General features: G+C 41.1%; 2 protein-coding genes and 1 pseudogene across 2 annotated transcripts; 2 read left to right on the forward strand and 1 right to left on the reverse strand.

Annotated features, from left to right (window-relative positions):
- The first annotated feature begins 10789 nt into the window (after positions 1-10789).
- Positions 10790-38955, forward strand: LOC117394131 (desmoglein-2.1-like). Its single transcript, XM_055221096.1, has 14 exons — positions 10790-10944; positions 14168-14281; positions 14476-14631; positions 14709-14850; positions 15523-15683; positions 20889-21023; positions 21103-21288; positions 34037-34380; positions 34455-34597; positions 34998-35219; positions 35853-36095; positions 36690-36820; positions 36929-37225; positions 37304-38955. The coding sequence occupies exons 1-14, from the start codon at positions 10897-10899 to the stop codon at positions 38351-38353; spliced, it is 3372 nt and encodes a 1123-aa protein (XP_055077071.1). The 5' UTR covers positions 10790-10896; the 3' UTR covers positions 38354-38955.
- A 4564-nt stretch (positions 38956-43519) lies between these two features.
- On the forward strand, positions 43520-56135 carry LOC117394132 (desmoglein-2.1-like). The gene is made up of 14 exons (XM_033992157.2): positions 43520-43637; positions 45262-45357; positions 46048-46206; positions 47305-47446; positions 48336-48490; positions 48896-49030; positions 49414-49599; positions 50239-50654; positions 50820-50962; positions 51572-51793; positions 52278-52520; positions 52596-52726; positions 52803-53108; positions 54433-56135. Exons 1-14 carry the CDS (start codon positions 43593-43595, stop codon positions 55510-55512), a joined length of 3459 nt encoding a protein of 1152 aa, XP_033848048.2. The 5' UTR covers positions 43520-43592; the 3' UTR covers positions 55513-56135.
- A 6345-nt stretch (positions 56136-62480) lies between these two features.
- LOC117394134 (piggyBac transposable element-derived protein 4-like) lies at positions 62481-64250 on the reverse strand (annotated as a pseudogene).
- Positions 64251-72089: the final 7839 nt, after the last annotated feature.

A 72089-nucleotide genomic window follows, 5' to 3' on the forward strand; every position in this document is an offset into this window, starting at 1 on the left:
CGCTTTAAAATACAGTCCGGTGACACTGGTAACTACTACGGTATTTACCAGTACAAATAGTAGTAAGTACTACAGAAATTACCAGTAATTACTAGTGTAACTACCATAATGTCTCGCTTTAAATTACAGTCCGGTCTCACTGGTAACTACTATGGTATTTACCAGTACAAATAGTAGTACGTTTTATGGAAAGTACCAGTAATTAATAGTGTAACTACCATAATTTCTTGCTTTAAAATACAGTCCGGTGTCACTGGTAACTACTACGGTACGTACCAGTACAAATAGTAGTAAGTACTATGGAAAGTACCAGTAATTAATAGTGTAACTACCATAATGTCTCGCTTTAAAATACAGTCCGGTGTCACTGGTAACTACTACGGTAATTACCAGTACATACAGCAGTAAGTACTACAGAAAATACCAGTAATTGCTAGTGTAACTACCATAATGTCTCACTTTAAAATACAGTCTGGTCTCACTGGTAACTACTACAGTATTTACCAGTACAAATAGTAGTAAGTACTACAGAAAGTACCAGTAATTAATAGTGTAACTACCATAATGTCTCGCTTTAAAATACAGTCCGGTCTCACTTGTAACTACTACGGTAATTACCAGTACATACAGCAGTAAGTACTACGGAAAGTACCAGTAATTAATAGTGTAAGTACCATAATGTCTCGCTTTAAAATACAGTCTGGTGTCACTGGTAACTACTACAGTATGTACCAGTACATACAGCAGTAAGTACTACAGAAAGTACCAGTAATTACTAGTGTAACTACCATAATGTCTCGCTTTAAAATACAGTCCGGTGTCACTGGTAACTACTACGGTACTTACCAGTACATACAGCAGTAAGTACCGCAGAAAGTACCAGTAATTACCAGTATAAACTACAGTAATTACCAGTAATTACTAGTACCAGTACCATAATGTCTCGCTTTAAAATACCAGTTAAAATATTGATAGTTACCAGTATGTATCACTGTCATGTTCATTTAAAATGTATAATTTATTTGTTATTGTCATTATTGGAAATGTCTTTTCAATCTGATTGTTGTATTGATGTGAAATTTGTCATAATAAAGTGTTTGTGTTTTCACAATGTTTTGGCTTGAGTTTTTTCAATGAATTTATAATGGAATCAAAGATCCTTATGCCTAATAACACCATATGCACTAAGTACTGGTACTAGTATCAGTAGTTATTAGTCTAAGTATCACTTCTGGTACCACTATAAGTACCACTGTAAGTACCACAAAGTACCACTATTAGTTATACAGTATGTATCAGTAAGTATTAGTATAAGTACCAGCCAAGGTACCGCTACGTATCAGTATAATTACCAGAAAAATTACCACCAGAAGTACCATAGTAACTACCACAGTAACTACCACTGTAAGTACCACCATAATTACCAGTCAAGTATCTACTAACTACCACCATAAGTACCCTGTAAGTCCCGGACCGTATTTTAAATTGCTACCGTCTAAGGACTACTGAAAGGGCTGTGGTAAGGAGTGTGTAATTCTGTATGAGTAATTATGTCATTTCTTGATTTAAAAAAGAAGATTTAAAAAAAAGTAGATTTTGATTTTAAATTGTAGTTGATTTGAACCTGAAAGGATTCTCTCTAATCTAAATCATCATTAAACTCCAGCACTTGGAGTCAATCATCAATCAGTGTTAGTGCAGCCTCTGCAGCTCAATGGGTGAATTCTGGAGATTTTGAGCTTTTACATGATGCATGGCATGTCCATGTACTGAGAATGAGAAAAACTTCTATGTGTCCTCTATCTGCAGGTTAACGCACTGGCAACCCAGGTTCAGTTGTGATAGTAGAAGTAACCCTGTAACAACCCTGTAACAACGCAGGCTGTATGCAGTTCCTTTAAGCATATCACATATACTCATGGCAATATTACTACTAGTCTTTTTGGTTGAGTTTGCACTTTGTGGGGACATGGCATTCATTTCCCGGAGAATAATAAAATGTAAATATTAACCATATTTACAGTTGAAACCAGAAGATTACATACACTACATGAAAAGACACAAACACTTTTTTTTTTCACTGTCTGACATGAAATCAGACTAAACTTTTACTGTTTTAGGTCAATTCAAATTACCAAAATTATTTCTATTTGCTAAATGCCAGAATAATGAGAGAAGGATTTTTTTTTTTGACAATTTTTCATTGCTTTCTTTAGTCAGAAGTTTACATACATTTCATTAATATTTGTTCCATTGCCTTTAAACAGTATGCCTTGGGTCAAATGTTTTGGATATCCTTCCACAACCCTCTCACAATAGTCGGCAGGAATTTTGACCCATTCCTCCTGACAGAACTAGTGTAACTGGGCCAAGCTTGTAGGCCACCTTGCTCACGCATGCCTTTTTAGGTTTGCCCATACATTTTCAGTAGGGTTAAGGTCAAGGCTTTGTGATGGCTACTCCAAAATGCTGACTTTAACTTCCTGGCTGATGTCTTGTTGCTTCAGTATTTCCACATAATGTTCTTTCCTCATAATACCATCTACAGTAAATTTTGGACTATAAGCCGCAACTTTTTAACCATGCTTTGAACCCTGCGGCTTATACAACAGTGTGGCTAATTTATGGACTTTTACTTGCTAACGGCCATTGGGGGACACTCTATACCAGTAAATGCAAAAGTGAGACAGACGTGGGGGAAGACTATGCGCTGAAAAATACACTAGTTTTGGCTTTAAACTCTCATTTTGCGCATCATGTACACACCCTTATCATAGAAAACACAGAGAAAAGCAAATGATGCAGCTTTTAAGTTAAAGGCAATGGATCTGGCCATAAAAGAAGGAAATAGAGTCACTGCACCTAAGCTTGACCATCAAAGAATAAAATAGAGACATTGCATGTAAGCTTGACCATCAAAGGAGGCAATAGAGTCACTGCACGTAAGCTTGGAATGAATGAATCGATGTTGCGACGTGGAGGCGACAGTGGGAAGAACTTAGCCAATGTAAAAAGACGACAAAAGCTTTCAGACGAAATAAAAGCAGATGACCCGTGTTGGTGCTGTTTTATGTTCTAAACATGCAGGTATGTTCATTCTGTGTTACTGTCTTGTTGGTGCTATGTTGATGGTGTTTTGGTGCTGTTTTATTTTCTAAACATGCAGGCATGTTCATCCCATGTTGATGGCGTGTTGGTGCTGTACTGCTGATTTTCAGGCACAGTTTAAAAACTAAAATAAAACAAAAACAAAACCTTCTGTGTACCATGTAAATATCTGTGTAGATATCCCATGATACTACATGAAAACCATTGATCCAAAATCAATTTTCTTTTTTAGCTGGTGCGGCTTATATTCAGGTGTGCTCTATAGTCCCAAATTTACGGTATTTTGTGAAGTGCGGCTGTCCCTCCTGCAGCAAAACATCCCCAAAACATGATGCTGCCACTCGGGTATTTCACACTTGGGATGGTGTTGTCAGGCTTGCAGGCTTCCCTTTTTGTACTCCAAATGTAACAATGCTCATTATAGTCAAACAGTTCAATTTTAGTTGTGTCTGACCACAGAATATGTCTCCAGAAATTAAGGATTTTGTCTCTGTGTGCATTTGCAAACTGTAATCTGGCTTTTTTAATGTTTATTTTGGACTAATGGCTTCTTCCTGGAGAGTGGTCTTTCAGCCCATGCCAGTACAGTACTCATTTCACTGTGGACAATGACACACTCTTACCAGCTTTCCCATGGGGTTTATACTTGCGTATAATTGTTTGAACATGGCACCTTCTGGAAATTGCACCCAAGGATGAACCAGATTTGTGCAAATCAGCAGTTCTCTTCCTGATGTCTCGACTGATTTCTTTTGACTTTGACATCAATTAACATATTTACAACTTTATGCATTGCCATGTGCGAGTTTCAAGGTGGATGGCGACAGATTGTGACTAGCCCCATGCCAGATGACACGCGCTCTCGTTTTCCATTAAACCGGAAACCGGAAGTGGTGCGGTAAACCGGAAGTGGAAACGTCCCGCAATATATATATATATTTTTTTATTCTGAACTACAGTTAATCATAAAATAATAATGCAAAACATTTATACAGTATTACAGACCCTTATTTTAGCTTCTTAATACATTTTACATTTATACACTTATTTAACTTATTCATTAACCCAAATGCCTAAAAGACAACACACCTATAATGTGGCGAAAGTGGCTCAGTGGTTAGAGTGTTGTTTCCCCAACCCGAAGGTCGAAGGATCGAGTCCTGCTCAGACCAAGTTCTGTCGTTGTGTCCTTAGACAAGACACTTCACCCACATTGCCTAGTATGAAAGTGGTGTGTGTGCGAATGATTTGTAGTGGTCAGAGGGGCCGATGGCACAGATTGGCAGCCTCGCTTCCGTCAGTCTGCCCCAGGGCAGCTGTGGCTACAATATTAGCTTACCAAGTGTGGAAATGAATGAATAAGCAGTACAAGTGTAATCCATATATATAATGTTACACAAAGAAGCAGTGTGTTTCACGTGTGCTTCAAATACATCCATGGGTGTGTCTCTAATTAACTCAAACTCAAACAGAAGCTTCCAAAGAGATGACATCATCATCTGTTTTTGTTTTTCCCAAATTGTTTAAATGCATAGTAATCTTACTGTATATAAACTTCTGACTTTGAAGAACATAATGAAAAATTGTCTAAAAAAATCCTTCTCTCATTAATTTGGCATTTAGCAAATAGACATAATTTTGGTAATCCTAACTGACCTAAAACAGGAAAGGTTTAGTCTGATTTCATGTCAGACAGTGAGGGAAAAAAGTGTATGTGTCTTTTTATGTAATACATGTAAACTTCTGGTTTCAACTGTATTTGCTTAACCTAATTTAACCTTTATTTCATTTGTAAGCCATGCATAGCTGATTACACTGCTGATAAAAAAATAAATAAATAAAAAAAAAAAAAAATTGGTTCTTCTAAAAGATTTACTAATATGAATATTTATCCTTTTAAATCATTGTTCATTTGTTATATGAATAAATGCAAGTGTTTGTCCACTCAGAGCATTTATGTATAAACAGAAAAAAAATGTTTACTGAACTAAGAAAAGGTCATATCAAGTGTCTGATTAAGAATTTTCACTGAGTTTTGTGAGAATTTTTCCTGCATTACCTTATGTTGGTGACATTTTAAACATCTATGCATCTTTATCTGTTCTTTGATTAAACTAGGCCAATCTTGCCCATTTTAAAGGTGCACTATTCTCTGCTGTAGGATCACCCACCTACTTATTTCCATTGCTTTGGCTGGACTGTCCAACAATATGCCAATAATAACCACATTTTCCTTGCATTGATTTAATTGCAAGTGTCATTATTTTAACATTACATGCTCACAGTTCATTTCATCTACTGTACTGAACTGTTTATAGGCACAGTTTAGCAACAACAAGGTTCTCGCACTCCCTTTAATATGGTATTGCTTCATCACTTGGCTCATGTCCTATCTTTTTAATATTGAGAGGAACGTTAAACCACAAACAGGTGAAGGCAGGTTTTATTCCTTCATCTGACAATGACAAACTATAAGATTTATGTTTCTAATTACAACTCATTATCTGAGCTTACGGTAAATGTGTTTTTCTTTTCTTTTTTTTTTTTTTTGCTTCCACATAATCAGTTCCGATAGTGCCCAGGAGAGATTGCTAAATTACTCAAACATGCATGGATGATATATAAAACCACTTCAGGCATGTTTTGAAATGAAAGGACAATTCACATAGTAGGAAGCTCCAAAAAGTGGATACTTTCTCTTTAAAAATCTTCAGACTATAACTGATCATGAACAGGAACATGTTAAGAATACACCAGTGTTGAATAATAGAATGAAAAATTAAACATTTTATTTCCTGGCAATACTTTTTTTGAGACGTAGTGTTCTTTACAAGAAAGAGGCATGACAGTGTTGAAGGTGTGGAGGGTTCAATGGAAATTTGAGTTAAACCTTCAATAAGTGACACAATAATACATTAGGATTTTTTGACCGTAGGCATGTCTGAGTCATTTCAGGTTAAGACTTCTCAGTTCTCTGGTACATGCTCTTTGTTTTGACTGTATTCAAAGCATAGTATTCCAGATGAACCGGTCTGACCAAGGACCTGAAGACGTCACCCCAAAGCTCACAGGAGAACAAAGCCTCCAGTGGGGAAAGGTACAACTGTACAGATAAGATACTTTCAGTTGAGTCATTTGTCTTAGAATCAGTAGTTCCATTATACTTTCTCTCTCTATTTATTATTTATTCATTTTCAAATATTGTGTGAGAGAAAGTGATGACTGTTGTGGAAAATTGACATGGGAAATAAAGTTGTAGATGTAATGCAATACAAAGATTTGGAGATGAATAATAAAAGAATAAAAACTAAAGTATTTCATTTCATAATCGGTGATGGGTGCCAATCTGTGTCATTGACCCCTCCGACCACCACCACCACCACTCATTTACATACAACATTGTAGGCAAGGTGGGTGAGGTGTCTTACATAAGGATCCAACAGCAATATGCATTACAGCCACTACTGTCCCAATGTTGCATCTTACCATGAACAATCCACCTTAGCTTCCAAGATTAGATGAAATGTGATAATGCTTTGCACACTGTACTTGTCGAAGCCTCTCAAAGCACTGGTGGGTACCTTGCCTACGGTGCAGTGAAGTATCTTGCCTAAGGATACAAAGACAGATCTTCAGGAATCAATCTTTTGGGTAAGGGACCACTGCTCCAATCTCTGAGCCACTGTTGGCACTTAGTCTGGCATATTCAAGGTGATATGGTTTGCAGTAACAGAGATAATACTGCTGGTATTAGTAGTAATACTAGAAAGCAAGGCTGCATAGTAAATTGATTTCCTCTTGCATTGTATATACTGTTGTCCTTGGGCAAGACATTATTTAGTGCATAAAAGCTATGTAATTGCAATGCTTTGGTAGTGGCAGAATTTTTGAAAGACGTTGTGCTACAACAAACTCTATGAAATGTGTTTATTTGAGATAAAATAATTGAAATTCAATTACATTGGATTTATTATTATAAAGCCCAAAATCACCAACAGAAAGTTAGTTAGCTATATTATCATTACAAACAGGCTATTTCAGTTTGACCTAGAATATTCTTACCAAAAAATATAGATCTAGAGATAAGTACTTAACAAGAACAATGGCACATGGCACAAATTACTGACACGCCATCTTTCCACACCTCTCTGAGCTTCAGCAGAATTTCAACACATCATTATGGCATGTGTATTTGGTTAATTTGGCATCATTTGAATAGGTTTATCTAAACACAACAGTCACTGAGTTGTTTGTAGTTGTTTGGTAGAACTAACAGCTAATTATATTGATGAGTGTTTGACATTGGATATTATATCTAAACCATAATAGAGGTTTATTCTGAGCTTAAGGGATCACAGTAGTAAAAGTAATTGCTGGGTTTCAGATGACTGTAGTTCAGTATTGTTTAATAGGCTACAAATGGGGGGAAGGTAAAATTAATATTGTTGCCTGGCATTCAGAATACACACTTCAATACTTTACAAAGATGTAAGTCTGGTCACCAGTAAATCTCCCCGTTTTCAAATGGTTGTGAGTGACAGGTGTATTAGCCAATCGGGTTAAAAAAAAAAAAAACCTCTCAAATTTCTGTAAAATCAATGAGCAAAGCGCATAATGAGTGCTTAATAATCTGTGGTGAGATGATTTTGATTTTATTTGTAAATCTTAGGTTACCAATGAGATCCTTATTTTCACATGTCATTGCAAGAAAGAGATCTGATTGCATGATCACGTTTGAGCGGCAACGGAGGGCATGGGCACCAGACTGATATCAATCTGTATAAAAATACACAGTGATCTTTTTGTAACATAGTGAATTCTAGAGTCCAATCACTAATAGTAAAAAAAAAACAAAAACTTAAAACTTAACCCCCCCCCCTGACCAGAACTGAAGAAATGGCTTGGATGATTAGTGAAGCGTCTTCACTCCTATAACTTTTTGTCCCATTGACATATATGAATTTTTCTTTTACTATGTTATAGTCAGTTATAAAGGTGCACTATATACCTTTTCTGGTGGATGGTCCATCACCTGCTTGTCTCTTGAAAATGTTGTTTTATCAGGAATGTTTCACAGTATGGTGAAAACCTTCTTTGTTCTATTCAACTACAGGTGTATTTATTGCATGTATTTATTGTAATACTTGGTTTGGTGAGGGCTCTGCTGGATGAGCAACTGACATCACCTAAACATAAGATTGAGGGTTAAAATTGTATTTTTCAAATTTGATAAGGGCTAAGTTAAACAACCACTTAAAAGTTCACACCTTCTCATTCAATTTATGTTTACTACATTCTACATTTTATATAGATACAGAAGACATGAAATACATGAAGTATGTAGTAAAGAGGAAAAAGTTAAAGTTAAATAACTTAACAACATATTTTTTAATATATATTTTATATTCAAATTCCTCAAAGTAGAGGAAGGAATGCCAAGAGTGCAAAGCAGTAATCAAAGCAAAGGCTGGCTATTGAAGAAAAAAAAAAAAAAAAGTTCATTAATTTTATATATATATATATATATATATATATATATATATATATATATATATATATATATATATATATATATATATATATATATATATATATATATATATATATATATATATATATATTTTTTTTTTTTTTTTTTTTTTTTTTTAACTACATTCCATGCATCCATATTTGTAATTCCTTCATTGAGAATCTACAATGGAAATAATGATAATGGAAATAAAGAGGAAATTAATGAAATGAATGAAAAAGTATGTCCAAGCTTTTGACTGGTAGTGCACCTTATTGTATGCAAGTACATTTATACACATAAATTCTTCTGCAGTATAGTGCACTTATTGCACAGTGGCACTGAATGAAGCTCCCAAATTCTGTGTAAACCCAAATAAGTTAAACTTGAGTTCAAGTTTTGGTTTTGGCTCTGACCTGAACACTCTTTAACCTGGGAGAAGAACACTCATTAAAGGATTACACACCTTTTTAATCCTGCCTTCATTTGTCAAGACTTCTCTGTAATACCACTTCCTTTCTATTCTTTATCCTTTGCTATATCTTGCACCATATATTTGATGTCTTCCATATCACCGAATGAAACTTTTGAATGATAGTGTAACTAAAATAACTTATTTAAACAAAGGCGTGGGACAGGTAAAACTTCATATCATCTGAAGGTGCAGCTTGTCTCCATTACCATGTCAGCATTATTCCACTCTTGTGTGCAGAAGTTCCAGTAACTTTTTTCAGATACTTACAGCACATAGCAATACGTCCAATGGCATTCAATTCAAAGGTCTATGTGGCTTTAAGATTGTGAAAACTACTGAAAATCAGATATTAATCGTTTCTAAAACTAGTATCGAAACACCACACAGACTAGCATATGCCTATGGACTACAGTGGAACCTACCTGGACCACTGGGGGATTCCACAGATATAAGACCTCATGGTAATATAGCATGAAGTACTATGATTTAATGTTTTTAATTATCATTATGGTATTGGAATAGGTATCGATTCTATTCCTTAGTATCAAAATCGAGTTTGATGTTTTAGTATCGTGACCACACTATGCGGCCTACTGTGACCAGCTCTCTCTTATTTAGAGAACTTTTTATTTTATATTTTTATTGATACCACTTGAATTGTGTAAAAAGTTAGACAGCAGCTCACATAAAATTTGGGTTGTACAGCTAACTTTGAGAGTTGTAATGCTGGTACCTTCCTGTGTGTTATTATTGATAAAAATTGAATAGCGTATGTTGCCTGTGCCCAGCAGCTTTAAAATGCTAACCAAATATAAGTCTATTTTTTATGTTAGCAAATCAACACAGAATATAGGCTAATATTTACTTGCATTCTAATCTTCTCATAACGTCCTCTTATTGTTAAAAGCACTATTGTAATCCCTTACTATTGATTTTATTTCAACATATTAGTTATGAATTCAAGTGGATTATACCTTAATACCAAAATTACCACAGGCTTAGCCTACAAAATCGTGTTTTTTGTTTGTTTAGGCTGTGTTAACACTTGTCCAGGCATTATCCCAGTTAAACATTGGTTTTAGTGCTAAAATGTAGAAAAAAAAAAAAAAAAGAAAAAAAAAAAAGAAAAAAACCCATTATATTTTATATTTTTATATTTTGCAGATGTCCTATGTTGGGCTCCATAACAAACCACAAGAAAAAGTTCTTTTATTTCTTTTATTTTTTGTCCAGCGAAAAAATATAGTAAAAAGTACAGATACATGCCCTCAAATCTAGTGAAGAAGTCTAAACTTAAAAAGTATCCACTGTAAAATTTAGTGCAGTAAACAGAACAGTACAGTAAGAACTGGCTACTTTTAAATCAGTACTTTGTCAATTATAAGCAATGTTTGAACCTCTATAGAGTATTGTCACATTTTACCTCATATTGCTATCAAATAATCTTGCAAATCTGGCCAAAATCTATGGATTTGAAGGACATTTTTACAAAAACATGCTTAATACTTTCACAATGACACTGACAAAAAGAGCTGGGTGTAGTTTCTCCTGTCTCGTGTTTTCTGTCAGGGTGCGCTCGTGCCCTCAGGCGCGCGCCCCTCCCCTCCTGCTACGCACATCGCAGGGGCAGGAGGGGAGGGGCGCGAGGTGCAGTGCATGCGAGCCGTACATGAGAGACCGCGCACGAACCCTCCTCCTCCACTTTAAAACGGGGGCTCATTTTAGTCCTGATAGCAGACCTAGCGGACCACAACCAAGACCACAACCAAAGCACAAGTACGGAACAGATTTTTTTCTTCCAACGATGCTTTCCAGTTTTTCACCTGCCTGTGTCGTCCTAGTTTTAACGATCGTAAGTATTATTCTTATTATTAGTTTTTAATCAGCTGCCCACGTATTGCCTATACGTGACATATGCTTTCCATATTGGCTGACTGGCTATTTTTTTCCTCCTATAACCTACAATTATTTACTACTTTTAGGCTATCAGTAAAACTAGGTATTTAAATAAAATTTGTATGTATGCAGGTTTGTAGTATTCTGGAACTAAATACCTAATATTTTTTATTCAATAGCCTGCGTTTGGTCTACATCTACCTACATTTTTAGTATTGTTTTGTGTTCCTAGTTGGGTTAATGGCAGACTAATCGCCTATTGGTATTTATTGATACTGAGTAGGGTACTTCTACTTGTACATAATATTTTTTTTTTATATGTAAAGGCTAAATTACAGCTGGTTAACTGTAGTGGATAAGATGAACCTCTTAGACCCTTTGTAAAAGGACTAGACTACAGTTCCATCTTGTGTTACAAGGAAAAGGAACCCTGACCAGCCAACTGTTCAACCTATGGGACATAAATGTAGGGGATAAAAAAACTTTCCTAACTTTAGTGTTTAAAATTGTTTTATAGTAATAGTCAATTATCAGGCCTTAAAATAAAATTTTAACTATGTTTTAGATTGACTCCCTAAATGAAAAAAAAAAAAATGTGTCGAAGTTGAAGTCCTTTAAAATACATTAACTACACTGTCTGGCCAAAAAAAAAAAGTTGCCACCAAAAAAAAGGTCACACACTCTAATATTTGGTTGGACCACCTTTAGCTTTGATTACGGCACACATTCACTATGGCATTGTTTGGATAAGCTTCTGCAATGTCACAAGATTTATTTTCATCCAGTATTGTATTATTTTTCCACCAAGATCTTGCATTGATGATGGTAGAGTCTGACCGCTGCACAAAGCCTTCTCCAGCACATCCCAAAGATTTTCAATGTGGTTAAGGTCTGTGTGGTGACCAATCCATATGTGAAAATAATGTCTCATGCTTCCTAAACCACTCTTTCACAATTTGAGCCCGATGAATCCTGGCATTGTCATCTTGGAATATGCCCGTGCCATCAGGGAAGAAAAAATCCATTGATGGAATAACCTGGTCATTCAGTATGGTAGTAGGTAGTCAGCTGACCTTATTTTTTGAGCAAATACGGTTGCTGATCCTAGACCTGACTCGTACCTATAAGCTTGTACCTATTTGCTTTGTAAAATCCAGGTGGCAGCATGTTTTTTTTTTTTTTTTTTTGGGGGGGGGGGGGGGGGGGCAGGCAGTGTATGTTGCCCTCTATAGTGAAACAAATGATTTCACAAACAAAATAAAACCAAAAAAAGAACAATATATTTTTTGTTTCATGTAGATTGCCCAGTAATTACAGAGATTAACCATAAACCAGGTCAACCAATCTGCAATCTGAGAGGTAAACAGCAAATTCCACCATAAAATTCCACCATTCTGACCTGTCCTGCTCAGTTTCAGTCTAAAAATAGTTTTGAATACTGTAAAGTCTTGCCTGGGAAACACATATTTAAAGAAAAGTCACAATAAATTCAAACATTTTTATTTGAATATCACATACAACACTAAAATTTTGTCATGAATTCAAGTGGATTATACCTTAACCTTACCTAATACTTCACTAAAATTTCCAATATTGAAAACTAGGCTCCAAATGCAGCACTGAAGAGGCGTCCATCACATATCTTATCCCCTGCCAATTCTCAACAAAATAACACAATTAAACTAAAGTTTGTTCATGTTCGTGTTACCAATCTAATTACAAAATCTAATAATGACAACACAACAGCCAGAATGGAAATACATGAATGCAGTATGTGATATAAAAAATTAGAAGTTAATTAAAAAGATAATTAACAAACAAAACAATGAATTATTAGGATTTGAAAGAGATGAAACTGTACCTGATTGTTACTGTCTTAAAAACAATAAAAACAGAACTAGTTCATTTTAAAGTTTTTTTTTTTGCAGTGGTCCATTTATTTCTGGCTTACCTTATGCATTCTAAGCGTCCTAATGTGATCATCACCGAGATGAGATGAGTCTAATCACTTTTCAGAAGTTTTGGAGACTAAGTCGGAGTTTTGTTGTCACTGTAAACAACTAGCATGCTAACCTTGCACTTACTCATTATCGGACAGTAAAATACTGTATAAGTAGATGCAGACAGTATACAGCAAACTTACTTTGACCTCAACTAGAGCAAGCCAGATTCTCATGAAATCAATAGCCTATATCTTATGCAATTATGAATATATTGTATAGTATCAATTTTTTTGTGTGAACAAATGGTTTGGCCATTAGTTGCAACATCGCTGGAAAGCCTTGTTTTAATATTTATATTTTTTGATAATTATAAAAATAAATAAATAAATAAAAAAACTCACTATTTTGGCCTGTTAAATTGTATGCATAAGATGTCTTTTAATGCTCACCTGAATTATGCTCATGTATTTTGTATGTCATTTGTTATAATTTGAGGGAATAAATTGATAGAAAATAATAATTCAAGATTGACTAAATCTGGTTTCTCAGTTTTGCCATATTTATATTGCCATATTTATGCATACATATGTCTTAATGAATAATCCATAAGATGATCATGGTTATGTTGTCATTTAATTGTAAAATCAGTTAATGTACACACCCTCACTCACCTTTTATCATTTTAATGAAAACATATGACATAAACATTGCACACATACTTTGACGAACACAACTGCAACTTTGTGCAGTAACAGGGTGGTTGCACAAGGACTATCATTACCACGCTTTCTGGGAACAAGTCATGTACAAGATCAGTCAGTTCTTGAGATCGAAAGCAATGCAATGTAACTTTTGTGTCAAAAAACAGACTACAATAAAAGCATATTTTATCAGTTTGGTTTGGATGTTCATTATTACACTGAAAAGCTGTGAGCTGAAACTGTGAGCGGGCTTGCAAGAAAAGATCTAATTTTACCATAGTGCACTGTTTTTGGAAAGTAAAATGGATAAAAAGCAGATTTTATTCAGGATTTTTCTATTTACTTCTACATTAGACTTGCATCTCAATAATATCATTATTGCAATACATAGTTATCCAATATTGCATTGTTTTCTCATATTGTGCAGCCCTGGTCAGAACGATGAAGATTGATTGCAACTACATATTTATCACAATTCAGATCACGTAGCTTGAGTATATTGTCCTGCCCTACTAATTTCTAACTGTGTTCTCAGGTTGTTGCTGTTGCTCATGCTAATTCCCTGGTGAGAAAAAGAAGAGAGTGGATCCTCCCTCCAAAACCTCTAAAAGAAAACCATGACTACACACAAAAAGAGTACATCGCAAAAGTGAGAAGATATTTATTGTGTTGTTGGTTTTTTTTTTAGCTTTCTGGAGGACATTTGCAGAGGGGTTCTTGAGGCCCATAGACTACCATTTTATTTTTCTTAATTTATTTTTAAGTAGTACTACAATTGAAAAAAATAAATACAACATTTTTACTTTTCTTTTTTTACTCCTAACCACCTGCATTTTGTTTCAGATCCGCTCAGATTATGAAGAAAACAACAACATCAACTATGCTCTGGAAGGAATTGGAGTAAACCAGGCACCATTCAATGTGTTTGTGGTGGACTCCAAAACTGGATTTATCCGAGTGACAAAAATCCTGGACAGAGAAGAGATAGACACCTACAATGTAAGAAATATAAACACTGTGTAACTTCTCACTAATGCTTATTTTATCAATTATATCTTTGTGTACTGGTTTTCCAGCTCTCTGGGATTGCTACTTTTATGGATGGGAGTCAAGCAGAGACCAAAATCGACATCCGGATCAAAGTAGTGGACGAGAATGACAATGCTCCGATTTTCAATGTCATTAAACCTGGGGAGGTGTATGAGCACAGTCCAGCTGGTGAGGCTTTCATACTGCTATATGGCATTTTAACACAACTTTTGATACCTCAGTCTTCATTTTTCATGTGTAAATTAAATTTGTATGTAATGTAGGAATGCGTAAAAAAAAAATCAAGATACTAAATGATACAAGTAGTCTATTAAACTAGATAATCATTTGAACTAGGATTGTCAAAAGCATCAAAAATCAGATACTAATCAATACTCAAGCCAGTAATGATACTCATTTGAACAAATGTCAACACTGAAAAAGTCATATCAACTAAGGCAGAAATGAACCTTTTTTAGCTTTAGAATGATCTTGAGCTGTATCAGCTAGCTCAGAGACTAGTATATGGAACCCAAGGGATTTCATCGAAGGCCTGTTTATGTAAGAAAGAAACCTGTAAGAAACCAGCAGATGGCGCAAGAGTGCTTTGCAGAATATTGAAATCAATTGAAGTTGGTTAGCTGTGTAGTTAACAAAAGTGGAGCATCTAAAAGAAAAATTGGTAACAATAACAACATTTAAGAGCATGGAGGCACAATTCTGGATTTGCACTGCATGATATTAAGAACTGAAGTGGCAAGTGAATATGAAGAAAGACATCACATTGACTTGATTTTAAAAAGTAATGCGTGAAAGTTAAATACATGATTATTAAATGTGCTTTTATTGTCTTGTTTGCAGGCACGAAGGTGATGACCGTGACAGCCACAGATCGGGATGAACCAGGAAGCCCAAACTCTCAGATGGTCTACAGCCTCCTGCAGCAGGAGCCATCAGATGATATGTTCTACATGACGCCAAGTGGGACAATCTATGTGAAGAGGGACAGCCTTGACAGAGAGGTAAAATATGGGATGAATTAACTCTTTCTATCTCTATCAGCTCTTTTTCTCTGCATCCTCTGCTCCATCTAAAACGCTCCTCTGCTTCTTCTGCTCTGTCTGACCCTCTCTCCTTCATCCTCTGCTTCATCTCACCCTCTCCTCTGCATTCTGTGCTTCATCTGACCCTCATCTCTGTATCCTGTGCTACATCTGTTCCTCTCCTCTACATCCTGTGCATCATCTGACCCTCATCTCTGTATCCTGTGCTACATCTGTTCCTCTCCTCTGCATCCTGTGCATCATCTGACCCTCTGTTTTATAACATTTAATTCATATATTTATGCAGGATCGTTAGAGGATCGGCGGAGCAACAAAACACAGAAACCACTTAGTGCTAGAATAATGTGTCTTTTATTCCCCACACAAAAGCAGCATACAAAATCACTTCTTCAGACAGCAACTTTAATCAACCAGCGCCTCACCTTGACACAGGACTGGAGAGCCAACAGTCCAGTAGAGCGCTGGGCCGTCCGAAAACAAAGCTGGGCGACCGTACGTATCCCACAGCAGACTCTACCGAACCAGGGGCTACCCCGTCTTTATAACATGAATCAAACAAGGCCTGCGTGGGGAGAGGAGCGGGCCAAGCTCCTCTCCCAGGCATTCCCCGGATAAGATTTTCCCATTTCACTACCAGTTTCATAAACAGATAGTGAAAGGGGCCCTACTGGCGCCCAAAACATTCATAACAATCCCAACACTCTGTTTAAACAGCACAAGGTCAGGGAAGAGGGCAAACGAGGACACACTACACAGGGCTATAACCTGTCACTCCACTCTTGGCCTCGTTAGCCATCTTCACTTCAATTTAATGCATTATAACATTATATGTTTTCTTGTCAATATCTCGCCGTAGTGAGCGAACATACAGACAGGTCAAGACGTTAATAATTGTTACCAATAACACAATAAGACACACAGCTATAAGAGGAGGCATTAATAGGCCTCGAGCAAAGGGAGATACGCCATTAAAGATATCATACCAATGGCTAGCAGATTTTTGTTCCACCAGTTTTGCTACTGCTAATACCTGTTTCTGGGCGATCAGCGTGGACACATGTAGGCGAGTGATGTTATGATTATGATCAGCTATAAGTTTTTGCAAGTCCATGGAGTGGTTCAGTGCGCTTCTGAAATGCTCCAGAGACACGCCCAAATTGGCGTCGTGCAGGACTTCCCACTGGATCCGAGTGTAAGCCTGCTCGTCACTGTAATTGGTCAACCTATATGTTTGGTTATGCCAATGCCACATGTGAACACCTTTCACACACCCAGAAAAAGGGGCGGTTGGGAGCTGCGGATGCTGATCCATGGTGGCTACACACAGAGTGTGGGGCCCCACTTGATACAGCATATCGCGTGGTGGTTCCCAGTCCCAATCACACAAAGCATTTTCCTCTTTCAAGCATGGGTTGGTGTAACCTTGTCTCAAGAAAACACACAGCTCCCTTATCTGTGTGTTCACAGTCCGTCAAGTCAAAGGTCTCATTCGTCGCTGGCGCAAACCAGTCACCTCGTACTCTCAAGATCCAGTATGATTTTGATGCAATCACAGGTAATACATGAAATCGGCACACTGTCAAAGATTTAGTCACGTTATGTTGTATCCAAACACCGGTACATACCGTATTATTACATCTAGTTTTTTCCGGCTTTAAGTGGAGCCAGTACAGAGCCGTCAGGTTCCATATCCGCCTCCACTCTGCATAATTTCCTGTAGTCAATATTCTCTGCATTTTCTCTAGTTGTACCTTGGCATGCACAGTTTGTAATGAGCAAAGAGTCCAATTTGCAAAAGTAGTCAAATTTTCATACAAATCACTGGAAGCATAAAACAAATCAGAACTCCATACAAATCCTTCTTCCCATAATTTAGCATTTTCAATTTGTCCCTTTAAGGCAGTAGGCATCCATGAGGCTACTCGTCCCAAGCCATCATGGGTATACTGACCAGTCCCACTTAATTTACTAGCAGTCAGTTGATTATCCACCATATTGGATGCCCCCAACAAAGTCCCAGATCCCCCAAGGAGAGTGCCCATCCATGAGCGCCTGACTCTCCATTTGCACTCTGGAATAGGGGGAAATTTCACCATCCATCGAACTACAGTTCTGTGTTGGCTCGTAGCCATACGTTGGCAGGTGGGTACAATGGGCACCACATGCGTCGAAGAGTGCTGCGTAGTATTGGGCAAAGTCCAAACTACATAGAGGAAAAATGTCCTATTGGCTATTACCAATCCAGAAGGCATCGGTCACAGTTATGGTCCAGTCTGTGCCATTCGTTCCATCCATGGCACAGTTTCGGGCAGTCAAGTTATACTCACACAAAGGGACGGCAGATGTTACCGTCAAATTACATCCTTTAGCCACCACCGGCACGTTCTTTCCTTTAAAGCAGGTATTGCAGCTATACAACTGGCAGTTGGATGTCAGTTTGACAAATCGGCACTCCTGGTGTGCCACACAGGGGAAGTTATCCTGCTGGCGTCCGGTGGTTGCTTCTTCCATCCCAACGACTGATAGGCGATAGGCTGCAGTGCGTGTCCCAGGGTGTCGCCTGACACGAGGGTTGTGAGGAGGAGGAAGGAGAGGACGGTCTTCACCATCAGGTGAGCAATGCCGACACGGCCGGATATGTCCGAAGAGCCGACAGAGTACCGTCTTTGGCCATTAAACATCCTCACGGTTCATAGCCTGTACACAAGAAGGGGACACTACACACATCATTAGTTTTCCCTTAAATAACATTTCGAGATGGGCACATTCACACATTTTTCTTCTCCTGGGTACATGACAGCCACAGTGCTGTCTTCTCCCTGGGCTATGACCTCTCCTGCTTTTGGAGGTCCATCGGGTTGCTTCACCCATACTTTGGCTCCCGCTTTGTCAATTTTGGGAGTTTCCCCTTCCACCAGTGTGGAGGGCATTTGTACTTCTTGTACAGCACCAGTTACGTAAGGCCTAATCAGCAACTGTGCTATAGCCTGCCCTTGCTTGATAACCAAGGGTTCGTCTGTGTTGTTCTTACAAATAACCACCAGTGTGCCTTTAAAATCTGGATCGAGCACTCCGGCATCTACTGTCATGCCTTTGAGTGCCATCACTCTTCCTTACTGGCCAAATTGGATTGTTCCATTCAGTGGTGCAGGTTTTCAACACTCCTGCTTTCACATAGTCTTTGATAGTGCTTGTGATTTCATCATGACCTCCTGGAATTCTATACTGTTTCATATTTACAACTTTGGAGGCAATAGGAATGGGGAATGGCGTCATTTTCACCTTCCCCACCAAAACAGGTCTAGCTTGAATAGTGGAGGTCGTCCCAAAAACAAATTTACCCTGCTGGAGATGCAGCGTCATCCCAGCGAGTATATCCATTCCAATAATCCACTCCTTCACAGGAGTGACTAATACCGTGTATTCTTTCATGGGCAATGAGCCAATTTTCATAACTACCTGAATTTGTTTGGCTTTGACCAGATTTCCTCCCAAGCCGGTGATAGATATTTCAGGCCCTTTAAACTTGTTTGGGTTGCCATGTATAATAGTGGCCTCCGCCCCAGTATCCACCAGGGCTCTCACATTTTGAACATTTTTAGTTTTCCAATATATTTGCAATGGTACATGCGGGCGGGGGTCCTCTACAGACCGCCCCTGCACCTGGATCTGTGGGGCTTGGCCTTCATCCTATAATGGGGGTAGCATGTCCCAGGGGTAGAGCTCCCAACTTGATTTTCTGTTTTTGCCTTTTTTCCCAACCTTTTTCCTTCATGTTAGCCGGATCAAACTCGGCTCCAGTGGCAGCAGCATTTAACACAAACGCACGCACATGTTTAGCTTTGGGGGTGCGGCGTTTCTTTTGTCTGTTCGCTTTATCTGCATGAAGAACAGAGCGTGTGGCAATGTCTACATACCGCTCCTGCTGCCCCTGCATGATTTGCAGCTGCGCCAGCGCGACTGCCCTGTCTCCATGAACTCTGGCGAGTTCATCAGTTTTTTCCTGCAGCTCTTTCCGCTGTTTTTCAACCAATTCTGTTTGTTTGCGCCACGCGGCAGCTACTAACCACATGCGCCTCTGCAGCCCTTCAACTGGCCGCTTCTCTGTCACCTTGACCCGCCCCAGGGCAAACAAGAGACTTTCTGGGGACCCGTCCGCCAAGACAGTGTCCCACTGTTCTGCACGCCCACCGCCCTGGCGCAACGCGAGCGCCACGGCATGCGTGGGTGCATCACTATCCCACCCAGGCACACACTCGCCTGGTTCCTCCCTAGCGTTTTTTCCCTTACGCTTAAACATCTTTATTTGTTATCCCGTAGTCCTCGATTGATCCTGCCGACAACGCCAAAATGTTTTATAACATTTAATTCATATATTTATGCAGGATCGTTAGAGGATCGGCGGAGCAACAAAACACAGAAACCACTTAGTGCTAGAATAATGTGTCTTTTATTCCCCACACAAAAGCAGCATACAAAATCACTTCTTCAGACAGCAACTTTAATCAACCAGCGCCTCACCTTGACACAGGACTGGAGAGCCAACAGTCCAGTAGAGCGCTGGGCCGTCCGAAAACAAAGCTGGGCGACCGTACGTATCCCACAGCAGACTCTACCGAACCAGGGGCTACCCCGTCTTTATAACATGAATCAAACAAGGCCTGCGTGGGGAGAGGAGCGGGCCAAGCTCCTCTCCCAGGCATTCCCCGGATAAGATTTTCCCATTTCACTACCAGTTTCATAAACAGATAGTGAAAGGGGCCCTACTGGCGCCCAAAACATTCATAACAATCCCAACACTCTGTTTAAACAGCACAAGGTCAGGGAAGAGGGCAAACGAGGACACACTACACAGGGCTATAACCTGTCACCCTCATATCTGTATCCTGTGCTCCATCTGTTCCTCTCCTCTGCATCCTCTACTCCATCTGATCTTCTGCTCTGCTCCATCTGACCCTCTCCTCTGGATATTCTGCTTCTTCTGACTCTCTCCTCTGCATTCTCTGCTTCATCTGACCCTCCTCTCTGTACTCTGTGCTTCATCTGACCCTCTCCTCTGCATCCTGTGCTCCATCTGCCCCTCTCCTCTAGACCAGCTAACCATGCAAATTCTTACTGAAAATCATGTTTATGTAATGCATTAACATTTATGTATTTGTTTAGACCACAGATCTTTATGTCCTGACAGTGAAAGCTACAGATCTAAATGGTGATCCAAGAGGAAATACCGGAACTGGTACAGTTACAATCCATATCAAAGATGTCAACGATAATCTACCCACTCTGTCGCAAGCTAAGGTATATTTCTTTTCTTTTTTTTCAATACGTTTAATATTATTCAGCATATTTTATAGATACATTTATTTTTTCTTGACAGTATGAGTGCAAGGTTCTGGAGAACACATATAGAGTGGAGGTGATGAGATTCAAAGCAGAGGATCTGGACTTGATGAACACTCCGAATTCGCTGGTAGATTATATAATAGCCAAAGGAAACCAGGCGGGGTACTTTAGCATCAAGACTGACCCCAAGACCAACGAAGGAATTCTAATGCTTGACAAGGTATGGCTAAGGCAGCACTCGTATTGGGTCTTATAGATAGTGTTGTGTAGGTGCACTGGTAAGATCATAAACATGACCAAAACATTTTCATCAATTAAATAAACTGTACAGATTACAGGATTGTCAAAAGTATTGAAAATCAGATACTACTCAATACTAAAACTAGTATTGAAACTGGATACTCATTTGAACAAGTGTCAGCACTAAAAAGAAAGTACAAAGACTAGTAGATGCCCATGAACCACTATGAAACCTACCTACTGAATGACTGAGGGATTACACAGATATAAGACCACATGATAATATAAAAGAAAGTACTAGTAGTATGTTGAAAATGTCATTCTATTCAATACAAACAATATAACATATTGTTACATCTTTTCTCTTTTTGGAAAACTTTTCTTCAATTAATATTTTTGTACAGTGCTTTACTGAACATTGCACATATTTCAATGTAAATAAAAATAACCACCACATATAACATTTGAAACAGTTTTACCAGTTTAAAGTGGCATGACCCCCATCCATCCCTCATCCCAGAAACCAGCTCCTCCGGTGGGACCCCAAGGAGTTCCCATAGTCCCTCCAGAATGTCCTGGGTCTTCCCCGGGGCCTCCTCCGGGTGGGACATGGCCGGAACACCTCCCTAAGGAGGCGCCCAGGAGACATCCTGAGCAGATGCCCGAGCCAGCTCAGCTGGCTCCTCTCGACATGCAGGAGCAGCGGCTCTACTCCGAGCTCCTCCCGTGTGACCGAGCTCCTCACCCTATCTCTAAGGGAGCGCCCAGCCACCCTGCGGAGAAAATGCATTTTGAACCCTTGTATCCACGATCTCATGACCATAGGTGAGGGTAGGAACGTAGATTGACCGGTAAATCTAGAGCTTTGCCTTTCGACTCAGCTCCTTCTTTACCACAACGGGCTCATACAGTGACCGCATCACTGCAGATGCTCCACCGATCTGCCTGTCAATCTCACACTCCATCCTTCCCTCATGCTCCATCCTTCCCTCACACTCCATCCTTCCCTCACACAAGACCCTGAGATACTTAAACTCCTTCACTTGAGGCAGAGACCCACTCGGAAAGGGCAAGCCACCTTTTTCTGGTCGAGAACCATGGCCTGGGATTTGGAGGAGCTGATTCTCATCCCAGCTGCTTCACACTCAGCTGCAAACCGCCCCAGTGCCTGCTGCAGGTCCTGGCTCAATGAAGCCATCCAGACAACATCATCTGTGAACAGCAGAGGTGGGATCCTGTGCTCTGTCCTGTCCCATTCTGTGTCTTTGTGTGTCAACTGTCTTAACACTTCACACTGGTCTAAAAGATGTGGGAAAAACTTGGCCAGGTAATTTACCATATTTAACAGCCTCTGTACTGCCTTAACATCTGTGGGCCTCGGCATTTCTTCAATGGCATGGACCTTGTCAGGGTCTACTTTAAGTCCATTTTCCGTGTATGTGCACTCACTTTGTCTCTGTTTGAACTTTTCTGGATTCAGTTTAATGTTCTTTTGTTTGCATCGTTCCAGAAACAGCCTCAACCTTGCATCATGGTCACGAATGGCTGCTTCTTGACTCTCATCTTGACCTCCTTCAGCCTCACTGGCTCTTTTACCAATCACATTGCACATCTCAATCTAACTGGTAGTTTTTGGTTTCTAGGGTTTCTCAGTTTCACTTTACATTTGCCTAGTGACTTTACTTTGCTTCCTTTGTACATCACTAGCACAGAATTAGTCTCACCAAGATTTACATCTGTTTAACAGGTTAACAGGTAACATATTACACGTAGCTCTATAATCAATCTTAAATCTGACAATATCTTTGCCTAAGAGCATACATGTAAACAGTGTCTTTTGTTAGTCTATAGTATTCAAATTTTGCTTTGTACCTCATCTCTAACACACAGAATGTCCTCATACTCGCTTTCAATTCACATTGTGCACTGTCATTTCTTGAAAAATGTTGCCCCTCTGATGGCTGATGGTGGCGAAGCTCTATGTACGACGTTTACTTCCTCCACTGTCGGCCCAGCTATGGCTTTGCAGTTCTCCCGGGACAATACAGCTGCTCTGCAGAGTTGAATACAAGTGTCCAAACTCATGGCTCTCAGAAGCTTTTCCCGCATGCTGGCATTGTTGATAGAACATGCGATTCTGTCTCGAATGAGGAAGTCTCTCAAAGTACCAAAATGGCACTTTTTAGTGAACAGTTCAGTCACAACTATCAACTCGCTGGAGCCTTGATTTCTCGTGAAAAATGTGTACCGCTCTACTTTCTCATTCACTGTGAGACTGCAGTAGTTATCAAACTTTTTGATCATGTCCTTCACTTTCCAGTCAGACTGTGCTGTGTCCATCAGACTGTGCCTTTTACGAGGCCCTAAGCAGAATTTGCTTTGGGGGCCCTCACCACATCAGCAACACAAATCCCACATTGCATCTTGATACTGCACAGATGTCTACAGATTACAGGCTGTATAAATAACACACCATAGACATCTTAAGTCAGACACAGTACCGGTATCAAAATAGGTGGTGCATTATAATGTGGCCCCATTGGCTAAAGTGAGAATATACGTCCAACCATCCATCCATCTTCTTCCGCTTTATCCGGGGCCGGGTCGCGGGGGCAGCAGTCTAAGCAGGGACTCCCAGACTTCCCTCACCCCGGACACGTCCTCCAGCTCCTCTGGTGGGACCCCAAGGCGTTCCCAGGCCAGCCGAGAGACATAGTCCCTCCAGCGTGTCCTGGGTCTTCCCCGGGGCCTCCTCCCGGTGGGACATGCCCAGAACACCTCCCTAGGGAGGCGTCCAGGAGGCATCCTGAGCAGATGCCCGAGCCACCTCAGCTGGTTCCTCTCAACGTGTAGGAGCAGCGGCTCTACTCCGAGCTCCTCCCGTGTGACCGAGCTCCTCACCCTATCCCTAAGGGTGCGCCCGGCCACTCTGCGGAGGAAGCCCATTTCAGCCGCTTGTATCCGCGATCTTGTCCTTTCGGTCATGACCCAGAGCTCATGACCATAGGTGAGGGTATGAACGTAGATTGACCGGTAAATCGAGAGCTTCGCCTTCCGGCTCAGCTCCTTCTTTGCCACAACGGACCGATACAGCGACCGCATCACTGCAGACGCTGCACCGATCCGCCTGTCAATCTCCCGCTCCATCCTTCCCTCACTCGTGAACAAGACCCCGAGATACTTGAACTCCTCCACTTGGGGCAGAGACTCACCACCCACCCGGAGAGAGCAAACCACCTTTTTCCGGTCGAGAACCATGGCCTCGGATTTGGAGGAGCTGATTCTCATCCCAGCCGCTTCACACTCGGCTGCAAACCGCCCCAGTGCCTGCTGCAGGTCCTGGCTCGAAGAAGCCATCAGGACAACATCATCTGCAAACAGCAGAGATGAAATCCTGTGGTTCCCAAACCAGGCCCCCTCCGGCCCCTGGCTGCGCCTAGAAATTCTGTCCATAAATATAATGAACAGAACCGGTGACAAAGGGCAGCCCTGGCGGAGTCCAACATGCACCGGGAACAGGTCTGACTTACTGCCGGCAATGCGAACACAGCTCCTGCTCCGGTCATACAGGGACCGGACAGCCCTTAGCAAAGAGCCCCGGACCCCATACTCCCAGAGCACCCCCCAAAGGACACCACGAGGGACACGGTCGAATGCCTTCTCCAGATCCACAAAACACATGTGGACTGGTTGGGCATACTCCCATGAGCCCTCGAGGACCCGATGGAGAGTATAGAGCTGGTCCAGTGTTCCACGACCAGGACGAAAACCACACTGCTCCTCCTGAATCCGAGGTTCGACTATCGGTCGGATTCTCCTCTCCAGTACCCTGGAATAGACCTTACCGGGAAGGCTGAGGAGTGTGATTCCCCTGTAATTGGAACACACCCTCCTGTCCCCCTTCTTATACAGAGGGACCACCACCCCGGTCTGCCATTCCACAGGTACTGTCCCCGACCGCCATGCGATGTTGCAGAGACGTGTCAGCCAAGACAGCCCCACAACATCCAGAGACATCAGGACGGATCTCGTCCACCCCCGGAGCCTTACCACCGAGGAGCTTGCCAACCACCTCAGTGACTTCAGCCAGGGTGATGGACGAGTCCGCCTCTGGGACCCCAGTTTCTGCTTCCTCCTCGGAAGACGTGACAGTGGGATTGAGGAGATCCTCAAAGTATTCCTTCCACCGCCCGACAACATCCCCAGTCGAAGTCAGCAGCTCTCCACCCGCACTGTAAACAGTGTTGGTGAAGCACTGCTTCCCCCTCCTGAGGCGTCGGACGGTTTGCCAGAATCTCTTTGAGGCCGTCCGATAGTCCTCCTCCATGGCCTCCCCGAACTCCTCCCAACCCCGAGTTTTTGCCTCTGTGACCGCCCGAGCCGCGGCACGCTTGGCCCGCCGGTACTCATCAGCTGCCTCAGGAGTCCCACGAGCCAACAAGGCTCGATAGGACTCCTTCTTCAGCTTGACGGCATCCCTTACTTCCGGTGTCCACCACCGGGTTCGGGGATTGCCGCCGCGACAAGCACCACAGACCTTATGACCACAGCTACGAGCAGCCGCATCGACAATAGAGGTGGAGAACATGGCCCACTCGGAGTCCATGTCTCCAACCTCCCCCGGGATCAGGGAGAAGCTCTCCCGGAGGTGGGAGTTGAAGACCCCCCTGACAGAGGGCTCCGCCAGACGTTCCCAGCAGACCCTCACAATGCGCTTGGGCCTGCCAGGTCTGTCCGGCTTCCTCCTCCGCCAGCGGATCCAACTCACCACCAGGTGGTGATCGGTTGACAGCTCAGCCCCTCTCTTCACCCGAGTGTCCAAGACACGCGGTCGGAGGTCAGATGACACGACAACAAAGTCGATCATCGACCTCCGACCTAGAGTGTCCTGGTGCCACGTGCACCGATGGACACCCTTGTGCTCGAACATGGTGTTTGTTATGGACAAGCTGTGACTAGCACAGAAGTCCAATAACAAAACACCGCTCGGGTTCAGATCGGGGAGGCCGTTCCTCCCAATCACGCCCCTCCAAGTGTCACTGTCGTTACCCACATGGGCGTTGAAGTCCCCCAGGAGAACAACGGAGTCCCCGGTTGGTGCACTGTCTAGTACCCCTCCCAGGGACTCCAAGAAGGCCGGGTACTCTGCACTGCTGTTAGGCCCGTAGGCCGACACAACAGTGAGAGACCTGTCCCCGACCCGAAGGCGCAGGGACGCGACCCTCTCGTTCACCAGAGTGAACCCCAACACGCAGCGGCTGAGTTGTGGGGCAATGAGCAAGCCCACACCAGCTCGCCGCCGCTCCCCGCGGGCAACGCCAGAGAAATGGAGAGTCCAACCCCTCTCAAGAAGTTGGGTTCCAGAGCCCAAGCTGTGCGTGGAGGTGAGGCCGACTATATCTAACCGGTAACGCTCAACCTCCCGCCCAAGCTCAGGCTCCTTCCCCCCCAGCGAGGTGACGTTCCACGTCCCCAGAGCTAGTCTCCATGTCCGGAGATCCGGGCGGCAGTCGAAGGCGGGGACCTCGACGACCGGACCCGCACCCGCCCCTAGAATATACGTGCAGGTTGTAAAAGCTATATGATAGATATTTTTAACAAAAAAACAGCTGTTTAGGCTAAATCAGTTTTAACATAAGACCCACTAAATATACTTTTTTCCTTTATATATTTATGTTTGATATGATAAACACTGCCAAGAGTAAGTGACTGAAGTCAGTCAGTTGTTTATAGATTAGTATAGATAATTTAATACAATATTGGCTATAAGATTGAGTCAAACTGTGTTGATATCACACAAAAAAAAAAAAAACAAACATTAGGCTATGTGTTGAATACCATATTGTATTTATTTATATTACTAATGTGTACACTCTGATAAATTACTTATTACTTAAGTAATTTTCACCAGGCACTACCAGCTTCAGCATCTTCAGCAGCATCTTGAGATGTCACTTCATCTCCAATGGCAAAGAACTTGTCTAAAGAACCTTTGCAGAAAAAAACACATAAAACACAGTCAGACAGACTAAATGTAAATCCAAATTCCTGAATAATGACAATAATGATGAAATGAAATAATTTTAGGCTTTATCACAGGCACTTTGCCATTATTTGTGACTATTACGTTATTTATTTATTTTTTTAAGATAAGATAAGATAAAATATGCTTTTATTAGTCCCACAGTGGGGAAATTCCAGTATTGCAACGCACAGTTAAAGAACAGAAGGACAATGGTACATGCAATAAAACAAGATAATAGATAAATAGTTTAAAATAATTTAGAAAATATACTTAAAAATAAACTAAAAATAGACTCTAATATAACATCTTCGTAAAGTGACTTGAGTATTGCACATAGGTATGGATGAATGACACATGTTCAGTGTTAACAGTGTTCATTGTACAGTCTGACAGCAGCAGGAAGGAAAGACCTGCGGAACGTCTCCTTCACACAGCGCGGGTGAATCAGTCTGTCACTGAAGCTGCTCTCCAGGGCAAACAGAGCGTTCTGCAGGGGGTGAGACTCATGGCCCAGCTTAGAAATGACCTTAGCCAGGACCCTCCTGTCCCTCACCTCCTGCACTGAGTCCAGAGGACAATGTCCCTTTCCTGAATGTTCACTGAGGGGGCAGTAGAGTGGCGTCTGCGGAAGTCCACCACCATCTCCTTGGTCTTCTCTGCATTGATGATGAGGTGGTTCTGCTGACACCAGTCCACAAAGTCCTGCATTATTCCTCTGTACTCCACATCGTCATCATCCTTGATGAGGCCAATGATGGCAGAGTCATCAGAGAACGTCTGCAGGACGCAGCTGTCCCTGTTGTGTCTGAAGTCTGCAGTGTAAAGGGTGAAAAGAAAGGGCTCGAGGACAGTGCCCTGGGGCGCCCCCACACTGCAGATCATGAGATCAGACACGCAGTTCTTAGCTCTCACAAACTGGGGCCGGTTTGTGAGATACTCCAGGATCCAGTCTGCCAGGTCACAGTCCACCCCGGCAGTCTCCAGCTTGTCCCTCAGGAGCAGTGACTGGATGGTGTTGAAAGCACTGGAGAAGTCAAAGAAGAGAATCCTCACAGTGCTGCCGGGGTTCTCCAGGTGAGACAGTGAGCGGTGCAGTAGGTAGATGACTGCGTCCTCCACTCCGATGCCGGGCCGGTACGCAAACTGCAGCGGGTCCATCGCTGAGCTAACGGTGGAGCAGAGGTGGCCAAGGACCAGTCTCTCCAGTGTCTTCATCAGGTGAGATGTTAGAGCCACCGGCCTGAAGCTCCTTGGCCTGTGGCGTCTTGGGCACCGGTACCACGCAGGAGGTCTTCCAGAGTTGTGGTACCACCCTCAGCTTTAGGCTTATGTTGAAGACATGCTCCATAACTCCGCACAGTTCATTTGCACAGGACTGGAGCTGATGCCGTCTGGTCCTGCTGCCTTCTTAGGTCTGATCTTCTTGAGCTCCAGTCTCACCTGGGCTGAAGAAAATGACAGTGGCAGGCTGGGAGGATGGGTGAGTCCATGTGTATTGGTGGGCTGAAGAGCAGAGGCAGAGGTGTGAAGAGGTGCAGGAGTTCCCCATCGTCCAGCCGGGGAGGACATTCACAAACAGAGCCAAACCTCCTCCTTTCCTCTTGCCACTCTCTGCCGTCCTGTCTGCGCGCAGTAGGTGAAAGTTGTCCATAGCAACATCTGAATCCGGAATTTGCGGGGTTAACCAGGACTCCGTGAAAAGCATGATGCTGCTGTCTGTATTCCCGCTGATATCGCGTGAGCGCCGCTAGTTCGTCCGTCTTGTTCGAAATAGACCGCACGTTTCCCGCGATGACAGAGGGGAGCACAGGTCTGAAGCATCTCTTCTTTTCCCGGAGTTTACGTCCCACTCGTCTGCCCCTCCGCGTTCTCCATAGCAGCTCCGCTGGGATGTCATGTCGATCTTGCGGGAGCACGACAGACCCACGTAGTGCCATCAGCTGTTCTCTGAAGTAGCGCCGGTGAAATTTCGCGAAATACAACAGAAAAAAAACTTAAACTTAACAGAAACACTGCATCTCTGAAAAAACACACTATTTACAAGAAGTGCCAAACAAAGAGTGTAAAGAGTAAAAAGAGTAGGAAAAAGTTGGAAAATAGAGGAGCGCGATGCAAACCAGCTGCTACTCTCGCCAGCGCCAGAAGTCCTTTTAGCACTCATATAACATATAACAATAAAAAGGACACAGTTTATAAAAAAAAAAAAAAAAAAAAAACAGGTGCAGGAAGAGGCAAAAAGTCCAAATATTAACCTTATGAATACATAAATTTGAACACTGTGGTGGTGCATTGGATAAAAAATTACATTTATGCAACCTAAAAAGTGAATTCAAACATGGATTAAAATTCAATAAAACATCCAACAATTGTAAGATTATTAAACATTTCCCTGAAATATCAGACATTTCCTTAAACTCTTTTTAAATAAAGTTTCTGCCATCACGAGCCACATGGCTCTACACTTTACAGCCTCTGGATCACAGGCAATGAGTATTGTATCTATGAATCTGCATTAATTTTAAGTAAAATGTGAAATGTTTAGGGATAGGGATTATAATTAGATAATAGTTATATATAAATTATAAATGGCATTGAATAAAATAAGACTGTTACTAACTGTGGCTTTATTATGCTGCTCAGGTCTTGATCTTATTATGCTGCTCAGATCTACAAATGTGAATGACTGGTGTCCCGTTAGCTCCATGCCCAGGCTCTCTTGATAATTTAGCCAAGCAATGTAGCACCAAACACCGCAGCGACAGTGAGACAGCACTGACAGCAACGCCTTAGCCTGGATTTAATGTTAAGAGATGCACAACAGCAGAATTCCCGCTAACTGGCTAACAACAATATACTAAACACACACATAATTTACAGACAGGAAACACGATCATTAAAATGTTATGTTTCATAATGACACATGACTTTCACTACTGGGAAGAAGGCTGCGCGGTCGGTCACAAACATTAACACCACCTTGCGCTGGGCCTGGGCTGCTACTACACCTGCCACTGAGATGCTATGCTAAGTGCTAATAGCATGTTGACATACTCGATGCTATGCTAAGTGCTAATAGCATATTGACATACTCGATGCTATGCTAAGTGCGAATCACATGTTGACATACTCGATGCTATGCTAAGTGCTAATAGCATGTTGACATACTCGATGCTATGCTAAGTGCTAATAGCATGTTGACATACTCGATGCTATGCTAAGTGCTAATAGCATGTTGACATACTCAATTCTATGCTAAGTGCTAATAGCATGTTGACATACTCGATGCTATGCTAAGTGCTAATAGCATGTTGACATACTCGATGCTATGCTAAGTGCGAATCGCATGTTGACATACTCGATGCTATGCTAAGTGCTAATAGCATGTTGACATACTCAATGCTATGCTAAGTGCTAATAGCATGTTGACATACTCAATGCTATGCTAAGTGCTAATAACATGTTGACATACTCGATTCTATGCTAAGTGCTAATAGCATGTTGACACACTTGATGCCATGCTAAGTGCTAATAGCATGTTGACATACTCGAGATAGCGGTGGGTGACGACATTGTGAATTAAAATGATGATAATGTAACTTGTCACATTAACAATTGCATTAACATCTTTGTAAGACTCACTCACCATTACCTCTAGATCAGACATACCCAAAGTCCGGCCCGGGGGCCAATTGCGGCCCCTGTACAAATTTCCACTGGCCCACAGCCTCTGGAATAAAAATAATTATGTGTGGCCCGTCAGCGCTGTTGACCAGTGTAAAAGACACATGTACAAGCAATACTATATTTCACCAGAAAATGGCAGCAGATCTGAGGCCACGCTCTCGCTGAACCTTTGACCTTTCGTGACCTTTTCCCGAACACTTCCAAAATGGACAGTCAAAGGAAAAAAAGGAAAGTCGACCAAGAGGGCCGTCGCTTTCAGGAAAAGTGGAATTTGGCATATTTTTTTCACAGAAATACGAAACAACTGTGTCTGCCCAATTTGCCACGAGACTGTGGCTGTTTTTAAGGAATTCAATATCAAGAAGCACTACGAGACAAAACATGCTAATTACGACAATCTAACTGGGTGTGAACGCTGGGAAAAATTAAAGCAACTTGAATCTGTGTTAGCGGCACAACAGCGTTTCTTCAGGAGAGCCCACGAGTCAAAGAAAATGCCACAAATGCGAGTTATGAGGTGGCAACGCTGATTGCGAAGCACTGCAGACCTTTTACTGAGGGTGAATTTGTGAAAGACTGTGTGATGAAAATTGTGGAGAACATTTGTTTAAGCAAGAGTTTACCAATGTTTGCCTGGCTCGTAGCACTGTAGTAAGTCGAATTAAAGACATTTCATTGGATATCAAGAGACAAGAGGACGCAAAACTAGTGGAGTTTGACTTTTTTTCGCTAGCCTGTGATGAAAGCATGGATGCCTCTGATACCGCACAGTTATTGATTTTTTTGAGGGGAGTGGACAATGAAATGAATGTGAGTGAAGAGCTACTTGACCTCTGCAGTCTAAAGGGCCAAACAAGGGGAACAGATTTATTTGTTTCAGTTTGTTCTGCCGCAGATGACATGAAACTACCGTGGAATAAAGTCACTGGGATTATTACGGACGGTGCACCTGCCATGGCTAAAGAGCGAAGTGGATTAGCAACTCTAGTCTGTAACAAAGTCAGCAAAGGAGGAAAAGCTATAAAACTCCACTGCATTCTTCATCAACAGGTTCTCTGTGCCAAACACCTGAAATATGATCATGTTATGAAAGCAGTGATAAAGATTATTAATTACAATCGCTCCAAAGCCCTATGCCACCGCCAATTTCAGCAGTTTATGCTTGACATCCAGGCTGAATACGGAGACGTGGTGTATCATAACGATGTAAGATGGCTCAGTCGGGGTCTGCGCTGCAACGCTTCTACTGTCTTAGGGAGGAAATTGGACAATTCTTGACAGAAAAGGGACAACCGATGGCAGAATTATCTGATCCTGTTTGGCAGATTTTGGATTTTTAGTTGATGTAATGCGACATTTGAACACGCTTAACACAAGTCTTCACGGGCAAAATGCAGTGATAAGCCAACTCTATTCGCACATCAAGGCCTTTGGGACCAAGCTGCAACTTTTCGAAAGGCACCTGTCACAAACACCGCCCAATACCACACATTTTCCAGCACTGCAGGAAATAGTGACCAATATTCCACAGAACAACATCGGTGCGCAAATGAGGAGGTATGCAGCAGACATCTCATCTCTGGCTGAGGAGTTCAGGGAGTGCTTTTGGGATTTTGCAGCAATTGAAAAGGAAGTCACGTTTTTTTTTCCTTCCCTTTCTCTGTGGACCCTGATAACGTCACAGACCACCTGCAGCTGGAGCTTATTGAGCTGCAGTGTGATGGCGAGTGTCGCAATCGGCACCAACAGCTTCCGCTCACTGACTTTTACCGTCAACTGGACAAAGACAGGTTTAAAGAAATTCAAACATTTGCCAAGAAAATGCTGAGTTTGTTTGGCTCGACATATTTGTGTGAGAAGACATTCTCAGTTATGAACTTTAACAAGAACTGTGCGAGGACAAGGCCGTCTTTGAGCCAGACCTGGTTTATTTATTACAGTCCAGAGCCCAGTTTCACCCTTCACATTAGTGCAGGCTAGTTATTTGTCATTAGCCTTCTGAGGTGAATACGTTCTAAAACGTTACTGAATTTATTTTATTGTGATAATCAATAGCACAGATTAAATGTTCATGTTTTTCATATTTACAATCTGTGTATAATTTATTCATTCATTCATTGAAAGGTGAAAGCTATTTTCAATAAAAAGTAAAACATAATTAAACAGTTCATTTGCATTTAATATTAATGGTTCAAAGAATGATCAGGCCAAATGGTCGGCCCCCACACACTTTCACCTCACCAAATCTGGCCCTCTGTGCAAAAAGTTTGGACACCCCTGCTCTAGATTGATGTTTCTTCGCTTCTTTTTACGCTTCTCCACACCTGACGGGTAGCTTCGTTTGGACATGATGAAGACGATGAAAATGAACAGTCAGGCACAATACCGTTACATTATGCATTTGTTTACTCCACACTCGTGCTCGCTTACAATAAAGTTGGCCAATCATCGCAAGATCAGATGTAGCGTCATTCATCATGAGTGCTCTTACTGCGCTACAGCGGAGATGCGTCAGTAGCGCATACTGCACGTGCACTTAATGCAATGTATATTGTGGGGGGTTGCCAGATTGGGGCCCTCTTGGGGCCTCGGGGCCCTAAGCGGCCTCGTCACCTGCGGCAATAGTGAAACTCATCTCTCTATGTCTTCCATGTTTTAGACAAGTTGTTGGAGTCCAGACATAACGTCTGTAGAGCCTTCAGTCCATCCATGCTGCTAGCTTGTTCATGTGCAATGCTAATCTTTGCTAAACTGTTACCGTCTTCTTCGGTGCTTACACAGCAAACGGCTCCAAAGGACTCAAAAAAGCTCGGGCAAAGTTCACTACTGCTAACAGTAACACAATTTGGTCACAGTGAACTTTAATCATACATATTATATCATATCATATATCATTCATATTTTGTGGTATACGAGGCCAAAAGTGATATTTTCTGCACATATATATATATATATATATATATATATATATTATATATATGATTTTTTATTTGTTTATTTTATTTTTTTAACCCTGCAGGCTATTGACTATGAAGATATAAAGCACCTTGATCTTGGTATACTCATAAAAAACAAAGCTCCGATGTTTGACTCAGAGGGATTCACAAATATCGAACTTGATGGAGCAGGGAATGGAGCCAGTGGAGCCAGTGGTGCCAGCAGTGCCAGTGAATTGTCCGAGTTGGAGACAAATATCTATGAAGTGAAAATAATTGTGGAAAATGAGCCAGAGGGACCACAATTTGACCCCAAAGTCAAAGCCATCCCCATTTCAGAGGGAGGCACCACCATCAATATAAAGAATACGATTGGTTACTACCCGGCCATAGACCAGGATACAGGCAAACAAGCCGAGAATGTCAGGTATGTACAAGTCATTACTATAATATGAGATAACAGGGAATTTGCTTACGAAATAAAACATGTGTAATCTTTAGGTACGTCAAAGGAACAGACCCTGGGAACTGGCTCATCATTGATCCAGTAACTGCTGACATCAAACTGAACAAACTTCCTGACAGAGAGTCTCCCCTGCTGGTTAATGGCACATACTATGCTGAAGTCTTGTGCATTACTGAAGGTACCTACAGTATACATACACTGATTAGGTCTTATGTGTTGAAACCCTTAGTGTCAAAATAAGATTGCTGTGCACCACCTGCATCTAATTATAATAAGCTTTTAACATCCATAAACCAGGAAATGGGGCTAATGCACTGTTAATATGATAGTTGTTGTTACCATTATCCATGACGATGGCCTCTTCTGTGGCTTTTGAAAGTTGTGAAAAATTCTTATATACTCATTGTGATAAATAATTAGGATGCAAAGAGTGAGGAATATCTTTGGACTGCTTCAAGTAGTTTAAAATCAACTAGTCATGTTTATAAGGCTGTAAAATATCAGGTATAGCTTCTTTAAAGTTAATTTTAATTTCTTCCATTGTTTATATATATAACCAATTTTCTTCTTCCAAACAGATATGCCAGCCAAAACTGTCACAGGGACCTTAGCCATCCAGGTGGAGGACTTCAACGACCACTGTCCCACTCTGACCAGCCCCGTGCAGACCCTTTGCCTGTCCGATGACGCAGTGCTGGTCACTGCTCATGATGAGGACGCTTTTCCAAATGGACCGCCATTCCACTTCACCATCATCCCAGAGCACACGCAGGGCAAGTGGCAGGTGCAGCATCTGAATGGTGAGGACTTGTCATGAATATGTTGTAACACACTGCCCACGTGGACTCTTAAATCATTCACACATTAATAAAAAAAAAAGAAAAAAAACTAAACAAAACATAGAAATCAAGTATGGATAAAAATATCACGTACATATATTACGTAAGTATGTTAAAAGTAACATAAATGTAAAAGGCAAGGACACATATTTACAAAGGGGTGGAAATTATATAATTAGAGAATGATATAATAATAATATAATAAGATTAATATAATGGGAATGATATAATTATCTAATATACATTTCTAATATTTAGTGGGTTTCCTGGGTATGCATTGTCAAGTCAAATAGTTATGCTATTTACATGTACTTATCCCAAGTACAAATCACCTTAATTGATAACACTGAGCGGAATGCAAAAGTAGCAAATATTAATGTGTAATTGTTGTAATTACACATGACATGTACACATTACAATTACACTTGACATGTTGCATACAATCTGATAAATGAACTACAGCTGCTCCTTATACTACAGGACCTAGTGTTCCAAGCTTTGTACAGTTTCAGATTATGGGTCAACAGGAAATAAGATAAGGTACTGTATCGCTTTAGCTCATTATTAACCTGGGCATGTTTCTCCATTTGACAGACACAGCCCGGATACTGAGGAGCGAGGAATCCCTTTGGCCCGGTGTGTATGAGGTGGAGTTTATTGTGACTGACCAGCAGGGGGAGTCCTGTCCCGAGCCACAGAGGGTCCTTGTCCAAGTGTGCACTTGTGGTGATGGGGTGAAATGTGGTAAACAAGGAGGGAACGGCCAGCCAGAGAAAGAAGTGGAGTTTGGTCCAGCTGGAATCTGTATGCTGTTCTTGGGACTGCTATTGCTTCTGTGTGAGTATAATTTAATATATATTTTATAACATTTTTATTATTTGATGACATTTTCTGTTTACATTTTTTTTGCTTAAGATAGGAAACCTATTCTGACAATATTTCAAGTAGAATTTTCTTAGAAGCAATGTATTGAAACAAGTCAGTTATTCTTTGAAACTAGTCTTTCTTATTATATTGTATTAAGTCTTATTTTTTTATAATAATGATACCAATAATGCACAAGGTTTATATAGTGCTTTTCCAGATACTCAAAGTCGCTTTACAATTTCATGCGTTTTTCATTTACTCTTCACCCGGTGGTTAGCTTGCACACGCACACACAACACTCATACTAGGAAATGTGGGGAAAGTGTCTTACCTAAGAATACAACAACAGATTTTGCCACTTGTGCCTCCTTGTGGCACCTGATATCCTCAGTGGTCTCCCATCCAAGCACTAACCACCAATAACTTTAGACATAAATAATTCTTGTCATCTTTAATTGTATACTTTAAACTAACACATCAAAATAAATAAAAACAATTAGAATTTCATAAATTGTAGTGGTTGCTCTATCAAATACATTTTATAAATATATATGTTTTTTGCAGTGATCCCGCTTTTGGCTCTTTTTTGTTTCTGCGGAAGAACTTGGGGAATGCCAGGAGCTTTCACAGAAATGCCATTCGATACCAAATCTCATCTCATCAACTACCACACGGAAGGCCAAGGAGAGAACACGGTAAGAGTGAAATTAATGGGTTACATCATATCATCATATTTATTTTCTAAGTCAATAAATATTCTTAAACAATGCAGATGATTGTGAATTGTTTGTTCATTGTCTCAGGATGTTCCATTGATAAACATGCAAACAACACAAATTGATGGAAATATGCTAAATATGTCTATGGGTGGGACCCAGATATCTAATATGGACCTCCAGCAGCGCACAGAGATGTCCCGAGAGGTCATCAATGGATACTACCAGGGCTATGGAGCCAGTCAGATGGAAGGCACCTGGAGGGGCTTGAGCCAGTTTGGTGGCAGTGCTTTTCAATCTGAGTACATGAGCAGGGAGAGAGAGACTGGTATCTTTGACGGCATGGCTTTGCCTTACCACTACCTGGGACAATACTACAACCAGGTAAGTGTCCCAAACACTGTTTAAGAACATATTTATGAAACAAAAGTATTTTAACCTGAGTCGTTATGTGTACCACAGAAGATGCAGAGCTCTGAGACCCAGACAGGCAAGGACAATCTCCTGGTGTATGACTATGAGGGCCAGGGCTCCAGTGCTGGCTCCTTGGGCTCCTGCAGCTCTTTGGCCTTGGACAAAGATCTACACTTCCTTGACGACCTGGACTTCAAGTTTAAGACTCTGGCCAAGGTCTGTGGAGGCAAGACCCAGGGTAAAGTGAGGGCCCCTGCTCCTCCCACCACTTTCATCAGCACCTCCATCAGATCTCACACAGGAGTGTCCAGTGTGGTGGCCCCAGGGCCCCTACCAGTCCCCACATCACTGCCCATCCCCAAAGCAGAGGTCATCAGCAGCAGCAGTGAAGTAGGAGAGAGCTCTGAGCACGCTCAGACCATCACAATCACAGAGGCCAGCAGGGAGGCCTCCGGGGGCCCAGCCCCCCAGGCATCTCAGGCTCCACAGGCTGCTCAGGCTCCTCAAGGCCAAATGCTGCTCCTCCAGCAGCAGCCTCATCTCTACTACACCACAGCTCCGGTTCTACAGTCCATGCACTACATGATCCAGCCTCCAGTCCAGAACACGGGGCTGCTTAGGGAGGCCTCAGGGCCCAACATGCAGAGTGTGATACTGGTGAATAGCCCCCAGAATGTCCCAGCCCAAGGCCTGGTGATGCAGGGGCAGACTGTGATGCAGGGCCCGTCTGTGGGGCAGACTGGCCCTGGGATGGTGCTGGTGGAGAAAGCACAGGGGCCAGGGGCCTCTCTCTCCAGCTCTCCGACCATGATGTTGGTGGAGGGTAAGGGCCCGTCAGGCTCCAATCAAGTGCTGAAGAACCTGGTGCAGCCTGGACTCTCTGGCTCTCAGGCCGTTCTGGTGGTGGGCTCTGGGTCAGCTCAGGGCCAGCAACCTGGAGCCAAGAGCAGCCTATCAAGAGGGTTCTTTGGACCCCAAAGAACCCTCAACAAGAGTAGCTCCAGTAGCACTCAAAACATCACAGGAAACAGTACGCCCTCCAGCTCCCAAAGGGTAGTGGTGCAGGAGACCAGAGAAGTCATTAAAACAAACCTGTGAGGACTAATGGATGCGCATAAAGACTCTGGACCTACACTGACAAAACCTTTTCTCTTCTGAATGTCAGCAGTTTTATGTTAACCTTTGCTAACGGGACTGATGGAATCATGGGCCTTAACTATCAATGGACTTTACTGCTAGTTTTTGCACTTGCTTTGTACCTTTACTCTGACCAGGCAGAGAGTGTTATTTTATTATATATATTTTTATTGTTGTTTCATTCATGATCTGCATGCAGTTTTTGTACATGTAAATAGTTTGTTTTTTATTAATAAAAAAAATATGTATTGTAAGTAACTATTCACATGTGCTTTTTAACATGCAACTGGTGCTTCCTAGACACTTGATTGAGTCACAAATCCTAAAATCGCAAGTGTATTCAGTCACCATAAATTACTGTCTTTATCAACCCACTCAATCCTCTGCAGCACAATAGGAGTGTCCTGTCTGGTGCAGGGAGGGGCAGTTCAGAACTGGTTGGACCAGCTGCCACGTTTGAACATGCCCGTGGGCGTTGTTGTCTTAATCTTCCTGAGAACATCACGCCCAAGCTGGGATTGGCTTACTTTTAGAGACGTGTACCTGTAGCTTTACATGTGTCAGCTAGGTATCTAGGTATCTATCGGAAGAGTCCCAGTTATGAGCAAAAAAAAAAAAAAAAAAGATTTGTCTCAGTTTTACACAACAAACATCCCTATTTTTATTTATTTATTTTTTTTACCAATTTGATCCCCACCAACACTAAAAGAGGGCAATATATTGTCATTTGTTCTGCCAAAATACAGAAAACCAAGTTTGAATATAGCCAGAACATTAAGCTCTCAGTTGCACTGACAGAATTCTCTCAGATTATATACCAACTAAGGAGTGAGTCCAGAATAGGCTGTGTGCATTAATTTTGAAAATCTGATCACACCAAGGTAAACTCATGCTCCAATTGCAAAACTCTTGGAAATCGTAGAAACTGGGAGCTGGTTTGGGTAATTAACAAATTAATTACCAAATAATTATCTTCATGTAATATCCTTTGTAAGAATAACGGAAATTAAAGCCGCAAGCGGCGGCCCTCGCCCCCCGTGCGACCGCACCCCCATACGACCGCCCGGGGCCGGCCACCGCCCCCACACAGCATTCCAACCGCCCGGCCACCCCCTGGCCGCTATCCACCCCCCTTCACCCCGTTTCTGTGTATGTGAGGCCATCGCATTATAATGGCTGTCCATGGCATTGAACAGGCAACCACGTGCATAATACAGGTATGGTGTAATTGACTTTTTTTGCCCCTTTTGATGCCCACAATTATCTCCCCAAGTTTCATGCCAATTGGACAAAGTTGTGTCTTTTAACTGTACTGTAGGGGGTGCTTTAGAGGTCACTGGTCACGTGCTCATTATGGTTCTCTATTCACAGTTTTATTCTGCATCAGTGGTTAGAATTTGAGCTCTTTAGGCTGATTGATGTGTCTGTGAGCAAGAATCAAAAACAGGAAATGAAAATGTCATATTTTGAGGGCCTGCTATTCATAAACCATAAAGAATTTCCCCAAAACGTGGATGATTATTGACAATAAACGTATGTACATGCTGTATGTGGAGTTTGAGGTAATTTGGATGAAAAACCTAGGACTAGATAGGTTTCACGTGTGTGAAAGTGGAGTGGGAATTTCAATCCAATAATGAAGTAATTTTTTATGGCGAACTACACCAAAACCATAATGAATATTTCAAAAACATGGATGATTATTGATGAACAACCTCTATAGATGTGGCATGTGAAGTTTGAGCTCATTCGGATGAAAAACCTAGGACTAGATACGTTTCATAGACATGCAAGTCAAAATGCCATGGGAATTTCTTTTCAATTCATTGCGCCCCTCTTGGCCAACCGTGGAAAATAACCCATGGCCATAATGTAATTTTTTGGTTCTTCTCATGCCACCAATTGATTCCCCAAATTTCATAGAAATTGGATAATGTTGTCGTTTCACCTTATTGGTAGGGGGCACTATAGTGTTCATTTTGATTACAATTAATACTTTATTCTATTAATACCCTCATATCACATGTGTGATGTGAATTTCAGCTGTCTAGACCAATGTATGTGCATGTAAGACATTTTTAAATGTTTTCTTTTGTGGTCTTTGTGCCCCTGGTAGCCAAGCATGAAAAATAACCTATGCCCATAATATTATTTGTTGGTCCAAGTGATGCACCCAATTTATTCCCCAAATTTCGTAGGAATCCGATAATGTTGGCGTTTCACCACATTGGTAGGGGGCGCTATAGTGTTCATTTTGATTAAAATCAATATTGCATTCCATTTATGCCCCAATCACGCATATGTGATGTGAATGTGAGCTCTGTAGACCAATGCCCTTAATCGTGAGAGGACATAAAAAAACAGGAAAAGAAGGCGTAATTCGGCGGTGGCGTACGGGCGAACCATGTGGAATTTGGAGAAAACGTGGATGTTTTATGAAACCCCATGTGTCTAGATGTGGCATGTGAAATCTGAGCTCATTTGGACCAAAAACCTGGGACTAGATACGTTTTGAAAACACGCTGCGAATGAAGTGGCGATTTTTTGATCCAATACGGCTGACTTCCTGTCCGACATATGGCAGCGCTACAATTTGTTTTTTGCTTCTCTCCATGAGCTCTATCACTGGTGCGAATTTCGTCCAAATCTGAGTCGAGTCTCCCTATTAAATTGAAAATCTCAAAATTTCTAGGTGGTGCTGTTGAGCCGGTGTGCGTCGGACATTGTCGCAATGCCAATTTTATGAAATTTTTTGCCAAGCCGGTCGATCCTATACCTATATGTGGGACTTTTCGTTCATGTTCAGGGGGTGAAAAATGGATCGTTTGGGCGGAAAAATAATAATAAGAAGAAACAAGAAACCAAGCAAGAACATTTTCCTTTTCCAGGTACTCCTCATAAAACATGTTTGTGACATGAGGCCATTTGCATTTTTATTTATTTTTTCATTAACTTTAAGAAATTGCTGTTTTTGTATCACTACCCCCACTTCCACAAGTGGGTTACACTGTGGTCTAATGGTCATCAACTGTTTCTTATTTTGTCATTACTTGCCACTACTTATGTGAATGTTTGGCAGTTAAAACAGAGAAACTTTTTTTTTGTTTTTTGTTTTATCAGAGTGAACAAGTAGGGCTTACTTGGTTGTAGTAGTTGTAGAAGAATTTGTTGAAAATAATACCATTGGATCAATATACATTATAATGAGTGTAGCCTGCTTCATCAGTGGCATTTTAAAAATCCATTTCGTTACATTTACCCAGTTACATTTCCTGCAATTTTATAAAAGAATTGTACTTTTTAGAGTACTTTTCTAGCAGCATACTTTTACTGCTACATGAGTAATATTTTTATTGAAGCAACAGAACTCTGATTTGTCTAAAGGTTTTGGTGATGAGTAAGTCTCGTGACAAAGTTATTTAAAAATATGTTTTTCTTGCACTGCTCCTTCAGATATGATAGACACAAAAATGAGAAAAACTATCTTTTGAAAATATCAGATTTTGTGCATTATTTAATGTTTAGTCCCTCAAATGGCCTTGACCTCAATTTAAATCAGATGATAAAAGGCATAGTTCTGGCTCTCAATCAAAACCAAGCAGTGTTGTAAATTACGTCACGTTTAGTGTTTCTTTCAATGTTTGTGAAGGTACTGCTACTGACAATAACATTAGAAAAAGTTATGGCATAGTCTGATGAGGGGGGCAATGCAGCCAAAAACATGTCAAGGTATGCGACAAAAAAAGGTCTGACTACAAGAATCTCTAAAAATAAAAAAAAATCACCTTAAAATTCAAATGTATTATTTTAAAGTTCTTATACCAGTAGTACTATTGAGATTTGCATACCTTTTTACAGGAGTCCCGGTCAAGATGCAGTCTACAACACAGCTCAAAACTGTCCATACCAAATACGGTAATTCATACCACTGATAATGATGATTATTATTATTGTTTTGGTTTTTTTGTTGTTGTTTTTTTAAAAAGTACATAGAGATGGAGTTGTAAACTTAACATACATTTACATTTTACAATACATTACACCATAACCAACAATACTGTCATTTGAGTAATGGCATAACATGTTGTACAGTGTTGTCAATAAACAGTATCAGATATGACTCATGATCTCTGAAAACAGAAACCTCCAATGATAGTTCACTCATGCAGGTGTGGTGCTGTTATGCCTAACTTATTTCTGAAGAGAGGGAGAGAATGACTGAGAAAGAGGGAGAGAGGGAAGGAGAGGGAGGGAGAAAGATATGGGTGAGAAATAGACTGGCTCAGCTTACAAAGACATTCAGTAGCAGTAGCAGGTGATGACCCATGAACCCTCCATGACCCCAGTGTCTTTGTAAGGAGAACCTAACTGGAAGATTCAAACCCAGATATGTCCTGCTTTGATGCGACAATGGTAAAGAATTATGCCAGTCTTTAAAGGGCCCTTATTATGATGTATTTTGTTCTACGTCATAATGTTATTTCCTCATTAAAAATTAAATCAGGGTTGTGTTTCATTTCATTCACACATGTTTAACACACAAACCCTGCATATTTAGTCTCAGTTCTTCTCTCAAGCAGAAGTTCAAAATGCTCTCTTCAGACTTGTGATGTCATGTTGTAATACAGGAAGTTCTCCACTGTGTTTTCAAGCTTTTAAACTCAGTACATCTTCATTAGAATCATTTGGATAATTTCAGGCAGGAATTGCCAATCTCTACTGAACAAAATGTAAAAGGGATCTGTTAACTTGAAAACTACTGCCTAATGACATTGCAAAGTGGAATGGAGAAGTAGACAGTTCCAATAACGCAGGATTAAACAAACCTGTGAATGAAACAAAACACAACTTCGGGTATGTTTTAGTCACACACATAGAAAATTTGAAATGTTTGAAACCTTCTCTACATTATTACACTGTTGTACATTATTAATGTATCTGTAAGTATTTCCAATATATTTCCATTCCATTTTATGTTATTGATTTAACATATTAATAAATTACTGACACTGTTCCATTGAAGCCAAATACCGTGTCATTACATTCAAACTAACGACAGACAACACCATAATACAGAAAGGGTGTGCATTGGTTATATCCTCCCATTTAAAAAGCCATCCATCTCTGCCTTCACTCAGTTACACACACCCACAGTAGTCCGCAGTGCACCTGGACTACCACACCGGATACCTCAGCAGACATGGCTCCGGTTTCCGTACAGATTCTCACCTTACTGCTCTGCACGGTAAGTCTTTTGCACATTTTAGCTCAAATTTGTTGATTTAAAACTACCTTGAATTGTACTGCAAAAAGATATACACATTGTTGTTGTACTCTGACTTTTAGAGTCTTTTCTATCTTTTCTTTTCAATTATAACAGGTTCAATTATTGTTGCTAAAGGATTTGTATTTGTGAGCTAAACTAGTATTCAAGTGTTAGCCTGGGGAAGTTTTGTCAAATGTAGTGGACATTTTGTCATTTAAGCAGTTTACCGTTTGCGCCGGATGAGTCATAGGGTGTTTGTTGTCTGTTGAAAGTCAGGTTCGAGACATGCCTGAACAGTGACAGGGCATATGAAACTAATCCAGGGAAAGGAGGGAGGGGCAGAGAGAGGAGGGAGGGGCAAGGTGTGGTGTGTCCTCAGTGTGAGTCGCCATGGTGAACTGAAGCAAAAAAACAAAAACAAAAAACAAACAAATACATTCATATTGACAAATAATGTGCAATGTTAAAATTTTAAAGCTAATCGATATAATATGCAGTCTGACTGGTTTAAAATAGGAAATACAATCACAACTAAATAAGGGATGCCATTAGCTGTCATGTGGATCTGGCAATGCAAAGTGAAGAGTTCAGTCAGCTTTCTGAATAATCAAGACAAACTGTTACCTTGTGTAACAAATTTTAGATTTTAACTTTGATGCCATAATTACTAAAGCTGTGCAATCCTATTTCTACAGTAATGGAATATTCTTGAAAACATAATTCATGCCTTTGTTTCATTATGGATCAATAATTGCAATGGACTTTTTATACTTGTGTGTGGTCACTTTTAAATCTAAATTAAAAACTAAAAACATTTTTAGACAGTATTTCTCTGTAACACTTTAATGATACATTAATATTTATTTATTTTATTTATTTTTTTATTGAAGAGTTTCTATTGTTTTTCGTGGTCTGTATGACTTTTATTCTGTGAAGCACTTTGCAACAAACACTTGTACAACACTTGTAAAGGCCAATTAAATGTATTATCAGTTCATGGCTGACAGCTGTCAGCTTATGCTAAAGAAAGCCATAACACAACTTAGAAAACATTAGTTTTCAGTAGCTTTTCATAGCTTCATAGCTTTTCAATCCATCCTTAGCGTTACAACTCCCATTTTATTGAGTTATCTTTCGTTTAATTTAACTGATTGCCAGACAAGTTCACACTTTTCACATTTCATGTTAGTGTTCTGCAGCAAGGTGGGTTAGTGGCTAAGTGTGTAGCACTCACACCTCACAGCAAGAAGATTCTGGGTTTGATTTCTGGTTCGCCCAGGCTCCTCTGTGCAGAGTTTGATTAATCTCCCTGTTTTTGGCTGAGTTCCCTCCAGGCACTCCGGTGTACCCTATCAACTAAAAACATGCACCATAGGTGTAATCCTCATGCAAAAGTAGTGCTGACCAAGCCTAGCAACAAGATCATGGTCCTCTGGTCACTGCTCCTGATGAGGTGCCCCAGCGGCACTGCAGAGAACAACTTTCCCTAAGAAGGCCAATAAAGTTTATTTTAACCTCCATAGCAGCCACCAGGCTGAAGAACACATCCTACCCCCATCCCACAGAATGTGGTTATAAGTATGTATGTATTTCTTGCCTTCAGGCTGCTACTACTAGGGTCAGACACAAGAGAGAGTGGATCCCTCCTCCCAAATTACTCAAAGAAAACGTGGACTACAAAGATGAGATTGTGGCTAAGGTAAGTGATGTGGGACAACACATCTGAATTGGTCATTGCGCAAAACAGGTTTCACACGCTTTATCGTGACCATCCCAAAAACATTTTTCAGTCGTTAGGTGCACAGTTTGAAGGTATTTCATTTGATTCAGCAGGCTGCAGTTTATGGTGTAGCCAGGGACTACATTTTAGTACATATTTTGTATTCAGTTTTACAAAAAATATAATAAGAACTCTCTCTCTCTCTCTCTCTCTCTCTCTCTCTCTCTCTCTCTCTCTCTCTCTCTCTCTCTCTCTCTCTCTCTCTCTCTCTCTCTCTATATATATATATATATATATATATATATATATATATATATATATATATATATATATATATATATATATATATATATATATATATATATCCTGCAATTTCACAGTGAGACAAGCAGTACTGAACATCACAAACATGTCCACTGCTGTAAAATCCAGATTGGTAATGATTTAGACAAGTATACAGTCTCTTAACATTACATTTCCATTTAACCAATCCTGAAAAAAACAAGAGCTAGTTAAAATTTTCCAACCAAAGCAATTCAGAGAGGAATGGCCTTAGCAAGAGCCAAGGAGTGCAGTGGTGACACTACCTGAGCTTGTCACATTTCTGATAGAAGCAGATGCATAACATGAACATGACTGACATGACAGTGACATTCTGTGATGCTGTAGATTTTTTCAGATTCGGCTGATGGCTTGGGGAACATCCTGTACTCACTGGAAGGTGTGGGAGCATCCCAGTATCCCTTTAACATCTTTGTGGTCAACGCTCAGACAGGAGACATCCGGGTGACACAGAGACTGGACCGGGAACAGTTCAGTGAATACAACGTATGATTCTGCTTTACTTGCCATTAATATAATTAGTACTTTGCTGCTGATGTCATCAACATTCCCTGGGGGTGTGAAGTAAACAAAAGGCACTACTCTGTCTGAAGCTTTGTTACTCAAGTTAGACTTTAATCTGAGCTTTGTCACAATCTGAGCATAAAGAACTGATTAGTTTGAACTCAGGTGAGCTGATTAATGGTGTTAAACAAGTCCCTCTCAAATAACATTACAGTCACAAGCAAGCTAGTATTAGCTAACAGCTTTTCAGTTAGTCATCTTTTTTTGTGGAAAATCAAACACCTAAACAGAACCATGAACAATTGTGTTGTTTACTGGCTCTAAAAAAATGTGCTGTTCAAATAAATTTTGTATGTTTTCTTGAGTTTTCAAATCTAAAAACTTATTAGGCTCTGTTTGCGGTGCATTGTGTCACCGTGGTAACTGCTCTAACATTCTGTCATAGACATATTGAGCCTTATCATTGTTTGTTAGAGACCATGTCAACAAAACAAAGTCTTTTCAACAATCTTGTTTTGGAGTTAAATAATGTCACCACTTTCTGAAACAATTTCACTTTAGTTATTTTAATTTATTCTGACAGAAAAGACTTTGAATTTTGTTCCTGTTTTGTTTCATGTGGATAGGTTTCGTATTAATTAGATATTAACCATAAACCAGGTCAATCTGACAGTTAAACAGCCAATTCCACCATAGAATTCTGACCTGTGTTTCAGATTAATTTTAAGCTGTAAGAATTCTAGAATGTTGTGAACACACTATGTAACATTTTTGCTGTAGGGTGTTTTTACTTTGTCTAGAGTGTTACATGGTATGGTATTAAATTTATTCTGAAAATAAGATGATAATGCCAAAAGGTTAAGTCAAGTCAGATGCCAAACAGTCAAGTCATATCTGTAGAGAGGTAACCCCATTCACTATAAAAATGCATGTTTTTCAAGCAATAAAAACATCAAGTTTCATGCCATATTGTGTGTACTTCATCAAGACCAAAGGTGACAAAGGACCCGCTACTATAAAACTTGCATAGTGCGTATTTAATGTTGCAATGTGTGTAATGTGTATCTTTTGCTGTTTTAGCTGACTGGTGTTGCTAGATATGCAGATGGCAGCTTAGCAGAGCACAAAATCCCATTGAGATTCAGGGTTTTGGATGAGAATGACAACCCTCCAGTGTTTGGGATCATCAAACCTGGAGCCGTGGATGAGCTCAGTCCTCCAGGTCAGTGCCTTTAGAGCTTTTAACCATGTTATAATTGTTTCCATGTTTCATGCATGTTTGAGTGACCCTTATCTTTCTGTATTCAAGACAACACTGCTTCTATCAACCCCCATTTTCACCGCCACCAATATATGTCCACTGCTCTGTACTTACTTCATTTTCCAGTTTTATTTTCTTTATCTGTGATACAGGTAGGATTCGGCATAGTGTTGCACAGTCATTTTGGTACAAATGAAAAAAAAGAAAATAAATAGTTGGCTACTTGCCAGCATGATCTGCTGCTATCTGTAGGATGTGCCAACAGCAGGCAGAACATGTTATGATGACATTTACGGCATGTTGGCTTCCATTAGGCACCTCAGTTGCCTGACGCAGGCATTAGTTGACTTGCTTCTTTTATTTATTCTTTTTCAATGTTATGATTTAAAATGTCCTAAATACAACACCATGATCTATGGGTCTCATAGATTATATCTATATAGCAGACACAAGCATAATATATCTTCTTTAATTGCTATGGTAACTGTCCTTATAGCCTTGAAATTAATGGTCATCGATAGGTGTCTCAGGGTGGAATTTGCATGCTCTCCCTTCCTTTTCTGGTTGAGGATCCGCTACAGTGATGTCATTGATTTGCTTGGTGTGTTATTCTACTAGGCCTAGGCTACAAGAACCCTTTGCTTATACTGGCACATACACCTCGTCAATCTAAAGCTATTCAGGAAAGGTTCATTACTGTCCTGTAAATGTGGCGATTTTAGTATTGAAATGAGTATCTAGTCTCTATATTACTTTTAGTATCTGATTTTCAATATTTTTGACAAACCTAGAATACTGTAGTTATCTTTTTTTATCTTTTATTTTATTTTATTTTTCATTTATTTTACAGGGACACCTATAATGAAAATGACTGCCACTGATGCCGATGAGGGTGACAATGCTAAGATAGCGTACAGCATCGTGAGCCAGAGCCCGGCCGATGACATGTTCTACATCACACCAGCGGGGGAGCTGTGTGTCAAGAGGCCTGACCTAGATAGGGAGGTATTTCTCATGCCGGTATTACAGAAACCCAATGCTTAAAACACAACTGCTGTAGAAATGATAGCTGATGGGCTAAAAAAAAGAAGAAAAGAAAAAATAAAAGAAATTAACATTTAACTTTTTTTTTTTTTAAGAGAGAGAACTAATATGTTTCCATCTGTATTTCGAACTACCACACAATAACAAAACATGCTATATATTGTGTATGCTGTACATACTGTATTTTATACTATTTTACTATTAGTCTATTGCTATATTGTGCTAGTTTACACAATGGTGGTCATTGGCTGCGTATTTTTTCTCTACAGTTAGTAGCAGAATGTTGAAGTAAAACTTGCAATGTTACTTTTTGGGGTTTTCTTCTTGTTATTTTTCTAAACTATAAACCAACTTCCTGGTTATCAGAAAACCAGCCAGTACATTGTGGTGGTCAAAGGTCAGGACTTGAACGGTAGTCCATATGGAAACAGTGGAACAGGAACGGTTACCATCAACATCGGAGACGTGAATGACAATCCACCCACTCTTCCAAAAGACCAGGTAAACATTCGCAACTCAAGGTGTATTTGACAGATTTTTTTTTTAATTTTTTTCAAATTATTACTTCCTTTGGTGGGATAGTACCTGTGGTAAATACTTATCATAGTTTTGCATCATTTAAATGTCGCTTTGTGTCTATTTATATCATCAGCAATTCCACCTGACATGCAGCAACAATTTACAATTTACAAGGAAGGCATTTTTATAACAGTTTAAAATGTCTTTTAACAAAATAAATATGTGTAATTTATTTTTAAATTAGACTGAGGTTTTATCCATACCATGACATATTTATTTAATTTCTGGGTAAACTAGAAAATTCATTGAAAAAACTGTATTACATACCTGATTAAAATGTTGAAATTCACCCCACTGTCTTGCAGTACGAGGCAAGTATTATAGAGAATACATATGGAGTGGAGGTGATGCGACTGAAAGCAGAGGATCTGGACTTGGTTAACACTCCAAACTGGGTGGCAGATTTTGAGATTGCCAAAGGGAACGAGGCAGGGTACTTCGAAATCAAAACGGACCCCAAGACAAACGAAGGAGTACTGATGCTTATCAAGGTATTTTTTCAGTGAAGTGCATTGTATTTGAAATCAATCATTTAATTAATATGTTACTACCAAACAATGTTGTGTGCCAAACTGGAGGTGAATGGAAAGACAACATGTGCAGTTAACAAGTTAGCAGTTGCAATTTAGTGAAATAATCCCAAGGAATTAAAAGGTAACAGTTAAGGACTTTAGACAATACATTTTCAATGTACTATTTGAATTTAAAGTGAAAATTTGGTGACCAGATGCAACATACTGTTATTAAGGAAAACAGTAGTGACCCTAAAATGGACTCCTGTGGTTACCCCTTAGGTTGATCATAGGTCGTAGTCATAACAAAATTTTATCTAAATGTTTGTTTAACACAATAAATGCATATTAAAGAGGGGATATTGCAAAATGCACTTTTTTGGAGCTTTCTACCATGTTATAAAGTTTTTGCCTTATCATAAACATGCCTGAAGAAGTTTTATATGTCACTCTACCAACCCCCCATTAGCAGTACAATCATGTCCAAAGGTCAGCCCACAAGCCTACGTAATTTTTCATAATATTTTCCATAATTTTCAATACAATTAAAGGTAACATTGTAATCTAAATATGTTAAGTGACAGATTGAGTCTAACAGTGTGATCTTGACTTTCTTAGCCTGTGAATTATGAAGATATACAGAACCTGGATCTTTCCCTTGCTGTAAAGAATAAAGCTACGTTGATTGGTGGAGCTGGGGGAACAAATGTCGGGATTGGATTTGGTGGTGGCGGAGGTGGCGGCGGAGGTGGCGGCGGAGGTGGCGGCGGAGGTGGCAGCGGTGGCGGCGGGGGAGGCACCGGCGGTGGTGGAGGAGGAGGGGGCGGCCCTGCGGGTGCGACCGGCTCTTCTGGAGGAGGTTATAATCTTTATCCATTGAAAATTAAAGTGAAGAATGAGCCTGAGGGACCGAGCTTCGACCCCAAAGTCAAAGCCATCCCCATTTCCGAGGGTGGCACCATCAACCTTCAAAATGTGATTGCACAATACCAGGCAATAGACCAGGACACAGGCAAACCAGCAGAGAACGTTAGGTAAGAGAAGTGACAACTACTGAATACATATCTCAAACATTATAGCCAACAATTTAAAAAAACATATATTGTTGTGGTGGCAATTGGTAACAGCCAGATTAAAGTATTGCTATGGTTTTAAACTAAATTAAGTATTAAGCAACATTTCATGTATATGTTGTGTAGGTACATCAAGGGTAACGATCCTGGTAACTGGCTGTACATTGATCCAGAGACAGCTGAGATTAAACTGAGCAAACTTCCTGACAGAGAGTCTCCTCTGTTGGTCAACGGGACATACTACGCTGAAGTCTTGTGCATTACTGATGGTAGAGTATGTTTTCCAATGAGAACAATAAAACTGTTTTTTGAGGCATGTGAATAAGTCTAAGAAATAATATTAGCAACACTGGATAAAATAAAACCACTCTATCTTAATTTGTAGGTTCCTTAATAGGATATAACATTTATACTTTAGGATACATTTGCCACAGTACTTCAAATCATGATGGCATACAGCTAAAAAAAAAATCATTATTATGAAGACCTTGGACCCTCAGAATGGCCACGCAAAGCTAAAACGTGTTAGTGCTTATTTTATGTTAGTAGTAATAGTTATGTTGTAATAAAGGCCCAAGTACCTTGGAAATATTTTACTCACACTTTTTGCTTTGAATTTTATACCAAAGGGCAGAACTGTTTCCTCATAAAGAAGCACTCATTTCTGCTGTTGTTGTTTTTTTTTTTCCCACTTTATTTTTCAAAATCTACTATTTTTGAGGTGCATGATAACCTACTCTTTACTCATTTTGTTCTAAAAAAAATTTGTTTTTTGTGACAAAAACATTTGAAAACTACATTTAAAGTATAATACATGAGTAAATAATTGTATTTACATTTTGGATCAATAATTGTTTTTTTTTTTTTTACTTTGACAGACATGCCAGCTAAAACTGCCACAGGGACCATAGCCATACAGGTGGAGGACTTCAATGACCACTGTCCCACTCTGACCATCCCTGTGCAGACCCTGTGCCTGACTGATACTGCGATTTTGGTCAATGCTGACGATGGGGACGCCTTCCCAAATGGGCCACCCCTTACTTTTACCATTGTCTCAGAGAACACCCAGGGCAAGTGGCATGTGGAGCACCTGAATGGTTGGTATAGTCAATTTTAACCTGATTCAAAATAACTCGTGGGAGGCTAAGGATTGGTAACGTCAGAGAGTTGTGTGAGACGCTAACCTGGCCAACCAATGATGATACTTTAACTAAACATCCAATAAAATATAGCATTAAATATAAATAGCATGTAAATGAATCAACTATGACTGCAAATTATGTTTTAAAAATGGTATACCTCTATATATGTAACATACTGAAAAAAACAACTTTAAAGGTAAATAGTCCAAAAGAGGATCTCAGCCCTGTCAATATTTTCCAGACTTGTTGCAAAAGACAGGCAGATATGTGAGATGTACCTGTATCTGTGCAACAGATTCAGTTCCATTGGTATTGGGATTTGAGGAGTAATGGTTAATCCCGCCGAGAATTAGACCTAGAGAGGACAGAAATCAAGATTAATGGATGCACTGACAGAGGATCTTCTTTCCTATTAATAATGTTATATGTCATTATACAGACACAGCCGTGATTCTGAGGATAGAAGAGTCCCTTTGGCCCGGTGTGTATGAGGTGGAGTTTATTGTGACTGACCAGCAGGGGGTGTCCTGTCCTGAACCACAGAGAGTCCAGGTCCAAGTGTGCACATGTGAGGACAGAGTGAAGTGTGGTCGCATTGGAGGGGATGGAAAACCAGACAAAACTGTGGAATTTGGCCCCGCTGGCATCGGTCTGTTGTTCTTGGGGCTGCTGTTACTTCTATGTAAGAACAATAGAAATGATATTAACCTGCTACCATTTAATATGCTTCATTGACCAATAATGTGTTTTATCACAGTGCTCCCCCTGCTGGCTCTGTTCTGTCTGTGCGGAGGAGCTGGTGATATCCCTGGAGGTTTTGCAGAAATGCCATTTGAAAATAAATCTGGGCTGATTAACTACCGTACCGAAGGCCAAGGAGAAAATACAGTAAGGATCAACCATTTATAAATTATTTCCATTTTCCATAGAGTAATATCAATATGTTTCTCTGTGCACTCTACAGCAGGTGCCTCTGGTGAACATGCAGATGCAGAATGATGCAGATTTGGTAGATGTGGGAATGGTAAATAAAACGTCCGGCATGGGAAATATGGGAATCATGGACATGCAGCAGAGGTCTTTTGCTTCAATGGACGAGATGACCGGAGGGATAGGCTATGGAGCCAGTCAGATGGAGGGCACCTGGAGGGGCACGAGCCAGATGGGTGGCAGTGGTTTTCAGTCTGAGTACATGAGCAGAGATAGAGAGACTGGGATCTTTGATGGCATGGCTCTGCCTTACCACTTCTTGGGACAATATTACAACCAGGTGAATGTTGTTAACATTGGTTACACTGGTCAACACTAAATTTATTGTCTAAGATTTTTTAGCTGATTTAGGATAATTTTGATGTGCTGAATCCAAAAATCACATTGGTTTTGCTCAATCAGGTCAACGTTCTGAACTAAGCCACATATTTGTTTTTGGACGATTTTGTTTACATGTATGAGTATTTTCACATCATATGATGCAAAATTCTGTTATATTTCTCGCTCTAAACAAATTCTGAAGATTTTGCATGTGCCAACTTATGACTAATTATTATTATTTTTTTATATTACAAGTGAATGAATTGGCTTCGAATAGAAGATCTTGCAAAAATAAGCCTGACATATGCTGCTACATCTGTGGTGAATACACCAATGTTCCTAACAGGAATCAAGTCACAAGTTTCATAAAGCGTGCTTACCATGCTTATTTTGGTATTAAACTTGGTGACCAAGATGAAGCTTGGGCGCCACACATGGCATGCAAGTCATGCACCGAGTATCTGCATCAGTGGACTAAAGGCAAGAAGAGTTGTCTGAAGTTTGGAATTCCCATGGTTTGGAGGGAGCCGACATCAATAGCTACTTCTGGGCTATTGATGTTACTGGGATCAACAGAAAGAACCGAAGCAGCCTCAGGTATCCTGACCGTGAATCAGCACGTCGTCCTGTAGCTCACTGTGTTGAAATTCCACTACCTGTCTTTGTAGAAGTTCCTGACATCAGTGACAAAGGTTCCTCCAGTGTGGTTTTAATGATGATGCTCCACATCCTTTTTCCCAAAAGGAGCTAAATGTTCAGGTTTCCTGAGAATCTGGGATCACTGAGTGATGAGCAGGTGGAGAGATTCCATCAAAACATAAAAGAGATGGAGACCAGGTATCAGGGACGCTGGGATGCAGTCATGATGGCTGATTACTGTTGAACTCTGAAGAGAGACATCCCTGCTGCTGAGCATTCAAGGGGTTCATAGAAACAGAAGTTTATGTCCTGAATTTTGCACAATGCTAACGTAACGTTCCAATTTACATGTACTTACCTTTATCAATTAACATAAGGTAACATTTAATTAAAATTGTAATCAATTTAGTCAGAAGATTGGATTTTTCAAAATCAAATTAGTATAAAAACCTGACCTGACTGAGAAAAATGGATATCATTTTTGGATTCAGCGGTACAAAATGGTCCTAATTCAGTTGAAAAAACACAGACAACTTTCAAAAATGTTTTTTTTTTTTTTTTTTTTTTTTTTTTTTTTAACCCAGTGTTATTTACACATCTATGAAAAAACAGTATTTCAACCTGAGTCTCTATGTGTCCCACAGAAAGTGCAGAGCTCTGAGGCCCAGGCTGGGAAGGATAATCTCCTGGTGTATGACTATGAAGGCCAGGGCTCCAGTGCCGGCTCCTTGGGCTCCTGTAGCTCTCTTGCCTTGGACAAGGACCTGCACTTCCTCAATGACCTGGACCCAAAGTTTAAGACTCTGGCCGAAGTCTGTGGAGGAAAGAACTGGGCTGAAGTGCGAGTCCCTGCTCCTCCTGCCACCTCCATTCGCACCTCACACTCAGCACTGTCCAGTGTGGTGGCACCAGGGCCCCTACCAGAACCTGTGCCCACACCACTGTCCACCCCAAAAGCAGAGGTCATCAGCAGCCAGTTGCATGAGAGCTCTGATCGCTCTCAAATGGTTACTGTCAGAGAGGTGAATAGGGAGGTTCCTCGGGAACCAGCCTCTCAAGCCCCTCAGGTTCCTCAGGGCCAGATGCTGCTCCTCCAGCAGCAGCCTCAGCTCTACTACACCACGGCTCCAGTTCTACAACCCATGCACTACATGGTCCAGCCTCCAGTCCAGAACACGGTGGTGCTGAGGGAGGCCCCAGGGACCAACATGCAGAGTGTGATGCTGGTGAATGGTCCCCAGAATGTCCCAGCCCAAGGCCTGGTGATGCAGGGGCAGACTGTAATACAGGGCCAGGCTGTGGGGCAGTCTCAGGTCCCTGGGATGGTGTTGGTGGAGAAAGCACCAGGGCCAGGGGCCTCTGTCTCTGGCTCTCAGACCATGTTGCTAGTGGAGGGGAAGGGCCCATCAGGCTCCAAGCAGGTGCTGAAAAGTGGCCAGAACCTGGTGCAGCCTGGACTCTCCGGCTCTCAGACCCTCCTGGTGGTGGGCTCTGGTTCAGCTCAGAGCCAGCAGCCTGGGGGCCTCAATAGTGCTCTGTCGGGTTCTCAAAGGGTGCTGGTGGTGGGACCTAACGCTGGACAGAGTAGTATGTCAGATGGACTCTCAGGGTCCCAAAGGGCCCTCAACAAGGGCAGCTCCAGCAGCACTCTGAATATCACAGGAAACAGTATGCCCTCTAGCTCCAGGAGGGTAGTGATGCATGAGAAGATGCTTTTGCAGTGATCCTATGGCTCATCAATTCAGGTCATGCAATCTTGTAACTAATCTGCAAACAGAACCAAGAAGGCATTTTGGTAGGAAACGTGAAGATGGATATATTATCATACACATTTGGGCTTTACAAACTTTATATCTCTCACTCGGCAGTTTTTTGTTGTTTTTTTTTTACTTCATTTATATTTTCACTAAACTCTCAAGAACAACATTTCATTCAACATTCAACTTCTCCTTTTGTACACTGAATGTTGAGTTCCAGCCTCCACAATATGACACATTAAGACAAGACAATAATATACACAATGTAGAAAAGCTATGTTAGTTCTAGTCAAATGAATACTCCTGCCTATGAAGAACTGCCTTACCTGGGTGCAGGGAGGATGTTCTCAAGTTTTTCCTTATTGCTGTTTCCCATAAAAGCACTATTGCACTGGATGTTATGAGCAGCACTTAGTTTTAATTGTAAATTGTGACTGTATTATTATTATTACTATGCACAGATACTTAAGATAATTTGAATTCTAATGAATTGGTTTATGGATGATTGTGATGTGTTATTGCATTTCTGCAATTTTTGTATTGGTGTAGTGATGTTTTTACAGGAATAAAATGCATTTTTAAGAATTCAGATTTTGTGTTTTTGATCCAATCTGCCTATCACCCAATTTGGACAATTTTGGGTCACTAGAAAAAAATTAAAGGCAGTAGCTCATGTTTAGTAATAACCACATAAAAATATATTTCATTCAAATAAGAAGTGACAATTTGTTCACGGCTTTTCAAATTGTCCAATTCAAATAAATCTTAACCAAATACACTTTTAATGAGTTTTAAAAATACTAAGAAATTCCAAGCTTGTTTTTTTTTTAATTATTATTATTATTCAACCTTTCAACTTGTAAGGGAAAAATTAATCGGTATAAAAAGCCCAGTGATGCATGTTAAGTGTCTCAATTGGGGTTGGTCGGATAGTGGTTAAAAGTCGTCACTGTCAAAATACATACAGATGAAAACAGGGCTGTAGTCTTTAAGTCGTTCAGTCAATTAATGCCTTAGTCCACTAAAATGTACATTAGTCAATTTAGATAATAAAGAATTATATGCACAACAGCTGAAAGGAGAAGTCAGGGAGCTGATTAGCTGAAGGTTTGGGAGTGAATCCTGCGTTTATTCAGCCTCTTTCCCATAAAAAAATATACATTTTCCTAGTACTTTTTTAATATAAATAGTACTTTTTTCCCTTTGCAAACACACATGCAATTATAGTATTCTGAGTGCAGTAACCTGATCAGATCATAGAGATAATACATTTTTTGAGAGCTTTTGCCACACCACTATTAGAAAAACACACTTCCATGCCAATTTTAATAAAATAACCACAGGCAAAGTTGTCACACTAACACAGAGGGTTAGGTATTTCACCTAATTGGTCATTGAATTAAAAGCAGGGACATATGGTCAGACTGGGCCAAGTGTGGAAGCTGCCTTACCCTATAGCCCAGTTTGGTGTTTGTATAAACTTTGTCCAGAGTATTTGCTCCCCTAGTAGCACACCTTATGTGCTGATGAAGTCTAGGGAGCACCACTTTCAAGTTCGTATGGTTAAAATCCCCCGCTATAATGAGCACAGCGTTGGGATACATGCTCTGCTGTTTGCTAATGCTATCATGCAAAAGTCTGATAGCCAAGCTAGCATTTGCATTCCCCCCCCACCCCTCCAGAGTCCGCTGTCCTGTCCTGGCGCTGAGCAGTGTAACCCGCGGTTAGCTCGATGGCAGAGTCTGGTATAGATGAGTGAAGCCAAGATTCCGTGATAATCAGCACACAACTGTCTCTCACCACGTTGTTAGTAGCAGTCAGTAGTCTCAGTTCATCCATCTTGTTTGCAAGGGATCTGGAGTTTGTGACAAACAGGCTGGGGAGCGGTCGGTTAAAGGGCTGTCTCTTTAGCCTATCTAGAGCGCCGGCCCTGCAGCCCCTCTTCTGTTTTCTGTCTCTGCACCGCCTAGGCCGCTGGGATGATACTCCATGGCGAGCCAGGGGTCCGCGCTATATCCACCAGGATATATATGTTTTTGACTCTTCTTTGGTAAAAAAGGTAGATATGATGGATTATTCAATAAGCAATTGCCACGTTTTTGTGAACAACTGTCTACTGAGAAATAGATACGTTTAGTACACCATAGGGCTTGTAGTATACTTTCTCTGATCAGCAGGCTGTGGATCAGATGGGAATGAAATAGGGAAATTCAAGTCATTTGTGGCCCGAGAGGGTGAAGATTAAAACTCCATTATGCTATTTTCAATTTAAATTAGCAACGCCACCTAGAGTTAAGGAGTACAGGGCTCCATTCTAAATTACAGGAAGGTCACAGGGGTGAGCAGTGAATTAAAAACCACAGTGCAATTTGTAAACATTTATTACAACAAGAGTTAAAAAGGCCATAAAAGTGTCACGGTGCCTGCTCTGCTCTCCCCGTGTCCTCGTCTTCCCCCCTCCCTCACCTGTCTGTCTCCGGAGCGGGGCGGAATCCGGACTCCTCCCACGTGCACCTGCTCCCCATCAGCGCAATCAACGCCACCTGCCGTGGATAAGAGGGGTTCGGACGAGTCACTCGGCGCCGGAACGTCCGCGTGTTTCACGTGATTATACTTTTGGCTTTGTACTTTTGATTCATGCTCGTCCTCTGTGTCTCACTGGAATCCTTTGTCCTGCTCCAGATCTCCGTCCCAGAACCTGCTCCGGACTACCCCAGCACCCGCACCTCCGCCCTGGTATGTCCTGTATCCTCACTGCCGTGCACTGTGTCTCCCTACGCTCACGAACCCGCACCCACGCTCCCCAGCTACGTTGGATCTATGAACTCTGATCTCTAGGAACACTTCTATGAACTCTGATCTCTATGAACACTTCTATGAACTTAGATCTCTATGAACACTTCTATGAACTTGGATCTCTATGAACACTTCTATGAACGTTGATTTCGATGAACATTTATTGAGAATAAAGAAATTATAAAACTTTGTGAGTCCCGCAACTCTGGTCCTTACGCCCCGCTGGTTACGACAAAAAGTGCTTTCTATAAAAATGTTCATGGGGAAAAGTCAAACATCCCTTCTTACTCCCGGCTCCTCCAGGCTATACCACTGTGCAGACCCACGCTGGACAGTGATAAAGCTGTCCAATAGTAGTTATACCCGCCGTAGTAGAATCAATAGGTCCTCCGGTTCTGCGCCTCCTCCAGCCGCCGCGCTGCGTCACTCTGGGTCTGCGCCTCTGGCTCCTACCCAAGGCGTACAGGCAAAAATTTAGAAATCTCCGCAAAGCCCCAAGCCGTACCTATGTTGAGTTTGCTCGGGAAAAAGGAACGTTGTTTGATAAGTGGTGTTCTTCCGCCAAAGCCCAAAATGTTGATACAATACGAGAGCTAATTTTGTTAGAGGATTTTAAGAAAAATCTCCCCGATCGAGTGGTTGTTTATTTGAATGAACAAAAGGTGAAAACTCTGTCTGACGCTGCTGTATTAGCTGATGAGTATGTGTTAACTCATAAGTCTACTTTTACTGTAAATCCGGGTGAGAAGTCACAGGTGCCAAACCCTGCAAACAATAGGCCGATTTCTCCTGTTAATGCTGCAAGAACTCAACTAGATGAAAGAGAATGTTATTACTGCCACCTGCCTGGACACCTTATCGCTGACTGTCCTGCCCTCAAAAGAAAAGTGGACTTGTCCGCACTCCAAACAAAAGGTGTTGGGTTCATTAAATCAGACCCATGTAGCTTAGTCCCCAATGCCAGCCCAAAGTCTGACTTGTGTTTTGAGCCGTTCATTTTTCAGGGACTAGTTTCTTTGACTGGCGAAGCATCTGATCAGCGCCCCATCCGCATCCTGAGAGACACTGGTGGTTCCCAGACAGTTATTCTGTCCAGTGCCCTCCCGTTTTCTTCTGTGTCATCATGTGGCTACCGAACAATACTGCGGGGAATAGAAATGGGAGTTAGTCCCAGGCCTGTTCATTTTTTCATATAAAATCTAACCTCCTTACCGGCATCTTTCCTGTAGCTATCTGCCCCGCATTGCCCATAGGAATAGAAATGCTTATGGGAAACAACATTGCAGGGGGTAAAGTAACTCCGTCCCTTGAGGTAGTTGGTTCCCCGTCAAGCGGTGTTGCACTTTCTGGCACACCAGAACGGTACCCAGTCGCAAAAACCCTGAAGTACGCTTGTCTAATACTTTTTCTGCTACCGCGACGTCCAAACCCTCTGTTCCAAATTCTATAGCCCAACTGCCACAAAAACCTAATCCTACTAATCCACTGATTTCTCCTACAGAAAACTTGATTTTACCATGCTCCCGTGCCCAGCTGTGTGCCGAGCAGAGGGCAACACTACGCTCTCTGTTTTCCAATGTGGTGAGTGAGGAACAACTAGACAACACAAAACGGGCTACTTCCTTTACCATGATATGCTAATGTGTAAATGGTCCCCAAATTGTGCGGAAAAAACAAATCTTAAAACAGTTTGCCAAATTGTAACACCCACTAAGTACCAACCGTTAATCCTAACTTTAGGCCATGAAAGCCAATGGTCTGGACACTTGGGTGTAACCAAAATATATCAGTCAGTTTTTAATCAATTCTTCTGGCCAGGTATGAAAAAAGATGTAACCAAACATTGTCGCACCTGCCATATGTGTCAAGTTATGGGTAAACCTAACCAAACAATTCCCCAAGCACTTTCTGGACACACAAGGTTTAGTCCAGCCCAGTTGTTTTTTTCTCATTCTACTCGTGGTCCATTAAAGGCATTAAAGGAAAAGTCCCTTTTCCCATTCTCTATTACTCCTAATAACCTACCAGATTATGTTAGTACATTTTGTGAACGTACCCTTAAAGCCAATGAACAGGCCAAACCAAAATTAGCCAACGGTCAGACAAAAATGGACTTTACTTAAACTTAAAAAAACTTAATGTAGGTGACGAAGTGCTCGTCCTTCCCATCCAAGGCCATACGCTTTCTGATAAATTTTTCGGCCCTTACGTGATTAAACAAAAAATCACTGACACTGATTACATTAGTACTACTCCAGACCGTAAACGCAAAATCTCGCGTCTGCCATGTCAATTTGTCAAGTTGAGGTAGATGCCAGTGCAGTTTTAGCAGGTGCGGTCCTAATGCAGGAGGATGCAGAAGGTGTGGACCACCCGGTGAGTTACTTCTCTCGCAAATTTAATAAACATCCGCCCAAGTATTCCACTATAGAGAAAGAAACGTTGTTCATTTTGCTTGCTCTCCAGCATTTCGAGGTGTACCTTGGGTCCTGCTCTCAGCCTGTCACTGTACTTACTGACCATAACCCCCTAACGTTTCTGTCATGCATGTACAATCACAACCAGCGGTTGATGCAGTGATGGTGCAGGATTTCCACTTGGAAATTTGCCACAAGAAGGGTTTGGAGAATGTGTTTGCTGATGCCCTGTCCAGAATGTAGGTAAGGCAATTTGGCAAAAGATACTTGTAACATTCTGAAAAAAAAAAAAAAATTGTAATACTCCAGGTTGTATCTTTATGGGGGGAAGTGTTATGGCCCCTGGCCTCCAGCTCCTCCTACCATGTGCCTCTTCCTTTTTTCTCTCTCTCACTTCCTCTCTCTCAGCCCCTCCCGTTATGCCCCGCAGCTGGCGTTGATTGACAGCCTACTCTAAGTGCAATTGGAGGGACAATCAAGGCTCAGCCAATCGTCGCCCTCCACCTGTGACTGCTCCAGATTCAAAAGGACTCGCCCCCTGTTACTCCTGGTTGCCAGATTCTGTTTGTGAATCGGCATGCCATTTCACTGACTTTGTACTCTACTCTTAGAGCTTCCTTTTGTTGACTTTGTTTTTTTTTTTTATGTATTGTAATCCTAAATTGTTAAATGCCCTTCATTTCCCTACATAAACGCTACTTATTTTATTATACTATATTGTGTTGCCTTCCTTTTTTTCCTAGGAAATGGTTTGTAACAGAGTTCCACACAGGTAATGTGAACAATGAAGCTAGTTTCATGTAGCACTGCACTGCTAGAAAATACGAATTGGCACGGCAATGAAGAGAAACAGAGCCCTCTACTGTTATTAAAGTGGTGTAGCCACTGGCCAAAATAACGAATTGTTAAACTGCAATATCCCACTTTATGTACAACTAATCAGTGTTCTCTGGTTTATAGACTATGAATGTAAAAATGATACTGTTACCTCTCTCTCTGTTATTATGTTTTCACAAGGTATATTTTGTTAAAGTTATGAAGTAGCTACAAATGAGCAAAAAATCACCTTGAACGTAATATTTGCCTATTGATATTTAATCTAAACAGAAAGAACGACATCTTGACTTTTCTTCTATTAAATAATAAAAAATAATGTACCTAATGTACGTATCCTACGCTCAAAGACAGCGGTGGAAGTGCGGTCTGTGGTGTAGGCCTGTCCCACTTCAGCAAGATGGCGGCTACACTGAGGAGGACACATTCTCATCCGGAACCTTCAAACTACACTTTGAGGAGTACTTCGAAGGGCACCTTCAAAAGGTGCATTGGGACACGGCCAATATTGACTGTGTCCTGTTTTAGAGAAATCTTGATGCAAAATGTGCAGTAATAATAAATTGTGTCAGTGATACAAAAGAAAAGTGCAGTAAATGCAACATTTAATGTTCTGACAAAATCAAATGCAGGCATTGTACTTTTCCATAGTTTTTCTGAAAAGCTGTGCACTGCTATTTGTTTTTCATCTAACTTGAAATGGGACAAAATACAATATAATACAACCAATCTTTGACTATTTCTTTTTCATCACACATATTGGAGTACTTAACCCCACCTGTATTTCTATAGCTTTAGAAACAAAAGAAATGTGCAAATATGAATTTTAATGCATTTTTATTCATCCCAATGAGTCAGATTTTCTTTTTTTTTTTTTATTTCCCAGTAAACAATGTAAGAAAATATACAATAAAAAAAAAAAAAAAAAAACTCATTCAACTAATTAGCACATGTAGGGCAGTATGCAAATGCATAGCTCTTGCAGATATATTTCTCACACCTACAGCACACAGTATGTGTTTTACAGTCCTTCTTTGGCAGGCAGAACTGACATCTCTTCCTCCTACTTGCCCCAGCTGGGGCAGCCGCCGTGGCAGCTGGATCCTCAGGTTGATCCGGAGTTTCTGCACTCTGTATAGCTTGACAACTGCTGCAGAGGCTTCTGTGCGGGGGTCATGCTTCCTTCTTTCAATGAGTGGAGTTACAAGTGCCTTTCCTAGCTGCTCCAGGAACACCCTCCTCTTGTTTTGCTTACGAGCCATCCAGGTTGGGTTGATCTCTCTCCAAATCACAAAGGCATTGTAGGAGTAAACATCAATGATGTTGTGGAAGATGACCAGGGGCCAGCGGGCAGTCCTCCTTCTGCAGCTATATGTTCCAATCACCTTATCTAGGTTGTCCACACCTCCTTTGTTACAGTTGTAGTCTAGGATGATGGATGGCTTCCTGTCCTCACGATCGCTAATGTCAGCGTCTGTGTGCAGTGTGCTCAGAAGTACTACATTCTTATTTTTTTTGGGATGTAGGAAACTAGGGTGGTGGTGGGTGTGAAGGCAAACTTTTATGAGAAGACCTCTCTCTCCTTTGTTGCAAGCAGTGCAAGCGGGAGCTCATGCTTGTTCTTTCGAACTGTGCCAATCATGGTGATCTTCCTCTTCAGGAGCTGCTGTCCGAGTTCATAAGAGGTGAAACTGCCACATGTCACATTGTGACCCCTCAGTCCCTCTGTCACATCAAGCACAACTCGCATCCCCTGGTTCTTCTCTGAGCCTCCACTGTTTGGCTTCCCGGTGCAGACTTGCATCTTTCAAGCGTAGCTTGATTTGGCATCGCAAGTCACCCATGACTTGATCCCATATTTTGCTGACTTGCTGGGCATATACTGCCGGAAAGGACAACGACCTTTGGACAGAAGAGATTAGCATCAGTGATTTGTATCAGAGTCACAGAAAACAGTCATAGAATTTAATAGTGAAAATCACTTTTATTAGAAATATGAAAATAAATGACCTCTAAATGGAACCAGTTGCTCATCCACTGTTACATCAGGCCATGGGTTGTAGAGGTAGGGTAGCCACTCCACCCACTTATCCCAGACCTCTCTTATGGCTGCAAGTTTGTCTGTCACATGTCTCGCTGGTTTTGACTCACAGTTATCAAAACGTAGCAGTCTGGAATAGGTGTGAAAGAGTTTGAGTGGCATTGTGGCTTGGAAAATTCACTCCACTCTCTGCATCCCATAGACTGGCTGCAGCCTCACCTCGGGACCTGTAAACACCTGCTAAGATGAGCAGCTCTAAGTAGGCCCGCAGGTCAGTCTCATCCATCTTTTTCCAGCTGTCTCCATATTTGCGAAAACCCTCCAGATTTGTCATCTCCAGGATATTTTTTTCTATTGCTGGTGTGATGAACAGGTAGACTGTAGAGACAATGTCATGGGCATGAGAAACAGCATATCTTGTGGGTTCTGGGGTCATCTATGATATTTTGTTCTGCCTCCCTGCCATGTTGGTCATATGCTTCCGAGAACCATGTTATTTTGCCGTTTTTTGAAAGGAAAGTCTCTCTTCTTTTCAGCTTCAGAGTTTTCTTCTTCTTCTGAAGATGATTCATCATGCTCTGGGTTGTATTCCTCCCCATCTTCTTCTTCTGATACATCCTCCACTCTGAATCAGAGTTGTCTTGCTGGACATCTGAAAAAAATCAGCTCTAGAGCCTTTTGGACGTTATAACACGCACTCATGGTTTCAGCACAGAGAGAATTCGGGGGTTACCTGCAGCACCTTCATAACTTCTGGAAATCCCTAGATCAAAGGCACTGTCCACGAGAAGGCCACCTATCTTGTCTTGTTTACATCTGCTACTGATTGATCTGAGACAGAACTAAAACATTGTCACATTCTGGGGTGTGTAAATAACTCTTTGACCGTGATATTAATTTAATTTCACTGTTGGGTCATTTTGACCTGAAGACGACCTGTGTATCTTTTTTGTACAGCATGTATGATAATGTGAATAAAGGCAACAATTCGCTTTTTCTAAAGTTTGGGTCAATCTAGGAAAAGTTTAAAAAAAAAATTCAAGATCAAAAATAATCGTTAAGGTGATTTTTTGTTTTTTTTAACACGGTAGGGGGTTATTATGACCTGAGGACAACATGAAGGGTTAAGTTATGGTATTGGCAGTGAAATATCACCTTAAATATGTTTTCTCAGACCACATTGTTTGCAGAAAAAAATAAAAAAATACACACCGTAATGTATTATGTAAATACACTGCCAATAGTGTACTATCAACATAAACTGTGAGACAACATCAAAACTTTAAAGGTCCTGTACCTGATATTTGAGCTAAATTTGTCTTGCCCCAGTACAGATATACTGTATAAGCAGTTCTTGAGGTCAAAGTAAGTCTGCTGTGTACTATCATCTAATTGAAAACATTTTATTGTCTGATCAGATCAAAGATGGATGTGCAGGTGATATAGAGTCTTGAGTAACTCTCTCTCTATATATATATAATGACATATATATATATATATATATATATATATATATATATATATATATTAAGCCACCTGTTCCCAATAATATTGTAAGTTAATCTAATGATTTATTTTCATCAGTAGTCCTGCTTTGCACTGTTGTTCTGGGGGAGTCCAGCCCATGGTAAATCTGCGACAGAGGGCTGGTTTAATTCCTGCTGGGCTTTAAAGGGTGGTAAGTTGGTTATAAGGGAGAAGGATGTAACAAAGGTGAGTCTTTTCAACAGATTTAGGTGTTTTTCAGGCTAAACCTGCTGCTGTTTTGCAAACTTTGTTTTAGCGATGCTGGGTACCTTCTGGTGGTTGGGCTAGGCACACTGGTGAGGTTCCCCCACCTTCTCATGTGATTTAGTCCACTGGGATCACGAGTTTAGTTTTATGCAATTTTCATTTTGCTGTGCCGTTTGCTGTGTCCACTGAGGTGAGAATGTGGTAGCACCCCTGGGCACACCCTTGATAGTCTGCGCACCACTGGTGGCCCCAGCTATCTTATTTTGTTTCTGGTAATTTTAAACTGCTTTTGTTTTAATCCTAGGCCTATTTTAAATGCAAATTCAACTGTTAGCTGTTTTTTGCAATACAATGTTCTACTTTTTTAACTTAATGTTATAATAAATATATTTTCCTAATTTAAATTAGTTGTCTTGTTTGGCTTTATTTTCTTTTAGTCATATATTAGAATTCAAATTTTTTTTTTTTTTCAATAAAATTATTTGAAATCGTTTGTCACGTCTCTCGTCTGTTAATTCAGAATCTTACCCCTTCCTGACCCTGGTTTTGTCAAATTAGCTTTAGTTTTACTTTTAGTTTGGATTTTCATCACGTTCAGGTTCACGTGATCAGTGACTTTCGCAATCTCTCAGGTATAGAATAGTGTTTTGAATGGAAAATGTCATGGAGCATTCTTTCATTTAAACATCTCATCTCCCCGAAGGCGCTGCTTCTTTGGCTCTGCTCCAGCTGTCTGTTAAGAATGTATAGCACAAAAAGGGTGAGGTCTAATCCTGTCAGTTTACACACTGTTAAATATGGACTTGCATGTCTCCGTATTCAGGAATTATAAGCCAAGTCAAAAGAATTGGTGTAAAGGGCACACCAATTCAGTATATATGAACAGAACAGACATGAATGAGCTGTTAGACAACTCTTCTAATGTAGACAGATCTTGGACAGAGACTTTAAAACTCAAACCAAGAAACGGAGAGAAAACGTGGATTTCATAACCAGGTGAGAGTGAGCCTAATGAGCTAAAGGAGTGGCTAGAGTGCCTGGAGTGCCTGGGGAAAGAAGTAGTCTATAGTCTATATGCTATACAAATAAACTTGCATTGCCTTGCCTTGCCTAGTCTACCATCATTACCTCCTGCTGCTTGTTAGTGATGCACTGGTTTGCCATTGTGCAATCTGGCTCTTTCAGGCATATTTTCAGGACAAGCTCTGTACCAAGTGTCCCCTCTGCTCCCAGGTGTCTTTGCACTGCAGATGTCTATAACATTGCCTAGTCTTGTGTGGATGGGGTCGTGGAATGCTTTTTGTTGGGCCAAGCACAAAGTATGATGTTGATCACCGGCACACTGTGACAGCTGTGTGTCAAGCAAGGATGCAGTCAGCTAACATCTACCCAAGTTTGGCATGATACATGGGGTTATCATGGTGCAGCTAAATCAAAAGGGTCCAACTTCCTCTACTGCCACACACAACTGGTCCATTGTTACAAAGAGTGAGGGGAAGCGCTTCAATCAATCAGAAAGAAAGATGTTAGAAAATGAACAATGAAACAAGAACAGACAAGCAAATTAATCAACCAAAAACAACCAAATGGATACGTTTCCCAAAACATCCCCTGTCCTTAGACCCTCCTTCTCGGCAAGGAAAAAAAAAAAAAAAAAACAGTGTGAAAAAGAGAAACCTCGAGAAGAACCACAGCGAAGGAGAGATCCACTCCCATGTACGGACAGGACCAATGCGCATCATTTGCAGGTAGAGTTCAAGTCGGTAGGGCTAGAGCCCACTCAACTAAGGGACAGAGAGGGGCCCACCCATGGCAGCACGGGAGCCACCCCAGCCAGACACCGGGCCATCCAGCCAGGTGAGGGAAGGGAGGGTCCACAGAACAGGATCAGGGCACAAGGGCATCTAGGGTCCAGCCATCACTGGGCAGTCAGCGGCCAAGCATCTGAAACTGCAATCCCCAGAGGGGAATGGGACAGGGAACAGCATGTGAATAGCAATGAACGAACTCCAGGTGACCTGAGTAGTGAATACTGTTGATAGAAGGAAACAGGACAGTGCTCAGATTACCATACTTCCCCTAGCATGGCTACCCCTTGGCAGCTTAACTAAAACTGCAGGTTTTATTTCTGCTCCTAACTGGCCTGGCCATAAGCCATAATTGAAAGAGGAACATTTTAAGCCTGATCTTAAATGACTGTAAGCGGCCTCTTTAACATGGGCAGGGAGCTGATTCCATAACATAGGAGCTCTCCCTCCTACTGTGCTTTTAGGAGGTGCACTCTAGGAACCACCAGTAGCCCAGCATTTTGAGAGCGGAGTGCTCTGTTTGGATGATATGGTACTATAGCATCTTGCAGATATGATGGGGCCTCTTTGTGGCTTTATATGTCAGGGGGAGGACTCCTCCTAATTCTAAATACGACAGGAAGCCAGTGAAGGGACTCCAGCACTGGGGTGATGTGCTCTCTTCGCTTAGTTCCCATTAAGAGCCTGGCTGCTGCATTTTGAACTAGTTGAAAGCTTTTTATGGAATATTTACGGTATACAGCTAGTAAGGAGTTACAATAATCTAGCCTTCATGTAACAAATGCATGGATACGTTTTTCAGCTTCCCTTTTAGACAAGATTTTTTCTGATTTTGGTGACATTAATTATTAATTACAAGTATTTAGGCACCGTGATAGACAACAGATTGAGATTTGATCTAAACACTGAAAGCATTGTTAAACGAAGGCAACAAAGAATGTATCTGTTGAGAAAACTGAACTCTTTTAATGTAAACAGAAATATTCTCAACAACTTTTATTGTTCTTTTATCGAGAGTCTGCTCACTTTTTCCTTCATTTGCTGGTTTCAGTCTCTGTCCTTGAAGGATAGGAACAAACTGCAAAACATCGTTAAAACCTGCTCAAAAATTACAGGGGTTAAACAGAGGGAGCTGCATTCTCTGTGGGAGGAGCGGGTGCTGAGCAAAGCCAAGTGTCTCCTGGCTCATCCCCTCCATCCTCTGGCTCCTGACTTCATCATGATGCCTTCAGGACGTCGCTTTTATGCTCCAATAAGGAAAACTAATCGTTTTTCAAATTCTTTTGTGCCCTCAGCGATTAAATTGTTAAATTCCAAGGGTAGGGGTTCTTGAAGTTTTGCACTGTTGTTTTTATGTATATTGCTCCTATATTGAGCTTGGACTGACACACTGTGTGTTTGTGTGTATGTTGAATTGCTCGGAGTATGCTGCAAATGAATTGCCCTCTGGGATCAATAAAGGTTTCTGAATCTGAATCTGAACATTATGCATTATGCAAATAAGACTCCAAGGCTCCTTACAGCAGAGCTCGAGGCTACACTGACATTGTCCAGAGTACTCACTCCGGACAATGTCAGTGTAACCTCTGGTCAGACAGAGAGTCTTGCAGGCCTTTGGAGCCTAGAACAATGACCTCTGTTTTTTTTGGGGTTTTTTTTGGGGTTAAGAAGCAGATAATTAAGTGTCATCCAGGATTTTATGCCCTTCACATAGACACTAAGTCTGTCTGTCTAAGACAGTCTGAATTGGTTTCATTGATAACTACAGCTGCGTGTCATCAGCATAGCAGTGGAAGTTAATGACATGTTTTCCAATGATATTATGATATGATATAATGGCAACATATAACATGTGAACAGGATTGGACCAAGTACAGAACCCTATGGCACACTGTAGGCTACTTTAGAACATACCGAGGAGCTCTGATTTACATCAACAAACTGGTACCTATCAGATAAGTAGGATTTAAACCAGCTGCCCTTCTGACACCTATGTCACATTCTAACCTCTGCAGTAGAATATTGTGGTCAATGGTGGTGGATTTTTCAGATATTGTTCTTTTCATTATAGTTTCATTCTGTGGAGCAGGATAATCTTTAAGGATAAACTGAAAGCTAATTAGAAAATGTTTTGATAATATGGGGTTTTGAGGGAGGGCATTTAGGTCACTGATCTCTACACCATATCTTAGGACAAGATCCATGGTGTGCTTGTGACAGTGGGTCTGGGCCCTCTTCTACTACTTGACTGTGTGAAGCAACTTTGGAGCTAGACAGTGCATGACGTGCATTGCCAGTGTTTAGATCTACTCTACTGTGCAATATGACCTGGTCTGTTGCAACAATGACGGATAAGTTTATTGTCTGCCTGAATGTGTGGGCGTTTTACAAAACTCTGAGATATGTCATTAATGTTAACTTGAGAGACCTGCGCAGTTAAATGTTGCATTATTGTATCTAAATGAGACTGTTTTATTATTTTTTTAGAGATTATTTTATTTCTGCAGTCTCATCAATATAATAATAATAATGGCTTACACTTGTAATGCACTTTACAGGCTTGTCAAAGCGCTACACTATAACTTCAAACCTGAAACCTTTGCTAAAAGTTCCAAGTTACGCTGTGAGATGTGGTTGAAGCCTAGAGTAAATACAAACTTCTTCCGGTTTATCGTCAGTTTTTTCTGCAGTTATTTCACTTCTTTGCACCGTTTTAACCAATCACATTAGTCTCATGAGCAGACATTTCTGTGCTAAATGTTAGCAGTTCTGAACTACTTTTAATCAGTCGTCCATATATTTTCTGAGTCAACCAATCACAGCTCTTCTGCTCGATGGAAATTTAATGCACGGTACAGGTGCACAACAACCTTTCTGATTGGCTGTCAGGTGTGTCAGGGAGCAGGTGTGTCAGGGAGCTTCGATTTGATGCTGGACTATAAATCAGCCTTCAAACACACAAAATATATATTATTGATGCTGAAATGAATGCAGTGTATATGTAAACAGGAAACAGCCGATACTAACATTTGCATTCATACATTTGCAGCTTTAAAAACGGCATTTAACAATTCTGACATACACACCCACAAACTCACACATTACAGACAGTACAATCTAATTACATCCCATTTATATTACTTTGTTTTCTTCTCATTGTCTCATTATTCCAGTTAACATTTCTTTGTATTCTCTCCCACACTTCCTAAAAATACTCTAAATATCCATTTTTATCCCACACCCCTAGCTCAGACTGAATTCATAGCCATTAAATGCAAGGGAATAGCTCAGACGGCCCTCTGAGCACTGCGTAGGACAGACATGGGCAAACTATGGCCCGGGGGCCACATACGGCCCTTTGGGCTTATTAATCCGGCCTGCCGAACGTGACCAAATTATATTAAAATAGGTAAGGGTAAACCTTCTTCAAAGTTTTTCTGCTGTGTTTATTTAACTGAAATTTTATAAATTAATAATTAATTTAATTAATGCATTTGGAAAACAATTTGTACAATGAGCCTTCCATATTCATGCTTTGCTGCATGTTACAGGCCAAATCTCTAATTTAATATATACATACATATACATATACACTCACCTAAAGGATTATTAGGAACACCTGTTCAATTTCGCCTTAATGCAATTATCTAATCAACCAATCACATGGCAGTTGCTTCAATGCATTTAGGGGTGTGGTCCTGGTTAAGACAATCTCCTGAAATCCAAACTGAATGTCAGAATGGGAAAGAAAGGTGATTTAAGGCGCTGCTCTGCTAGATGGCACTGCTCTGCTGGCGACATGGACGTGGGCTCCTGCTGCACTTTGGTTGTTTGGTTGTGGTGGTTGGGTTTTTGCATTTTAATATGGGATGGACTTTGTGGGCAATACATTTATTGAGTGGAATTTGTGACTGTTGCGTGAAAGGAACTGGCATGAGAGCAAAAGGATTCCTACCGCTGGTGCTGGTGTGGCTCATCCTGTCAGCGGAGATCATCTGTGTCAGTGGCAAATCTATAGGCAACGGACAGCTAACCTATAGTTCATCTGAACTTTTGGGACTACGGCATGTCGGTGCACCAACTTTGCCCGGTTTGCTTAACAACGTGCCCCAGGAGTTACGTCGGGGCCCTGACCCAGCGACTGACAGAGGAAGGAAAGTCAGGAAGAGGGGACAGAGAGGCGGCATTCGGCATCGGGTCCGGGGAGCAAACAAACTGCCGCTGCCATCTATAATCCTCTCCAACACCCGTGCTCTCAAAAACAAACTGGACGATCTGCGCCAGCAGGTAGGAGCCTGTTATGAGTTTCGCGTGTCTGGATTAATGGCTTTTACTGAAACATGGTTCGGGGTGGATGTTCCAGATAACTTTATTCAAATTGACGGCTTCACTCACGTTCGCCTAGACAGAGACGCGAGCTCTGGGAAAAGCAAAGGAGGGGGCGTGTGCATGTACATCAGAGACAGTTGGTGCCGTAATATAGCAGTCCGAGACAAAATATGCAATCTGGACTTGGAACTGTTGTGCGTAACGCTGCGACCATATTACCTTCCGCGAGGAGTTTACAAACATATTCGTTTGTCTCGTCTACGTTCCACCCAGCGCAAACGCCGGCAGAGCAGTCAATCAAATTACAGACTGCATACATCGCCACCTCCAAAATAAACCTGACGCGCCAGTGATGCTACTTGGTGATTTTAACCATTGTTGCATGGCAAAAACTTTGCCAGGCTTTCATCAGTACGTTAAGTGCAGTACTAGAAGCAAGAATATATTAGACAAGTGTTATGGCAATATAAAAAATGCCTACACAGCTAAGGCCAGAGCACCATTAGGGAACTCTGATCATAATGTTATACATCTTCTTCCCACTTACCGGTCGGTTTTTAAATCCTGCAAACCTGAAGTTAAAAC

The sequence above is a fragment of the Periophthalmus magnuspinnatus genome, chromosome 4 (genome assembly GCF_009829125.3).
Source record: "Periophthalmus magnuspinnatus isolate fPerMag1 chromosome 4, fPerMag1.2.pri, whole genome shotgun sequence".
NCBI lineage: Eukaryota > Metazoa > Chordata > Actinopteri > Gobiiformes > Gobiidae > Periophthalmus > Periophthalmus magnuspinnatus.

Coding starts and splice junctions, on each gene's coding strand:
- LOC117394132 (XM_033992157.2), top strand. CDS start 43,593: ATGGCTCCGGTTTCCGTACAGATTCTCACCTTACTGCTCTGCACG. Junction 46,207..47,304: donor AACAGTTCAGTGAATACAAC/GTATGATTCTGC, acceptor TTGCTGTTTTAG/CTGACTGGTGTTGCTAGATA. Junction 52,521..52,595: donor GGGGCTGCTGTTACTTCTAT/GTAAGAACAATA, acceptor GTTTTATCACAG/TGCTCCCCCTGCTGGCTCTG.
- LOC117394131 (XM_055221096.1), top strand. CDS start 10,897: ATGCTTTCCAGTTTTTCACCTGCCTGTGTCGTCCTAGTTTTAACGATC. Junction 14,282..14,475: donor AAAAAGAGTACATCGCAAAA/GTGAGAAGATAT, acceptor ATTTTGTTTCAG/ATCCGCTCAGATTATGAAGA. Junction 36,821..36,928: donor AAGGCCAAGGAGAGAACACG/GTAAGAGTGAAA, acceptor TCATTGTCTCAG/GATGTTCCATTGATAAACAT.